This window comes from Miscanthus floridulus, chromosome 5 (genome assembly GCF_019320115.1).
Source record: "Miscanthus floridulus cultivar M001 chromosome 5, ASM1932011v1, whole genome shotgun sequence".
In the NCBI taxonomy this organism is placed as follows: Eukaryota; Viridiplantae; Streptophyta; class Magnoliopsida; order Poales; family Poaceae; genus Miscanthus; species Miscanthus floridulus.
Window position 1 is genome coordinate 118,557,102 of NC_089584.1, and position 70,412 is coordinate 118,627,513.

Consider the following 70,412-nt stretch of genomic DNA (forward strand, 5'->3'; position numbering starts at 1 on the left):
TCAACATGACATGAGGACGTACAGCGTATCGGTCCTTAAATGACTCAGACGGAGTCACTATGTTCAAACCTACACATGACCCCGCCCGGTCTTAATTCATTATTCACATGGTTCTTTTCCACGATATCAAATATAGCCAACCGTGATCCACCTTATCCTAAAGCTCGTAGGTGATAGGAAATCACCTGACTTCTACCGCACTAAGCATGGCTAAGCATTTAACCCGTTCCTGAACTTAAATAGGATTCCAGTGCGATATCTGGACAAGGAAGGATATATAATGCAGCAATTGGTTCCAACCAATTCCTATACTTAATGCATCATCAACAATAAAAGATACTCAATGTATTTATAAAAACATGGGAGGCTTAATATGCTCCGGGGCTTGCCTTTCAGGAATGAGGAAGGCTGGTGGTCAGGGCACTCGGGCAATTCCTCCACGGCGACTGCTTCGTCCGCTTCCTGCACCTCGGGTTCCTCCTCCTGGTTGGCTCCCTCGAACTCCAGCAACATCACTCCCTCCGGCACACCTATTGCATGAATGCGCAAGATAAATATCATGGATGCACATGAACGAATGTCAGGGATGCTCGGGGAATGCACACGTTCGCTGTAGTTTGCATATTCCAACTTAAGCCCTATTCAAATCACTTTACTTACCAAGTTTATACAACCTAATGTATAATTGCTCATCTTTCGTTAATGACCTAGCACCTGCACCTAAGCATATTCTCAAGTTAGGCTAACCCCTAAACAATCAACGAGAACATTGCAACCACATACACTCAAGCAATTGTATCTCAGCAAAATGAATACTATGTAGCGGTGCCGTAAACTAGCCATAACTGGAGATTTATAATTCCAAATGACATGCAACAAGACAATCTGGAAAGCTTATAAAATTGTATGCAATTCATTTTCAGACCTCGAAGCATGATTCAAACCTTTACCAGTTCGAATTCATAAATCAACAGAACTCTGTCCTCACAAGGCAGAGAATAAGCAAAGACTGGAACCTAACTTTAAACAGCTGTAGTTTCTAAACTACTGGGCCAAATGCTAAATTATCTACAACTTTTGTATTCATCACAATCACAGAAAACCAAATTATCATGGGGAGCTTTCTAAAGTCCCCAGATCTGTCCAGAGGGACATGATGCAAACAATTAATTATTAACTTATGATATAAACACTTAATTGGACAAAACCAAATCTACTCACATGTCACACATCTCACAAGAACACCAGAAAGTAGGGTGTTCATTCCCAAAACATTTCCTCTAATACCTTTCTTAATTTATTTAATTAATTATAGGAAATATTAAACATATATGAAAGCTACACCATTAAATCTACAAAAATTACAGTAGACCCTACATGCCCTAAGTAGACTACCATAAAAATTTCACACTATTTTAGTAAGTACAACAGCCTACACAAAAATGGTAAGGTAGAATGGCTTTAAATGGCATAATTAGGAAACCTTAGTGAAAAGTGTCAAGCAACAGATTTCATATTTTTCCTAGCCTCCTTAGGGTACCAAGATACTACCTACCAAGTTTCATGGCCATAGGATTCATAGATAATTTACAAAAATTCACACAAGTATCTACCAATGATAAAAGGAAAATCTATAACTCAAAAACTACACATGCAATGACTCTCAAATTTTAACCAGAGCTTCTACTATACAAGACTAGCTTACCCACAAAATTTCATAATTTTTGGATCACATAAACTCAAGATATGATTTAAACAAGTTTGCATGCACTCAAAAACACTTTTCAAGTTCTTAATTAATTCATCCAAAATTTCTACATAAAGTATTCAAGACATATTTTTCTTAAATACTAGACCTAACTGTGAGTCCAACAAAATTGGAACCATCCAATTTGGATCTACATAACAGGAGATACAAAAATATCAAATCAGCATTCAAAACTGCATTTTTGAACTAGCCCTAAGAACTACAGCCACTGACATGTGGGACCCAGCCGTCAGCCGACCCCACTGGTCAGCGACAGCGAAGCAGAGGAGGCGGCTGCGATGCGTGGAAGACGGCGTAGCTCGCCGGTGGCGGCTCTACCGGCGACGAGAACGGCACTAACGTGACCTCCTAGACCTACTGCGTCGATTGGTACCCTAACCGCAAACCCTACCGACTTGGCTGGGCCGGCGTGGGTGGTGACATCATCACCCGAGCATCAGTGCATGATGGGGAAGGCGATACGAGAGCTAGGGAAGGAAAAGAGGAGCGGTGCAGCGATGGCCACGGGGAGCTCCAACTCCGGTGAGGTCCAGACGGCGGCGGAAGGCTAAATGCGACCACTACCTCGGTTCACTGGCCCAACGGCGTGCTGGACAAGCTAGGTGAGATGACAGCAGAGCTTTGGGCTAATTGGTGGCAGCGTTTTTGCGATGGGGAGTGAGCTGGGCGACGGCGCTTGCTCTCGGCGGCAATGGTGGAGCGGTGGCTCCGCTGTTGCGCTTCGGACAAACAGAGGAGGCAAGGGAGGAGTGAATGGAAGGGCAGAGAGGCGCGGCTTTAGCAATGGACAGTGGCAGCGGCGCCAGGACGGCCGCAATGCATGGCCTACGCGATCAGATGGCCGGCGACGCGCGGCGTACACACGGCGGTGACAGTCTGAAGACGGTCGGTCACTGTAGCTTCGTTTCAGTGAACCAACGGCGCCTGACAGCGATACATGATGGCCCTTCTTCTCCTAATCCGTTGGTTAACAGCGAAAACAGTCCAGATACAAGTTGTAGCCCTAAGTACCGGCTACAATTCATGTTAAAGGACCAAGACCTAATTCTAAATGGATCACGAGTTATATCAAGCCAAAGTCGGCTCGATCAAACTGACATTGCATTTTAGACTTAGGAAATTTTCCAAGTGTTGAATCAGCACAAATTCTGACTTGTGGGACCTTTTTGAACATGTTGTGCACATTTTCAAGACTTGACTTCTAAACAAAGTTTGTTCCTTATATAATTCTCTACAACTTTTCTTTAGGTTGCCCAGACATGCAAACATCCTAAGCTACACTTTTTAAACAGTCAAACACAGGAGCTCTAGGGGTCCAAATTGGTCAACCATGACTTGGAAACCTAATTAGGCAAAATGATCAACATGAACATTGTTCCTAATGACATTCTAAGTGTAACTAAGTTACTTACAAGAATTTCTAGCCACACCATGCATTGGTCACACAAGAATCAATCAAGGTATACACTGAAACAATGAAAAACATAAGAAATGTTGCAAATGTTTTATAGTCATGTTTCACATGTTTCATGATCTTGTTGCATAGTATTAACTAATCTTGTTTCACTAAGTGAGTGGCACATGTTGCACTCAAGTGTTGCACACTTTACATTTCATAAAAGAGGCAACACACATGAAATATACAACATGTTGCAATGTTTCTAAATCATGTTTCATGTAATATAAGTTCACGAATGGATGCATGATGCTCATGTTCATGAAATGCAGTGCAAATGTGGAAGCTAAACACCTGGGGTGTTACAGCCCTCCCCCCTTATAAAAATCTCATCCCGAGATTTGAAAAGCGTACCATTGTTGATAGAATTCCTTATAACCATCCCTCAAATAGTCTTCCCTTTCCCACGTTGCATCGCGTTCACTACCCTGATTGCTCCACATGACTTTATAGAACTTGACTACCTGACTCCGAGTCACTCGCTCACGAGTGTCAATCACTCGAACCGGCTTTTCTTCAAAGGTCAAATTAGATTTTAACTCGATATCCCCCAATGGAACTCTCTCTTCAGGGACGCGAAGACATTTCTTCAATTGGGATACATGAAAGACATTGAAGATAGCACTCATCTCAGGAGGTAATTGAATCTTGTATGCCACTTTACCACTTTGTCCAATGATTTCAAATGGACCAACATATCTCGGCGCAAGCTTTCACTTCACACCAAAGCGTTGGACACTTTTCATAGGTGAGACTTTCAGATAAACGAAGTCTCCAACCTCAAATTCAATAGGTTTTCTACGTCGATCAGCATAACTTTTCTGCCTAGCTTGAGCTACGGCCATGTGGGTTTGGATAGTACAGACTTGTTCTTCGGCTTCTTGAACGAAATCAATTCCATAATATCTCCTTTCACCGGCCTCTACCTAGTTCAACGGGGTTCTACACTTCCGGCCATACAAAGCTTCAAACGGTGCCATCTTTATGCTCTCTTGATAACTATTATTGTACGAGAATTCAGCTAGGGGTAACCATTTTTCCCATGAGCCCTTAGCTAAGATGACACAAGCTCTCAACATATCTTCTAAGATTTGATTCACCCGTTCAGTTTGCCCATTGGTTTGCGGATGATAGGCAGAACTTCTTACGAGCTTAGTCCCTAATAATCCGTGTAAGTGCTCCCAAAAGCGAGCAGTGAACTGTGGTCCTCTATCTGAGACAATAGTACGAGGGATCCCATGAAGTCGGACTATCTGGTGGAAGTATAACTCCACATAGTCAGTTGGATGAAAGTCTATGTGGACCGGAATGAAGTGTGCCGACTTGGTCAGTCGGTCCACAATTACCCAAATTGAGTTAAAATTCCTCTGAGTAGTGGGGAGTCCAACTATAAAATCCATACTTATCTCTTCCCATTTCCAACCTGGAATAGAGAGTGGCTGAAGTAATCTAGCTTTCATGTGTACCGCCTTGACCCGACAACAAGTGTCACACCTAGCCACATAAGCGGCTATCTCTTTCTTCATTTTGGTCCACCAAAATCGAGGCTTTAAATCATGATATATTTTACTACTACCAGGATGAATAGATAGTTTAGAGGAATGAGCTTCGGATATGATTTGGTTTCTAAGCTCTCTATCCTTCGGAACTACCAACCTATCCTTGAACCATAACACGCCTTCCTCATCTACTTGAAAATGTTTGGGTTCTTGCTCTTTCATCTTGTGCTTGATGTGAAACACACCTGCATCTGTCTTCTGTAGCTCGATAATTCGACTCTGTAGAGTACAACTGACAGTGATGTTGTGAAGGACTGCAGGATGAAGGAGCTTTGACAAATGGACATCACTCTCAATCAACGAGTGGCAATGAGACTTTCTGCTTAAGGCATCCGCGACGACGTTTGCCTTGCCAGGGTGATAGTGCACTTGAAGGTTATAATCCTTGATCAACTCGAGCCATCTTCTCTGACGCATATTTAACTCTGGTTGAGTGAAGATGTACTTGAGACTTTTATGATCAGTGTAGATGTTGCACACATTGCCAAGTAGATAATGTCTCCAGGCCTTCAAAGCATGAACAACTGCAGCGAGTTCCAAGTCATGCGTTGGATAATTCACTTCATGCTTCCGAAGTTGGCGAGAGGTATAAGCGATGACTCTACCCTCTTGCATAAGAACACCTCCTAACCCAATACCCGATGCATCACAGAACACATCAAAAGGTTTCTCGATATCCGGTTGCACCAAAACCGAAGCCGATGTTAGAAGAGTTCGCAGGGTATGGAAAGCCGCATCACACTCAGGAGTCCAGACAAACTTCATGTCTTTTTGCAGCAATCGAGTCATAGGCTTGACTATTTTAGAGAAATCTGGGATGAAGCGACGATAATAGCCAGCCAACCCCAGAAAACTCCGAACCTTGTGCACCGAGATGGGAGCCTTCCAGTTCAATACTTCTTGCACCTTGGTGGGATCAACCATAATTCCACCATCGGACAACACGTGTCCAAGAAAAGGTACCTCACGAAGCCAAAATTCACATTTGCTGAACTTTGCATACAGCTGGTGTTCTCGCAATCTAGTAAGAACCACCCGCAAATGTTCAACATGATCTTCTTCATTCTTAGAATAGACCAGGATATCATCTATAAATACCACCACAAATTTGTCCAACTCGGGCATAAACACTAAATTCATCAGATACATAAAATGTGCAGGGGCATTGGTCAATCTAAAAGACATAACCAGGTACTCATATAGACCATATCTTGTAGAGAATGCGGTTTTTGGGACATCCTCAGGCCGAATTTTGATTTGATGATACCCAGATCTCAAATCAATCTTGGAAAAGACTTTTGCCTTAGACAACTAATCAAATAAGATATCTATGCGTGGCAGAGGGTACTTATTCTTGATTGTAACTGCATTCAAGGGTCTATAATCTACACACATGCATAGAGATTGATCCCTCTTCTTCACAAAGATGGCTGGGCACCCCCATGGAGATGAACTAGGACGGATAAGGCCTTTCTTTAGCAGTTCATTCAACTAGGTCTTAAGTTAAGCTAGTTCATTGGGAGGCATTCTATATGGCCTTCTAGAGATGGGAGCTGTACCAGGAAGCAACTCTATCTTGAATTCTACTTTTCGATCCAGGGGCAATCCAGGCAAATCATCAGGGAAAACATCCGGAAAGTCACACACGACAGGGATATCTGTCAGAGACTTTGCTTGCACCGCATTGGTTGTGCAAGAAAGATTGATGTCCCTGGGTAACTGTACTAGAAAACCCTCCTGATTGCTCGGATCTCTGAGCATAACTACCCTAGTCGATGTATCGATAAGCACTCCATGACGACTCATCCAGTTCATTCCCAATATCACATCGATACCTAGCCCTGGTAAAATTACCAGATCAACCTAATAACTTTGCCCCTCTATCACAAATTGTACATCCCCAACTACCAGCTTGGTTGGGATAATACCACTGGCAGCCTTATACAATAACCCTCACCCTCAACAGTATATGTTTTCTGCATAAACTTGGATGCAAATGATGGACTAATGAAGGAATGCGAAGCACCTGAATCAAATAGTACAACTGCGGGGTGTTGGTCAATCAGAAACTTACCGGCAGTCACTACCTCTCCTGAAGGAATCTCAGTAATATTAGTGTGGTTCACTTGTCCCTGACGGCCACCCTGGTAATTATTTTTCTTAGGGTAAGGGCATTCCCTTGCCCAGTGGCCTGTCTTGTTGCAGTTCCAGCACGGCATGTTGCTTGGTGGAGCCCTGGAACTGCCCTGACTGGTAGTGCCCTTGGGAAGAGCAACTGTAAATGCCTTGCGAAACCCAGTCTTGGCGGGATTCTTCTTCTGTGGTGGGCGAAACTTGGCGGCTGACGCTGGAGGACGGAATGGAGTCCTTTGTGCGACGGGAGCTTTAGATTGTGAGGCACCCGCCTCATAGGCCCTCTTACGACTTTTTGAAGCCGCATATACAGCATTGTTGTTCTCTTGCGATAAAGCATTACTCACAAACTCATTAAAATGAGCGCACTTGCAATTTCCCATGGTCTTCATCAGTTTGGGGCTAAGTCCCCGCTTGAAGCTAGCAATCTTCTTAGCTTCGGTGTCCACAAACTCGGTGGCATACCTTGCAAGGTTGTTGAAAGCTTGCAGGTATTCGTTCAGGCTCTTGTTTCCCTGAGTCAGCTTCATGAACTCTGTATGTTTGATCGCCATAAGACCAGGAGGAATGTAATTTCCCCTGAAAGCAGACTTGAACTGATCCCAAGTGATTTGGGCATTAGCAGGCATAGTGGACCGATGATGACTCCACCAGATGCCAGCAGGCCCATGAAGTTGGTGCGATGCGTACTCAGTTTTTAGCACCTCAGTCAAGCGGAGCAGACGGAACTTCTGCTCGAGAGTATTCAACCACTCATCAGCTTATAGAGGCTCCTCAGCCTCCTTGAAGATTGGGGGTTTCGTGTCAAGGAAATCCTTGAAATCACTGTATTGATTTGGATCCGGTCCTTGGCGTGGACCACGGCCATCACGATTCGCAATCGTACGGAGGGCCTCGGCCATTGTGCGCTGTCCTTCTGCAAGCATTGCTATTAGTTCTATTGGTGTGGGTGGTGGTGGCGGAAGATCATCATCATCACTCGCACCGGTGGAACGAGTACGAGGCATCTGCACAATGCGCAACCAGTAATTATTGATGATGTCGGCACATTGGAGACACCTTGGACTTCTTCTAGGTATTCCTCTCCTTCAAACTTCTTGCCGAGAGATTTCACTTTAAACTTGGGATAAGCAATTATAAGGGAGGGAGTAATGCAATATGAATGTCATGAGTGAATATGATGCATGCTCGTTCCGTACGTCTTCACAAACCTAAGAAATTTTAAGCTTTAGCGGACTATACGGTCGCATACATACATTCTCTCAATTAGCGGTAACTAGTCGATCTACACGGTGCGTTGTTAGCGTACCTACAGAAAAACTTCATTGCAGCCCAACCCAACAAGATATAATGCTAATTACACAAGTAGTACTAAGATACTCTCCATATATATATCCCCCGATATATATACTTCGGTATCCAAACTACCCGAGAAATATACCCACAATTAAGTACTTTCATATATACATGTATGCAACATGTAAATACTCCAGTAACCACAACTAACTCTCCCCTAGACCGACGGTTGGACGGTCATGCTCTCGCAACTCACACTTACCTTAGCGTAGAGGCAATTGATCCATACATTACCATTCAAACGAATGGCATCCATGCAATATCATGCCGCATGGACGACGAAATAGAAACAATCAATTCCCCCAGTTAGTAATTATATATAAGCCACCTAGAAGTCCTTAAGTGGGCTATAAGGGATGTGATCACCAGTATACCATAAAAATTTTTATTTTTGAACACTTATATATAATTATAAGTTTGAAAACCATTTTTACAACAAAAGCTTTTTGTTTTAAATAGCCGTAAGATATGTTTAATGTTGAATCTAGCTCCGATACCAGCTGTCACGGAACCGACCAATTTATAAGAGCACAAGTACAAAAACAATCGTCGAAACGATCAAATTCTCGAACTTGAGCCCATATAAACCCGGTAGTCAACCGAAATCTCGAAGGATTTTGAACCAACTTGCATACAACCAAGATCACAGTAATTCAACATAACATATCGTACGTTACAACATTTCGCATACGTTCGCAAATAGGTTACATCATCACAGAGTCATTGTTATTACAAAACAAGTCTTGTAAACATGCGGAAGCAAATAGTTTAACTCACACACCGAGTTCAAATACACATACTGGTTTGTTGATCACAGACCGCAAAAGCATTCAGATAAGAGAAAGGAGATCATGCCCATGATCTAGTCCTCATCACCCGCCGGGTGGAGACAGTACTTGCAGAATCCCTGATATAGAAGGTCATCTGCAATAAGAGGGAATAAACCCTGAGTACGGGAATATACTCAGCTAGACTTACCCGTCGAAAACCAAACAAATGACACCAAGGATTATGCATAGCTTAATGTAGTGGAGCTGGCTGACACTTTCTTTTTGCAGAAAAGCATAAGTAATAATGATCAACTCTTAACCTGAACTAGCAGTGACTTTTTAGCCATTAACCTGTCATCTATATTAGCACCTGTACTAAGCAATCATTTTATTAGGGTGCAAACATTAATAACCATATCAGGTATTCATTGTGGCAACCTTATCATCATCCATTTAACCATATCGTTAAATTAATTGAATCTACGTTGCCGCTGCTCAGTCAAGTTCTCATTATCCGGGAGAGACGGCGATTCGAATCGATTCCTATCCAGCTGGAGGGGTATTCCTAAACACAAACCCTGCTTCCCCCGTCGGGGTCGCAACAAGTCACCTTTGGTACGATTCAGGAGTCGCGAGTCCGAACAGATCTACATTCTCAGAGACCCACTCTGCCAAGGTTGTTCGGGACTCTAACCCGCCTTGGACTTATGCCAATGGCTCTCCGCACATCCTTACTACCTCCAGAATGTCGCCACTGCTCGCGTCCCCAGCCTGAGTCGAGCTACTAGGCTTCGCGGTCGGAACGACTTATCCGGCCAGCTAAGTGTTAGGCTGCGTTCAACATGACATGAGGACGTACAGCGTATCGGTCCTTAAACGACTCAGACGGAGTCACTATGTTCAAACCTACACAAGACCCCGCCCGGTCTTAATTCATTATTCACATGGTTCTTTTCCACGATAGCAAATATAGCCAACCGTGATCCACCTCATCCTAAAGCTCGCAGGTGACAGGAAATCACCTGACTTCTACCGCACTAAGCATGGCTAAGCATTTAACCCGTTCCTGAACTTAAATAGGATTCCAGTGCGATATCTGGACAAGGAAGGATATATAATGCAGCAATTGGTTCCAACCAATTCCTATACTTAATGCATCATCAACAATAAAAGATACTCAATGTATTTGTAAAAACATGGGAGGCTTAATATGCTCCGGGGCTTGCCTTTCAGGAATGAGGAAGGCTGGTGGTTAGGGCACTCGGGCAATTCCTCCGCGGCGACTGCTTCGTCGGCTTCCTGCACCTCGGGTTCCTCCTCCTGGTTGGCTCCCTCGAACTCCAGCAACGTCACTCCCTCCGGCACACCTATTGCATGAATGCGCAAGATAAATATCATGGATGCACATGAACGAATGTCAGGGATGCTCGGGGAATGCACACGTTCGCTGTAGTTTGCATATTCCAACTTAAGCCCTATTCAAATCACTTTACTTACCAAGTTTATACAACCTAATGTATAATTGCTCATCTTCCGTTAATGACCTAGCACCTGCACCTAAGCATATTCTCAAGTTAGGCTAACCCCTAAACAATCAACGAGAACATTGCAACCACATACACTCAAGCAATTGTATCTCAGCAAAATGAATACTATGTAGCGGTGCCGTAAACTAGCCATAACTGGAGATTTATAATTCCAAATGACATGCAACAAGACAATCTGGAAAGCTTATAAAATTGTATGCAATTCATTTTCAGACCTCGAAGCATGATTCAAACCTTTACCAGTTCGAATTCATAAATCAACAGAACTCTGTCCTCACAAGGCAGAGAATAAGCAAAGACTGGAACCTAACTTTAAACAGCTGTAGTTTCTAAACTACTGGGCCAAATGCTAAATTATCTACAACTTTTGTATTCATCACAATCACAGAAAACCAAATTATCATGGGGAGCTTTCTAAAGTCCCCAGATCTGTCCAGAGGGACATGATGCAAACAATTAATTATTAACTTATGATATAAACACTTAATTGGACAAAACCAAATCTACTCACATGTCACACATCTCACAAGAACACCAGAAAGTAGGGTGTTCATTCCCAAAACATTTCCTCTAATACCTTTCTTAATTTATTTAATTAATTATAGGAAATATTAAACATATATGAAAGCTACACCATTAAATCTACAAAAATTACAGTAGACCCTACATGCCCTAAGTAGACTACCATAAAAATTTCACACTATTTTAGTAAGTACAACAGCCTACACAAAAATGGTAAGGCAGAATGGCTTTAAATGGCATAATTAGGAAACCTTAGTGAAAAGTGTCAAGCAACAGATTTCATATTTTTCCTAGCCTCCTTAGGGTACCAAGATACTACCTACCAAGTTTCATGGCCATAGGATTCATAGATAATTTACAAAAATTCACACAAGTATCTACCAATGATAAAAGGAAAATCTATAACTCAAAAACTACACATGCAATGACTCTCAAATTTTAACCAGAGCTTCTACTATACAAGACTAGCTTACCCACAAAATTTCATAATTTTTGGATCACATAAACTCAAGATATGATTTAAACAAGTTTGCATGCACTCAAAAACACTTTTCAAGTTCTTAATTAATTCATCCAAAATTTCTACATAAAGTATTCAAGACATATTTTTCTTAAATACTAGACCTAACTGTGAGTCCAACAAAATTGGAACCATCCAATTTGGATCTACATAACAGGAGATACAAAAATATCAAATCAGCATTCAAAACTGCATTTTTGAACTAGCCCTAAGAACTACAGCCACTGACATGTGGGACCCAGCCGTCAGCCGACCCCACTGGTCAGCGACAGCGAAGCAGAGGAGGCAGCTGCGACGCGCGGAAGACGGCGTAGCTCGCCGGTGGCGGCTCTACCGGCGACGAGAACGGCACTAACGTGACCTCCTAGACCTACTGCGTCGATTGGTACCCTAACCGCAAACCCTACCGACCTCTAGGTACCCCGACCACGGAGCTCGACGGCTCGGCCATGGCGCACGGCGGCGTGCGGCCGTGTTCCGGCTTGGCTGGGCCGGCGTGGGTGGTGACATCATCACCCGAGCATCAGCGCATGATGGGGAAGGCGATACGAGAGCTAGGGAAGGAAAAGAGGAGCGGTGCAGCGATGGCCACGGGGAGCTCCAACTCCGGTGAGGTCCAGACGGCGGCGGAAGGCTAAATGCGACCACTACCTCGGTTCACCGGCCCAACGGCGTGCTGGACAAGCTAGGTGAGATGACAGCAGAGCTTTGGGCTAATTGGTGGCAGCGTTTTCGCGATGGGGAGTGAGCTGGGCGACGGCGCTTGCTCTCGGCGGCAATGGTGGAGCGGTGGCTCCGCTGTTGCGCTTCGGACAAACAGAGGAGGCAAGGGAGGAGTGAATGGAAGGGCAGAGAGGCGCGGCTTTAGCAATGGACAGCGGCAGCGGCGCCAGGACGGCCGCAACGCGTGGCCTGCGTGATCAGACGGCCGGCGACACGCGGCGTACACGCGGCGGTGACAGTCTGAAGACGGTCGGTCACTGTAGCTTCGTTTCAGTGAACCAACGGCGCCTGACAGCAATACATGATGGCCCTTCTTCTCCTAATCCGTTGGTTAACAGCGAAAATAGTCCAGATACAAGTTGTAGCCCTAAGTACCGGCTACAATTCATGTTAAAGGACCAAGACCTAATTCTAAATGGATCACGAGTTATATCAAGCCAAAGTCGGCTCGATCAAACTGACATTGCATTTTAGACTTAGGAAATTTTCCAAGTGTTGAATCAGCACAAATTCTGACTTGTGGGACCTTTTTGAACATGTTGTGCACATTTTCAAGACTTGACTTCTAAACAAAGTTTGTTCCTTATATAATTCTCTACAACTTTGCTTTAGGTTGCCCAGACATGCAAACATCCTAAGCTACACTTTTTAAACAGTCAAACACAGGAGCTCTAGGGGTCCAAATTGGTCAACCATGACTTGGAAACCTAATTAGGCAAAATGATCAACATGAACATTGTTCCTAATGACATTCTAAGTGTAACTAAGTTACTTACAAGCATTTCTAGCCACACCATGCATTGGTCACACAAGAATCAATCAAGGTATACACTGAAATAATGAAAAACATAAGAAATGTTGCAAATGTTTCATAGTCATGTTTCACATGTTTCATGATCTTGTTGCATAGTATTAACTAATCTTGTTTCACTAAGTGAGTGGCACATGTTGCACTCAAGTGTTGCACACTTTACATTTCATAAAAGAGGCAACACACATGAAATATACAACATGTTGCAATGTTTCTAAATCATGTTTCATGTAATATAAGTTCACGAATGGATGCATGATGCTCATGTTCATGAAATGCAGTGCAAATGTGGAAGCTAAACACCTGGGGTGTTACAGCCTACGCCTCTCCACCGCGCCCCATCCTTCCATGTAGGTGCTGGTGGCTAACGGGGACTGTGTGCCCTGCGAAGGGTCGCCCGTGACGTCGCTCTCACCATTGGTGGGGAGGAGTTTACCATCAGCTGCTTCGGCATCAATCTCGAGGGGTTCAATCTCATCCTCGGCGTCGAGTACCTCCGCACCTTGGGTCCTATTCTCTGGGACTTCAAGGATTTGTGCATGGCATTCACCTGTGGTGGCTGGCGTATTCTGTGGAAGGGCATTGGCTCACCCCGCGATGACATTCGGGAGCCAGCCACAAGGGCGGTCATGGCTACCCCATCACAGCCCCTGCTAGACTGCCTCCTCCACCAGTTCGGGCTGGTCTTCGACGAACCGCAGGGGCTGCCACCGGCGTGGCCATATGATCACCGCATCCACCTGCTTCCGGGCACAGCACCAGTCGCGGTTTGTCCCTACCGCTACCCCCAGCTACAGAAGGACGAGCTAGAATGACAGTGTGCAGACATGCTCGCCCAAGGCATCATCAGACCGAGCACGTCCCCATTCTCCACCCCCGTGCTGTTGGTGTACAAGGCTAATAACTCCTGGTGTTTCTGCATCAACTACCGTGCTCTCAACGCTAAGACATCTAAAGACAAGTTCCCGATCCTGGTGGTTGATGAGCTCCTCGATGAACTACATGGCGCCAGGTTTTTCACCAAGCTCGACTTGCGCTCGGGCTACCATCAGGTGCAGATGCATCTTGACGACGTCACCAAAATAGCGTTCCGCACACACCATGGGCACTTCGAGTTTCTGGTGATGCCATTCGCCCTCTCCAACGCTCCGGCAACGTTTTAGGCCCTGATGAACGACGTGCTTCGCCCCTTCCTCCATAGGTTCATGCTGGTGTTCTTGGATGACATCCTCATTTTTAGCTCTTCATGGGCAGAGCACTTGCAGCACATCAGCATCGTCCTCGACGCGTTACGGGCACATAGGCTCCACCTTAAACGCTCCAAATGCTCATTTGGGGCCTCCACGGTGGCGTACCTCGGCCATGTGATTTCAGCGGGCGGTGTTGCCATGGACGCCGATAGGGTGGCCACTGTGGCATCATGGTTGACCCCACGGTCCGCCCGTGGCCTACACGGCTTCCTAGGCCTTGCTGGCTACTATTGGAAGTACATCCGTGACTTCGGCATCATCGCATCCCCGCTGACTCGCCTCCTGTGCAAGGATGCATTCACTTGGTCCAATGAGGCGGACACGATGTTCCAAGCACTCAAGTGGGCTCTGTCTATAGGCCCCGTACTCCAGATGCCCGACTTCGCAAAGCAGTTCACCGTGGACTGTGATGCGTCCGGCGCTGGGTTCGGCGCGGTTCTCCACCAGGACGACGGACCGCTCGCCTTCGACCATTCGCTGCATGCCATCTCAAGCTCGTGGCTTATGAATGTGAGCTAATCAGGCTCGTCTTGGCCATTCGCCACTAGCGGCCATACCTATGGGGGCGTCACTTTTTGGTCCGCACGGATCATTATAGCCTCAAGTTCCTGCTGGACCAACGCCTCTCCATCGTGCCGCAACACCAATGGATCAGTAAGTTGTTTGGGTTCGACTTCGCCGTGGAATATCGCCCCGGATGGCTTAACATCATGGTGGATGCTCTGTCCTGCCGCGATGTCGAGGACGGTGCTGCTTCAGGGGTGGCTATGCACTTGCTGTCCACGCCGACATTCGCCCTCCTCGACGACATCCGTGCGGCTACAGCTGTAGCTGGGGACGCTCAGCTTCTCCTTCAGTGCCTCTAGGAAGGCACGCTGGTCGCACCTTAGCGCATCGACGATGGTCTCCTGTTCCACGATGCTTGCATATTCGTGCCAACTTATGATGACCTGCGCCATCAGGTGCTCCTCCTGGCTCACTCGGCTGGCCACGAGGGAGTCCAGAAGATGCTCCATCACCTGCGCTCAGACTTCTACATCCCCAGTGACCGCGCTCTTGTCAAAGACTTCGTGCGGGCGTGCACCGTGTGTCAGCGGAACAAGACGGAGTCCCTGTAACCCATTGGATTATTGCAGCCCCTCGACGTTCCATCCCAGGTTTGGGCGGACATCTTGATGGATTTTATCGAGGGCCTGCCCAAGGTCAGCGGTAAATCCATCATTCTCACGGTGGTCGATAGATTCTCCAAGTACGCGCACTTCATCGCCCTTGGCCATCCATACTCCGCCGCTTCGGTTGCACGTGCATTCTTCGACGGCATTGTTCGTTTGCATGGGTTCCCTTCTTCCATCGTCAGCGACAGGGACCCGATTTTCACTGGTCATGTGTGGCGTGACCTCTTCAAGATGGCTGGCGTCACGCTCCACATGAGCATGGCCTTCCACCCATAGATAGACGGTCAGTCTGAGGTGGTCAATAAAGTCATCACAATGTATCTTCGATGTGTCACAAGTGACCGCCCACGAGCGTGGGTGGACTGGCTGCCCTGGGCGGAGTACTGCTACAATACCTCCTTCCACATGGCACTACGCGCGACACCTTTTGAGGTGGTCTACGGCCGGCCACCCCCGGCCATCTTGTCCTACACGGCTGGGTCAGCCAGAACGGACACGGTGGACGGCCTTCTTCGGGAGCGCGATGAGGTGCTCACGGAGATTCGGGAAAGGCTTCTCCAAGCACATCAACTGTCCAAGAAATACTACGACGCATCCCACTGCGATCGGGAGTTTGCCGTCGGGGATTGGGTATGGTTGCGCCTGCTCCACCGCGCTGCCCAGTCCCTCGAGCCCGCGCCAAAGGGAAGCTTGGCCCTCGCTACGCCGGTCCGTTCCAAGTGCTGGAGCGCATCGACCAAGTGGCGTACCACCTCCATCTTCCGGAGGGTGCCCGTCTACATGATGTCTTCCATGTGGGGCTGCTGAAGCCCCACAAAGGTGATCCCCCAGCGGCTCCTCCTCCTCGGCCGCCGACATCGGATGGCCGGCTGTTGCTAGCTCCAGAGCGCGCCCTTCATGCACAACTTCGGCGAGATGTGTGGCACGTGCTTGTCAAATGGCGCGGCCTGCCAGCGGAGGACGCAACATGGGAGCCTCTCCAGCATCTTCGCGACGTCTACCCCGACTTCCAGCTCGAGGACGAGCTGTTTGCGCAGGCGGGGAGAGATGTTATGATCGGCATCCCCTATGCCAGGCGCAGGCCCAATAGTGGCTAGGGGGCGGTCTGTTAAGGGGCTTAGAGGCCCAATTTATCGCTTATTTGGTATTTTCTTAGAGATAGATATAGTTCTTTAGTTATAGCATCTATAGGGAAGGATAAATACTTGTAATCTGGGATGATTGGAATCAAGCAGAAAGCAACAATTAAGTTGTTGGCTTCTCTTGGGAGCTAGCCGTCCCTGCCCTCTCTCCCTCGCGTGAACAGTATCCTTGTTACTGTAGCACCACGTGAACTCTAGGGCTGCAGCAGTAGCCGCCGCTCTCTCGCCACCACGGGCCCTCGCCGACGTCGAGAGTACAAACCACATCCTCCCCTCTTCCACCCCTATAACCTGTGCAGCAACTCCAGTAGGGCATCAAGCCCTATCAGAGAGGTTAACCAAGTTTAGCAATGGCGCGTCCTAGCTAAACCAGACGACGTCCAGACTGAAGCGGCGGAGCCAGAGGGAGCCAGAGCCAGCAGGCGGCGGCTGCAGGGGCGGCGACGATGAGGGCATGTACAACCCATGTTGTGTACGATGATCCATAGACAACATGCTGTCTTTAACGCTGGCATGTAGCCATGATCAATCGTAAATAAGATTTGTGTGTACCATTGTGTGGCTTGTTGAAAAAAGAAAGATCAAATATAAATAAGATGATCATGGTTACACTATTTTTTAGAAACCATAAATATAAATGATATACGAATATATTTATATTAATGTAATAGAACAAAATTTTCATAAATCAAATAAAACATAATCACCCTGACCGTTCATGCTAAAATTTGGTTTATGTTAATATTTATGTTGAAATATTGTAAGAGAAAAATAATGTTCTATAATTGAAAAGTAGCTCAAGCGAACGGGGCGAATATGACTACCAAGGAAGCTTCGCTGTTGTTCACACCCGCAAGGAAACACAGATTCACACACGTTCACACTAAAGGCAGTAGCTTTGACAGAGTCAAGTGGAAACTTCACGGTCGAATTAGCATCTTACTTTTGGGCAAGAAGGAAACCAAATCAGTTTTCGCATCCAAAACATTGAACAACTTCTACGTCCTGAGGTAGTTGCTGCTCCTGCTGCCGTGCTGCACGCTGTTGTCGTCCGCAAGCCGATGGATCTCCATGGCCACCTTTCGTCGAGCACCTCGTTTACATCAGAAACGCCGACTAAGCCAGAGAGTGGGAGGCTCTATCGCCGTGGTCCTCGCGACGGGGCGGGGTCACCAGGAGGAGGTTTCCGCGGCGGCGCTTCTTGCACCTGCAGGGCGGGGGCGCCGGCGTGTGAGCGGTGGGCTCCGCGACGTCGATTGCTCTCTTGACGACGGCGTCATGCGAGGGAGACGGCGACATCGTCAACCGCGTCATGGCGGAGGCCGCTGTTGCCATAACCGGCGCCGGAGGTGATGGGTGATGCCGCTGCGCCCAAGCCACGAACAACGGGGCAGGCCGCCATTGCTGCTCCAGCTGCCGAGCTGCTTCCGCGCGGGCCACCATCGCCGCCTCCGTTGCCGCTGACCGGGTGGAGAGATTGGATAGATTTTTGGCGCGCAGCAACCGTCTTGCGTGCGTCGAATTGGCTGTTAATTTATCGTCGTATCATTCAGCAAAATAATAGTATTTTTCTCTAATAATAAATCAACGTGAGCATCAGCCGTTTTTTTTACCAAAGGCTTCGAGCGCGCCCGCAATAGGATCCGCGCCGTCTCCTGGCCATACGAGGGTGTTTTGTGCAAACACTACAGGACGTAGACGGCACTCGACGGCGCGTTAACGTGCCCTGACGAGATGAGGCGACCCGGCACGAGAGGACGGCCCAATTGTCTGTCTCGAATAATTGGCCGCGCGCGTATATGCATGCATGCATTGAGTGCCCCCGATGGATCTAGCTAGCATGCAGCGCCTAGCTCGCAGCTTGGTTGCAGCTACCGGGCGTAGTCTGCTTGCTAGCTGTAGTTAGCCCTTTAGTTTCACCCCAACTTCTAAAAAGTTGCTACAGTATCTGTCACATCGAATGTTTATGGCCCGTGCATAGAGCATTAAATGTAGACGAAAAGAAAAACTAATTGCACAGTTTGGTGGGAAATTGCGAGACGAACGTTTTGAGCCTAATTAGTCCATGTTTGAACACTATTTACCAAATAAAAACGAACGTGCTACAGTAACCCCAAAATCCAAATTTCTCCGACTAAACAAGGCCTTAATGGCGGGGGAGGAAGTCGCGACTGTGCCTGCGTGATGGCGCGGTCGGGTACTCGTACCGGCCACGGTGGCCAAGCGGTACGACGGCGGAGAAAAGAGGGCGCCGTACGTCGTCTGCTACTGTGGGGATCTTCAGAGAGATGAGACAGCCGGATAGGCTTCACCGCTTCAGGTACTGTTGGCGAAGGTGGTACGTAAAATGGACAGATCACGTCGTGTAGTGAAGGGAACGCGCTCGTCCAATTGAAATTGGAACGAGACAATATATATAATTCTATGCGAAAAAGAACCAAGCAATTACTAACATGGTTATTATGGGAAGGGTGGCTGTATCCTCTTTCACAGTGCGAAAAAGAACCAAGCAATTTTTGCTGTTTGTGCGTTTTTTCTATAATTTATTTAGATTTTTTTCTATAAAACTAAACTGATTCATGCGAAACTTCCGTGTGAATCCTGCAAAATTCCTACGTTTCAAAGGACTAGGGAGTATATATATGTATCTCATTAATATCGCTACTTGTTTCATTCACGATTTGGCCATCCGTTTTTTTGGACTTCGTAGGCGTGCCAACTAGTCATTTGCGCAAAGGTATGATGCACATAGATTTATAGAGGTGAGCGTTCTTGAATGTGTAAACGTGGGCATCTAGTTGTACTCCTAAAATATAGTATGATATACAAAGTATTTGAAATCTGTCATAAATTATAAATGATTCTAAGTGAACAATTAATCCTCCAACTCATTTTGAAAAGCCAATATTTATATGCATATCTGCCATTACAGTCTATTACCAAAATCTAAATATATATGAAAATTATAGAGGATTACATACGTCATTTATTTTAGGAAAAAGTCCGTTTTTGACCCTCCAACTATGGCAGCAGTTTAGTTTTAGCCCTCCAACTCGAAAACCAGACAACCACAGTCTATCAACTCTGTAAACCAGATAGAAATGGCCCTCGCGCCTGCGCGACAGCGGTTTCCGCCCGGTCAACCCACGACGACTGCGGTATTGGGCCTTTTTCCTTTTCTCGCGGCCCACTTACTCGCGCGGTCTCCTCTCACTCTCTTGCGTTCGTTCCCCAACCCCGAACCCTAACTCCCGATGGCGGCGACGGCGACGGCGATGGCGACGGCGGAGGGTGTTGGTGCCGGTGCGGATCGACAGCTCCTAACATTCCTCGCGCGGGGACCCGTTCCAGTCGCCGACCTGCTGCTGTGGCGGCGGATGAACGCCTTGGCGGCGAGCATTGTGGGTGCCACCACAGTCTGGTTCGTCTTCGAGCGCGCGGGCTACAGCTTCCCCTCCTGTCCAACGCCTTGCTCCTCCTCGTCGCCATCCTCTTCTTCTGGGCCAAGTGCGTGTCGCTGCTCAACAGGTATGGTCATCGTTCTTAGGAATTCCTCGTTCATATTTTGCTTCGGCAACTCGTAGCACTAAGTCATTGTGTATGATATGTTAACTTGATAGGAATTGGTTTGGTCTTCATTTTGCAATGCCTCTAATTGATATTTAGATTTTTGTGATTTTGCGTGATATTTTGTGATCAGCAATGTACAGTGTACTTCCATTGTTACTAGGCTACATGTTGTCCATTCAGAGTGGTAGTCTGAAAGAGTTTTTTTGTTCCTGTTGCATGTAGTGTAGGACATTTTATGCGCCATGGACCCTCTGGATACTCTTCCTATTTGGTTTCATTATGGAGGAGAATTCTTGAGAAGAGGAAATAATGTGTATTACTTGGGAGGAGAAGTGGAGGTGTCATACATTGACCGTGATAAAGTCTCTCTCCCTGAGGTTATGGGGCACCTTAAGGATCATTGCACTGTTGAAGAAGGAGCATTGTTGCACTGGCTTGTTCCTGGAAGGTAGCTTTCTAATGGCCTACATGTTCTGATGGATGATCAGACTTACATTGAAATGGCAAACAACACTGAGGAAGGAGATGTAGCAAAGATATATGTTGAAGGACATGCAGTTGATGATGAAGAGGAAGAGGATGATGAGGACAGCAACTATGAAGATGAGATTGAAGGTGAGCAAGAAGAACACGATGACAGTGAGTTTGAAGGTGGATATGAGAAACTGACAGATCCAGGTGAAGATGTCTTAGTTGCTCATAATAAGCATGAAAGTAGGGAAAATATAGAGAAATAGATCAAATTTGTAAGGGAGTGGTACAGCCCTAGCAAGATGGACAAGGGGAAGCAGGTGGTTGATGACCAAGGGAGTCAGCCAGTTTCAAGTGTTTTGAATGACAAAGAGATTTTAGAGGACAGCAGTGACAGTGAGTTTTTGCCTGGAGATGACAATTCATTTGAGAAAGATGAAGAAGTTGTACAGATTCAAAAGAAGTTCAAGAAATTCAAGAAGAGCATGAAGAGTGGACAAGTAGCAAATCTAGATGATGTCATCTTGGATAGGCCAAATTATGTGCCAACCACGTTTGAGCTTGATGATGATGCAAATGACACCCCATATGCTAATAGCAGTGCAGAGGATGAGTCAGAGGAGGAAGCAAGTGAGGGGCACTTAGAGACCAAGCACAACTATTACCTAAGGTTCAACAAGAGTGCACCTAGTCCTAGGTTTGTGATTGGCATGAAGTTCACTAGAAAAAAAATAATTCAAGAAAGCGGTTATCAGGCAAAGTTTGCTAGAGAGGAGGGTGATCAGGTTTAGGAGGAATGAGTCACACAGGATGTTAGCTCTATGTGATTGGGTCACATGTGCCTGGAGATGTTTGTTGTCAACCAATTCAAGGACAGATAGTTGGCAGGTGGCTAGTCTAAATGATTTGCACACATGCCCCCTAAGGAGGGACAACAAGTTAGTAACTGCTAGTAGGATTGCAGAGAAGTGTGAGAAGTTCATAATGGCCAACCCAACATGGAGTTTGGAAAGAATGAGAACCACAATTCAAGAGGAGATGTTTGCTATGGTAAGCATCTCAAAACTGAAAAGAGCAAAGGCAATTGTCATGCAGAAAGAACTAGATGCAACCAAAGGCCAGTACCAACTTTTGTACAGATATCAGCTTGAATTGTTGAGAAGTAATCCTGGCAGCACAATCATTGTCAAAAAAGAACTTCAGTTGGAACCACCAGTATTCCAGAGAATGTATATTTGCATGGATGCATGTAAAAAAGGATTCATGGCAGGGTGTAGAAAAGTGCTAGGTCTAGATGGTTGCTTCTTTAAGGGTGCAATGAATGGGGATCTTCTGTGTGCAATAGGAAGGGATGCCAACAGCTAGATGTATCCCATAGCATGGGCAGTAGTAGAGAAGAAAAACAATGAATCATAGGACTGGTTTTGTGACATTTTGTTCAGAGATGTTGGAATGGGAGATGGAGAGGGGTGGGTTATCATATCTGATCAACAGAAGGGTATCCTTAATACAGTACAGAAATGGGCTCCCAGTGTTGAACACAGAAACTATGCCAGGCATATATATGCCAACTGGAGAAAGAAATTCAAGAACAAGGAGTGACAAAAGAAATTCTGGCATTGTGCAAAGGCACCCTGTCCATCATTGTTCAATCTTGCAAGGGCCAGACTAGCAAAGTATACACCAGATGGTGCACAAGCCTTGATGAACATTGATCTAGCTCATTAGAGCAGGGCCTGGTTTAAGATAGGATCAAATTGTGATTCTGTTGACAACATGTGTGAAACATTTAACAAATGGATTGTGGAAGCTAGGTTCTTTCCTATTGTAACTATGCTGGAGACAATTAGAAGGAAAGGTGATGGTGAGGATCCAACAGAATAGGTCTAAGTCACAAACATGGATAGGAACAGTGTGTCCCAACATCCTTAAAAAGCTAAATGCAAGTATCACCCTTTCAGGTGTATGCCATGCTATTAGCAATGGAGCTAACAGATTTGAAGTCAATCATTAGGACAACATGTTCACAGTTGACCTATAGGCTAGAGAGTGCTCTTGTAGGTATTGGCAGTTGTCTGGGTTGCCATGCTGCCATGCTATTTCATGCATCTTTTATAACACAAATGTGCTAGATGATTACATTGCATCTTGTTATTCATATTACTGAGTTCAACAAGACTTACTCTCACTGCCTAAACCCATTGGAGGATATGTAGAGTTGGCCAGAGTCCCATCTCCCACCCTTGAAGGCACCTGGATATGTGAGAATGCCAGGCAGACCTAAGAAAGAAAGGAAGAGGGAACCACAAGAACAACCAAAGGCAAAGAGACTTTCTAAGGTAGGGACAGTCATTAGATGCAGGAAATGTAAGGGAATAGGCCACAATAGGTCCACTTGTGACAAGAGACATGGGGTTCCATCTAGCAGTGAAACTCCAGGAGGCACAGGTCATGCTGCTCCACAACCAAGTAATGTATCAGCTGATGCTTCTACACATGGCAGCTTTGTACCCACTGCTACCTCTAATGAAAGCAGTAGAGGAAGAGGGAAAAGAAGAGCATCTCAGCGAAGCCAAGTAACTGTATGTGCTACTGCTTATATTTTGCCTCACATTGCTTATATTTTGCCTCCAATTGCTTATATTTTAACTCACATGCAGAAAAATATCAAGTGCACTGCAATAGCTAGAGTGTAAACACCTGGGCAAGCTACCATGCATTTACAAGCCAATGTTCCATTGTCACAGGCAAGTTCTTCTGTCAACTTGAGTTTTAATGGTGGAAAAGCATGTGTTACAATCACTGCCAAGGAACCTCCAAGGAAGAAGCAAGCAGTGAAGAAGCGCACACAACCAAGCCAACTGCTGCTTCTCAAAGACCATGCTGATCCCTAAGAGCATGTATTGCCATATTGTGATGTTACCTTGTAATGTAATGCCAGACTTTTAAGGCATTTGTAATGTAATGTTCAATCGTTTCTATCACTCCTTGGTTGAACTTGTAATGTAATGCCATACTTTTAAGACTATAAGTGCTCGAAGCTGTGCTGGTGTGCAAATTATAATGCCAGACTTTAATGTCTTGTAATGTAATGCTAGACTTTTAAGTTCTCGAAGTTGTGCAAATACATGGTTATTAAGTCCTGAGCCCTGACAGATTTTCAAGTTTAGAGCCTGGTTCCTATCCTGACAGGCCGCAACATTGGCTCCATTTTGCTGGTAGTAGCTATTGAATGCATACGAAGCATGGGAAGCTAAAGTGTCTGGCTGGTAGCAAGGTTGGCTTGGTTGAATGGCAGAGCAATCTACGATGCCTGGACGACATGCCCAGTTGAGGGCATTTTGCAGATCTGTTTCTGATGCATTAGTTGAAGTAATACACCAGGTACCATTTGCACTTGTAATGTTTGCTCCAGTCATAACATCCACATTGCCTTGGCCCGTCCAATCAAGGCTGTAGATAGAGATCTTATCAGGAAAGAACAGTCCCCAGTTCCTCTCCGACTCAATGCCAGGTTTCCTATTCTCATTGAACAATGAAAATATGTAGACATCAATTTCTTCCCCTGGTTTCGCTGGTGTGCCACTGTCATTAACAACATGACGTATCAAATTGGTATTGTAAGTCTTAGCATTGTCTGGAGTGGCTCCAGTCTCCTTGGCTGCCCCTTTGTTTGGCCAACCTGATAAAGAATCTCACTTATGCCGTCAAACACCAAGTCATGGGATAGTGGGTGCTGGCCTCCTAACTATAGCCTATAGGTAAAGAAGCTATTATTGCCTATGGATCACAGAATCACAGAACCCAAGTAAAGGCAAAATAGAAGAAAAGGGTATTTCTCCATCAGAGAGCAAGTCATCCTGGATGGCAGCCAATTTGAGTTCCTCGGTTCACATGAAAAGCAATAAGACTTCATGTCACTAGATACCTGAAAGCCTTATCTTGGAATTCATAATCGATTCAAAGATAACAAAATACATCTTCAATTCAATACATCTTCCATACTTCTACACCACAAACTAACAAGCATCCAACTACTACCATTCACAACTAAAAAAGCAACAAACATCTACTTCCTAAAAAGTACAGCAAGCACTATAATCACACAGGCCACCAATACAAACTTCAACAAACCTAGTTCCTTCTCTACCATCCTGCATTTCAACTGAACATCATCTGTTCTAGCTGTTTGCACCGTTGGTGCCACAACATCTGTGCCTGCAAATCCTACTTCCACCATGGCTCTTTCTTGCTGTCTTGAGGCTTCTGCATCAACTAATGCCAGATCCATGTGGCCATTTCCCTGTCTATTAGCCGTCCTCATTGCTCGTACTTGGTCACGGAGCTCAATAAGAACGGGTACAAGGTGCTCCGGGGTTGGTGGATCAATCCAGCGATAAAATTGGCATGGGCGCATATTGCTCTGCAACCGTGATTACAACCAAAACCAAGACAGCTTCAATCATCACATCCAACAAAGAACCAAGGACAAGAACCAAACCCTAAATAAGTCATCGATCGAACTCACCTGAGATCCGGAGCAATTGTAGAACCTGCGGCCCGGATTATCATTGGTCCACGACGTTCACTTTGCCGCCTTCGCTCCGCAATCGCAAAGCACGGGCGGCCAATAATCAAGAGGGCCTCGGCGACACAGCAAGGGGGACAACCGAAAGCCACCACGGTCGGACCTTCCTCCTCCCCTTCAGCTACTCGCGCCGCTCGAGCTCGCCATGCTGTCACCGCCGTCGGGAGTTAGGGTTCGGGGTTGGGGAAGGAACGGAAGAGAGTGAGCAAGTCGGCGACTAGAGCTGTCGATCCGCACCCGCACCAGCACCCTCCGTCGTCGCCGTCGCCATCGCCATCGCCGTCGCCACCGTCGGGAGTTAAGGTTTGGGTTGGGGAATGAACGGAAGAGAGTGAGAGGAGACAGCGCGAGTAAGTGGGCCGCGAGAAAAGGAAAAAGGCCCAATACCGCGGTCGTCGCGGGTTGACCGGGCGGAAACCGCCGTCGCGCCGGCGCGAGGGCCATTTCTATCTGGTTTACAGAGTTGATAGACTATGGTTGTCTGGTTTTGGAGTTGGAGGGCTAAAACCAAACTGCTGTCATAGTTGGAGGGCCAAAAATGAACTTTTTTCCTTTATTTTACCATATAATATGCCATAGAATTCTTATCATATTTTGTATTTTAGGATGGAGAGAGCTACGGAGTATTATTAGAAAAGCAGAATCTATGATGTGAGCACTTTTTTTGTAGCCCTTGATTGATATAGCGGAATATATGCTAATCCGATGGATTCGATCGAGTTGTTTTGTTGTGATGCCGGATGGCATGCATTTACATGCTGTGCGCGTTTGTACTTCTTATAAGTGGAATTGTGAATGAGGGTGAACTCTTAGCTGAGTTAATGTCGTCCGACATAGAACTAGTAACTCCGACACAAATAAATAAAATGAGAAATAATTAAATCCTCGTTCTCATCTTACCATATGAATCCTGCACCCAAAAGAGGGCCAGACAGCGTGGCCCCGTCGTCTGCTTTTTGAGGCCGTTCGATCGGGCGCGTGGACGTCCCAGACGAGCGGCGATCATTTTGCCAAAAAAAAAAAAAACCTTTCTGTTTTTCAAAAATCAACCCGCGCTTATTTTTAAAAAAACACCTCAGATTGCGCTGACCGCCGCTCCTCCTCCCCAGTCTTCTCTGCGCTGCCGCCCCCTCCCTACTCCGGTCCCTCCCCCGCAGCCCGGCGAGCCAGATCCGTCCGGCCGAGAGGTAGACCTCGCCGGCGTAGCGTCCTATGGCAACACGGAGGAGCGATGCGGGAGATTGTCGATTCGCGGAGCGGCCTCGACCCTGCAACCTGGACGGCCGAGCCATAGGCGCCTGTCCCGCACGGGGATGCTGTGGGCAGCACCAGGACGGCCACGCGAGGAGGCGCCCAGGCAGCAGCGGGGCTCCTCGGAGGCATGCAAGATTCTCGCCGTGCTCTAGTCAGCGGGTAGCACAGCACGCCGCGGTGCTTGGGCGCCTGCTCCACACACATTTCCGGCCGGCGCTCCAGAGCCTCCACATCCCAGCGTCTTCCTCGCTCAACGATGCCTAGCTTGTCGTGGCCGTGTACTGCACGTGGAGGAGGCAACTGTTGCAACCGTGGATGCCCACGCTACTTCAAAGTAGCACTGACTTTCGGCATCGCCTCCTCCAAATATACACCTTACACACCACAATGTCGCTGTTGTGGAGAAGAAGCTGAGCATGGCTCCCATGCCATGAGGAAGAAGGCAAGTAGCGCCGGCACTATGCAACTTCCCCATGCCTCTGTGCTCCCTCCCACGCCGTAGAGCACGCCACCTAATGCCCCAGCAGCTGCTAGGGACAGTGCCATGGTCGACACCCACCATATGCTCGATCAAATGGCTACAAGGTTTAGCTCTCTTTAGCAGACAGTTATACTTTGCATATGAACGACTTCTTTATCTAATAAAACGTACTAAAGTTTCAGTCCATTTCTACGTTGAAACACCTCTCGTGCCTTTTTCTTGACTAGAAAACTTTGCTGGTTGAATTTTGCAGAATGAAAAAAAACGATGTGCCTGGGCAGCACCATGTGAACTAGGAGGTACATATACTGTGTAATCCACTTCTAAAATCATTTGTGTTGATCACTTGAGATTGTATTTAATGGCATGCTTTTAAATAGTGATGACCTGTGTCCTCCGTGTGCTTTCAGACTCTTGCAGAGCTTCAACATCCGAGGAACTGCTTGCCTGATCAAGTGGTGGTTCAGAGTATTGATGAGAGGTTATCTGCCGTTGTCAATTGCATACAGCAGCATGATTTTAGGACTTAGGCAAAAACAGCTTTGAAAAATAATATAGCTTTTAGTTAAGCTGGGGGTAGTAATATATTTTGATGATAGGTAGTATATATTATAGGATTAGGACTAGCTTTGTTTGGGGCAACCTCAGAAGATGCTTCATCTCCCTTTACTTGCAATCACCATCTTACAAGTTTGGCCTTATATTACATTGCTTCCACGGCCACGGGTGAAGATAACTAGAAGACGAGGATGTCTGAAACCAACAATTACATAGCATATCTGATGTGTTTTTTTATTACACTATGATAAAAGCTAAGAAAGCAGCTTTAGTTCGAAAAAAACCCCTATATTTGAGGTCCTAATAATAAAGGGAAAAATAGAAAGCAGCCAGCTATACCTACCTTAAAAAAAACATTTTTCCTATCGTCTGGAACTCAGTATCTGAAATGATTGATAGTCTGGTTTTTCAATGCTCAAACTTGCACATTTTATCAACACCTATGCATATATCAGATAATTTTGATGATAGAACTCACAACATAAAACTTTGCAATATACTATCCAATAGCTTTGTTGCTGACAAATTCATTGCCGTGGCCTGGATTGTGTTAAAGATTCAAATGTTCCATGGATTTCAGTTTACTGATTCTATTTTAGTTTTTGCCACATGGATTTCATCCCCCATATCCTAATTTAGGCATCTGACATTTCTGCTTCTGTTTGATGAAATTTCCATGGCCTAATTGCTTCTAGCAGGTAGTGATGATTGGTCTATTTATCGGTTCTGTACTCCATGCCACAACTCCATTCAGGGGCAGTGGTGGAGTCATCAAAGGCAGTGGCCAATGATCCAGCTGAGGGGGCAGCATGGTCACGCAGCTCACATTCAGCTCCATGATTTCTATAATATATCATTGTGATCGATCTACCAATGACAAGCTGATGTTCCATCAGAAACTTGTATTTCGTTGCCTATAAAATTTCATCAATGTTCTCCCACAAATATTGCAACGACGATGATAACTAAATTGTGTTCCCCAACTTCCCGCTTATAAAAATGGAGATATGTGTCAAAAAAATATTAGTCTTGCACCATTAAATAGATACATCAATGTGTATGTAATCCTTTCTATCTATTGGAAGCAGCTACTCTGCACTGATACTCTGACATAATCGCGCAACGCGGACTGGCCTAACATAGCCAGGCGCGCGGTAACGCCGCGCTTGTTTCTAGTTAAATAGTTATTCACGTGTAGGAGTACTTATCATTAGGATCGGAGCATATATGCCCGAGAACACAGCAGCACGCACGCACTTAGGGCATGTTCTAGGGCATGTTTGGTTCTGACACTAGCCAACGTTGACTGGCCAGGCAGCTCCCAAGGCCATCCATTTTGAGCGCCTGGCGGACGGATCGAGCTGCCTGAGCGAGCACCCTCAGGCCACGCCGTGAACCAAACAGACCCTTGCAACACCTAATGAATCAGATCCACAGATACGACAAAACACCATGCTTTCCAACAAAGCTCCTATATATCTTGCATGATTATTATCTTTTGATTGTTGTCTTGTGCGGTGGCTAATAAACCATATAAACGTATTGATCCTAATCTTTTGTATAACATACCTATCCCAATTATTAATAGAATATTATTGTAGAATTCATCCAAATAGTGTACACATTACTATAGAAATAGTTTTTACCAACTATATTTTCACTACTAGTTTTGTTAAAATCATTGATGAAAATATATCACCACCGGTACATAGTTTAGAATAAAATCGATTCTTGTCCTGAACCGGCCAGTAAAAACAATGATAAGTTTTCGCTACCGGTTCAGGATAAAAATCGGTGGTAAAAATGTCCTTTAATAGTACATCATAACTATACTCAAGATCAGAAGGATATGTCTATTTCAATCGCTTGTGTCTTCAATGTTTTATATGTCATTTCTACTCAATATCTCTTCATAAGGGTCGCAACCATCTTTGTCTCACTCTTCTTGAGCAAACCCACCCTTAAGCATGTGACTTAACCATTTCAACACATGTAAGTTTTATTCATGGCTTAAGTCAGTTCCACTTATGATTCGAACAAAGATTTGATCCTCCACATAATATGATTCCTCATAGCTTGAGTAGTACGTTGACTCAATGCAAGTACTCTCTTCTTCACCACAGCCTTGGTCCATCAGCGCCCAAAGCCCTCACTTGTCCTTCACCTTTGCTTGGTCGTTCGAAACCAATTTGTTGTTATCTTCACCCTCTCGAGCTATCCACAAGTCACATCTCTAAATACTAACGCTGAGCCAAAAGCGGGCTAACGGATAGGGCCACGTCGCCCGTTAACGCTCTGGCCGTCTGATCCGGCGAAGAAGCAATACTGTCCGTCCGATTGCGGATCGGTTCGGGCGTTGCCCGCTTCGTCCATCCGGTAACTCGTGAAGATTCTCGGGCCGTCGTGCTCTGGCCTCCGAGAATGGAAGAGGGGCGGCAACGCAGGCGAGGCGACGCGGATATGACCCATCGGCAAGGCGACGGGGCGCGGGGCGGCCGCCGGCCCCCAATGCCTGCGCACGCAACGCCGGGCAGAGTGCCGGACGCCGGTCGGCGAAGAGACGGGCTCAGGCCATCAGATCGATGCCGGACGCCGGGCAGGGTGCTCGGTCCTCCTCCGCCATGGTTGCTGCTCCGTGAGTCCCGCTCCACCCCCCTCCCTCCTCTTCCTGATCCCTTCCCTCCTTGCTCTGCTCTTACAGCCCGTTGCCAATCCGGGCAGATGGAGTTCTCGATCAGCGTGCTGCTCACCAGCCTCGGCTACCTCCACGGTGTCCTCTACACCGCGACGACGACGACAATGTCTATGTCGCCTGACCAATGGACGGATGCCCGTGATGCTCTGGTCCATGCCTCTGCTACCTCCGTCCGCTGTACCGTGTGCATCTCTGTGTTGGGTTAGTGGAATCCGTCCTGTGTCAATCTGTAAACTATAAATTTGTGTACCCAATCTGACAATCTGGACTAATTCGTTCGATAAAAATCTGGTGTTGTGGGATATGTGCAGTTAATTGGGGTTACTTTGCTACCACGTTCAGTTTTGCTTGTGGATGAAACTGCAGATGGTTATTAATCCCCTGCATTTTCCCTCATTGCCAGTTGAAATCAATTCGAGACAGCTTATTGCTTTGTATATCCCTTCCTCAGACCCCACTCATGGGTCTGCCCTATGTCAATCCATCCTGGCGGTGACTCGCTTGTAGTGAGCAATCAAGTACCATGCCACTAGAATTGAAAATAGCTACCTCGTACCAACACAAAACAGCCATGAGCTAAAAAGCAATCAATAAAGTAATTCAGATTCGAATAGAGCGTCAGAGCCTCTGTTAACCATATTAGCTAGTGGTGTCCATTTGGAGCTGTTCTTACAAGCTCATTGGTCGGTGGTAAATATTGTCTAGTAATGTCTAGGAAGTAAAGTTCTAACTCTAAAAAAGAGCAACAAGCTTTCTTTGTTTTCTTTGTCGTGTTTTAGGAGCATCAGATGGTCAGGGGTTCCTCCATCGGGGGGGGGGGGGGGGGGGGGCGATTCTGTACTGGGAAATACACAACGTGAGCAGATGAATCCACGACAAAGTGCTTGGGTGTAAGTTCTGACAACTGGAAAATGAAAGGTCTGACCTCAATCTCTTTACATGATATATTCTCAATTGGTGCTTAGTATTGCTGCCACGATACACTTCTGCTAAATATGAAAGTAAATTCACCCAATTGTATAAGAATCCTTTTGTATCCTGCACTTGCTTTTGCTTCGCCTGTGTAGTATAAATTTTAAAATTTTCCTATCTGCTTCAACTCACAGCCTGAAACTCAGTAATGTCTTAGAGCTGACACACATCCATCCATAATACCTGGATTGAATTTATTTTTCTTCAAGAGTATATATGAGATGTTTAATGTCATGTCTTGTGAACTTCATGGGATCCATAAATTAACTGAAGCTCTTGCCTAAATTTTACATGATTCAATAATGTGATGATCTCTTGCCTCTCTGTTTCTGAGTCCTTATGGACGATTGTTAGTGGCCTAAATTTCTTGAGGCACAAATCATATTTACCTTCTCTTCTTCATCTATAATATTGAACAAGACCTCATCACTGGTTGACCAAAGGGTAGGTAAAGAACACACAAGGAACAAATTGTTGTTGTTTGCCATCTCCTTTGTGGGAACTGAACAGCAGAAGCACCCAACTTTTCCCACAAATCTTCACAGGAGCACTTCGACGGATAGGCTCGATGCTTCAGCCCACATTATGATCGCTTCAGATCTTGACCAGACCATGGTGCCTAAACCTTTTTGCTTATGATCTATACAAGAGCTAACTCATACTGTGTTTGATATGGTCGATCAGAAGATATACCCCCAAGGAAGAATGTCTCAGCAATTCTGTTAGATGAAAATCGGCAATTATTTGTCTGCAAAAGGACCAAAGATATTCATACATGGTCCACCTTATAATACTATTTTCTCTATAATCTTTTGAGGACCTTCCTTTTTGCGACACTGGAAAGAGATGTTTGTTTGTTTTGTGGGAGTGATAGCATTTATTTTAGCAAAGGCAAGAAATGGATAAAACAGCAAAAAAATAGCCAGAAGTTCTAGGATGACATGTATCTGAAAGAAGTTGAGAACGATAATATAGTATCTATTTTCAATCTGAGGGAGTATTTTACTAATAAAAATGTACATATACTCATGGTATGCATTGTGGCCTTTCAATATTGAAGTAATGCTTTCCTAACGTAGGGTCATTTAAGTACCAACCTGGAGAAGTGAGAACCATTGGAATGATAGCTGAAGGATCAGGCATTACCCCAATGTTCCAAGTAATGACGCATGGTCCAAAGTTCTTTATGCTGTAAAGCTTAGATATTTCTTTTAGCTTTTACTACTCTCAGCAGTTCCTTCACTTTTTTGCTTCATACTGCAAGTGGAAGCAGAGCTCGAGCTCAGGCAATGATGGCTTGTGAATCGTGATCAGTAGTCTGCAACTATAATATCGGCAGGTTGTAGTGGAGAGTCACTACCATGCTGCTTAATAGTGTTTCGAGATTTTAGCTAAAGTAAAACTGATTTTATACATGCGACTTGGTCATAGGCATATATACAATACAATATATAAGAATACCATATTCCTATTTGTGCAATTTGGAGTTGAAGCGTAACCTTTTTCGTTGAAGTAGATAGACCATGACATCATGCTATGCTTGCTATTATACGATTTATGATGTCACTGACTCGTAACACCTTAGATTCTCAAATACTTATCATGAGCACCAACAAGTAGTGATAGGTGACATTGAGCCACATTGTATTGTATTAGACATCATTAAAACCAGATTCACAATAATGGCAGCACTCCATGTAAGCCACGTGGCAACGCCGCGCGTTGCTTTCTTGTTATATCTAGAACCAACATTAAGATTTCATTTGAAGTTCAATAGCAATATTGTCCATATCCAAGCCATATTCAAATATTGTCTATCTTACTTGACTTGGTTTTCAACTTGATCAAATCAATGCATAGTGATTTCCAAATCTTTATCCATACAAGCAAACTAATTTAGGAGACCCTATTATATCCATTACACACATTGTCTCCTTTGTTATTTGAACTTTGCTTGTCATTTCCTCACTTCTACATTTTGGACTCATTCTTCAATACTTGATCAAAGCCAATCTACAATCAACCCCTTCTTGTTCATGCAAAGCAAGCCATCTATATGAGAACAAACCATATTCATTCCTCTCATGCCTCATTTGCCATTTGCCAAATATGCTTGCTTTCACATGATGCCATGATATCCTACAACATGGAAGTCATTTCATCAATACCATTTGCATTGTTGTCTTCTGCTTGAACTAGATTGTTTTCATAATCTTCTAACACAACAATAAAAAATGATCAAAGCATCATGATCTACTAGTCCACGACCATTTCGGAGTGCCACGCATAGCAAATTCCAAGGTCTTTCGGGGCAATTTTGACCACTGAGCAGAAATATCACTTAAATATTTGATCAAGCGTTTGGTTAAACCATGCGCGATTTCATCGACTCAATGGATGCAGTCAACAGATCAATAGACAATAAAGCCTTTTAACTTCAGCTAGGGAGTATTATACTTCTTTATCTAAAAAAGGGAGTATTATACTTTCCCCACCTTACAATCAAATTAATGTATAGTGCGCAAAGCGTGATTATATTGTTTATATTTACTCGAAAATAGCAACTACGCCTCTCACTAGAGTCAGGACTCAGGATCAGTGTTCAACTGGTAATGACTATGCGTGTATCCTAGCTATAAAATAAGACAGTTATCTGTTTCGTGATAATGTAAGCTTATAATTTGTGTACTTATTACTACTATATTATGCTCCCTCTATTTCAAATTCTAAGATGTTTTGGCTTTTCTATATTCATAACTTTTACTATACACTTAGATATACACTATGCCTGGATACGTAGTAAAAACAATGTATCTAGAAAAGCTAAAACATCTTATAGTTTAAAATGGAGAGAGTAGCTATTAAACTGATCGAGTATTATACAAAGCTAGTAACTAGTGGGATGCTAGAAGTTTTCTATTTTATCACAGTAAAGGGGTGTTTGGTTCAGCTAGGAGCTGCTAAATCTAGTCTCATTTAGTCATTTTTATCCAAATACTATAATTAAATGGGACTAAATGGACTTTAGTCCTCTCTAGCAACTCTAGAGTAACTAAATGAGACTAAACCATTTAGGAGGGACTAAATTTAACGGCAATCTAAACAGGATCTAAATAGTAGAAAAAATATACGTTTTCTCAAACAATTTGTCACAAATAATGTGGGGGCGGACACGCATGACATGACCATCGTACTCGTACCTTGGTTTTCAAAGATGCTCCACTCATGGTGGTCGCACCTTAACAGCTTGTTTCCTTGTTGATTTCAACCAGGGCTTATCAGCTATGGTACAGTATTTTTCTTTCATAATAAACCAGCACCAGTCGGACTTATCAGTCCAGAAATCAACCAGCGAACAGGATGAAAATTATAGACTCCACAGACGCGGATGCGTACAGCGTATATAATCATACATTTCTCGTTTTACCTTTTCAATCTGAAGAGCGAGGTCATAGACATACATTTGGCAAGCTTAGACAAGAAACCAAAAAAAAAATGTACGTGTGTAATGTTTTTTTTTAATTTGGTTTGAGAAACGAGTTAGTCCATTATCTACTCATTTCTCACTTTTTTTATTTAGTTTGTGGAATAGTATAGGTTGATGCATCATCACCCCATTTCTCACGAACTAATAATTAGTACTGGTATGAGGAATGTAGGCCCCGTTCGCTTCGCTGAAAAAACAAGCCGAAACACTGTTCCGGCTGATTTGTTGTGAGAGAAAAACACTGTTCCGGCTGAAAAAATAAGCTGAAAAGTACAGATTATAAGACAAGCAAACATGGCCGAAATCATTCCACCGGATTTGAGAAATGGATTTGTGATGGACCATCTCACGTAGCATGGAGTGATTCCTCGAACAAACACAACCAAAAGGAAATAATCTAGTCCTTTCACGTCAACAGCTGGATATATATTGTGATAATTGATTGATCGTGGTAATAGAATTCTTCATCACGTCATGAGCTTGTGCACAACTTTGCAACTATAGAATGTAATGTATGCACAAGAGAATAGCACGTACTAGACACGCAGCACAGAATCACGATCAGCTGGCGTATCGTGACTGCAGACTGTGGGGCTGTCCAGTTGGAGTAGCAGGCACAGTCTTGTGCAGGAAGAGCCATGGGAGGAATTTATTGTGGCTTCTCCTAATAATCAATTGAAATCTGGGCCAGATTACCTCCAAATTCTAAGTTTTTTCACTCTCTTTCCATCACATCAATTTTTGGACACATGCATGGAGCATTAAATGTAGGTAAAAAAAATAACTAATTGTACAGTTTGGTTGTAAATCACGAGACGAATCTTTTGAGCCTAGTTAGTCCATGATCGGACAAAGTTTGTCAAATACAAACGAAACGTGCTACAATATCCAGATTGGAAAAATTTGTAATCTAAACAAGGCACTGGAACTGAGGAAGGGAGCGAGAGACGTGATCTCACTCACCAAATTAGTTTCTGCCCTACACCCTGACTCCTCCTGTGTCTGAGCCTGCCTGCCTGCCTGCCTGTCCGCGCCACCCTCTCTTCGCTCGTCCCCTCTCCCTGCGACCCTGCATCATCCTATCAATCTATCTATAGCAGGCTATAGCCGGCCGCCTCTCTGACTCTCTCTCAACACTTCACCCACACAAAAATAAAATTAAAAGAAGGGATATATATCTATCAGAAAATTGGAGAAGAAGAGACATGCTGATCTTCTCCACATCAGCTCAATATATATGGTACTAGGAGCTGTAGTAGCTCATGTCCTTGTCAAGGTGTAGGTAAGATCGAAGGAGTACTAGTAGAATCATAATTATCTCACCTTTTGGTAGAGAGGTCCTAATCTTTTTTTTTTCTTTAGTTGCTCCGAGCCGAGATCTTCTTTTCCTCCCTCCTCCGGCTCCCCCGGCCAGTGTAAGCTTAGCTAGCTGCACACAGAGAGATTGCCGAGATAAGATCTGCACTGCCGCCCTCTTTTGCTTGTCACTTTCACAAAAGAGAGGCCGGCCGGCTGCATGCACCCAGGCCACCAGCGCGCGCAGTATTAAGCAGCTTGGTGTGGTGTGGTGTGGTTCTATCTGCCTGCCTCCTGCGGACGGCAGGAGTCGTTGTGCTTGTTGTGGACGCTGTGGGGTTGGTTCCCAACTTCCTTGCGCCCAGCATATGGCCATTAAATATTTTTCCTCGACATGGCCAGCCGAGTGAGCTTTGGCGCGGGGGAAGCGCATGCAGCTGCCTGAAACAGTTCGGTCTCTTTAATTAGGTGATTAATTAGTTTAGTTTTTCTCTTTTGATTCCTAGCTAGTATAGTAGCTTGTTCTTTCTTCATTCTTTCCGGCTGTAGGGAGGAGAGGACAAGTGAGTTTGCTCAAGCTGGAGGAGGACAAGAACCAGTTGTCCAAGGGCTTGGACCCTTGGAGCAACCCTACCGCCGCCACGGCCAGCACCCTGCACTACCTGCTCCAGGAGAAGGAGAGAGCGCAGGCGCAGGAGCAGGAGCAGCTCCAGATCTACCACCAGCAAGGATTCAGCTACCTCCAGCACCACCACCGGAGGCAGCAGCAGCAGCAGTCGAGGGCTGCAGCAGGAGCCAGCGCCGGCGGCGATGGCGTCAGCAGCGGCGAGTCTATGCCCGTTGACGCCTTGGCGACCGCATTCGGGGGCGGCCGCATCGTGCGGTCCGCCGCCGGGCGCAAGGACCGCCACAGCAAGGTGTGCACCGCGCGCGGGCTGCGCGACCGCCGTGTTCCGCCTCGCCGCGCACACGGCCATCCGGTTCTACGACGTGCAGGACCGCCTAGGCTACGACCGCCCCAGCAAGGCCGTCGACTGGCTCATCCGTAACGCCAAGGCCGCCATCGACGAGCTTCCGGCCGACCGGGCAGAGGGGCAGCAGCCTGCCACGGAGGCAGCAAATGCCACTGAGCCGGCCGAGCAGGTGACCTCCACGTCGTCCTACGGGTTCGGCAACCCCGGTGGTGGCGCCATCGGTGGTGTGGCCGGCTCGTTCATGCCACATTCTGTCTGCGCCGATGGCGGCGTCTCCGGCTCCGGCAACGTCAAGTCTTTGTTCCCCTCGTCGTCGACAGCCAGCACCACCCCCACCCAGGACGAGTACAGGGGCTCCCCGCCGGACCTGCTGTCCCGCACGACCAGCAGCCACCAGCCGCAGGAGCTTCGCCTCACTCTCCAGTCTACTAATAACCAGCAGCAGCACCCGATCTTCAGCCATCATGTGTCCCCGAACCACCACGGTATGATCTCTGGTGCAGGCGTCCAAGGCTGGCCGGAGCACGGCCAGAGAATGCCGTCGTGGCATGCTGCTTCGGAGAACAGCAGCGCGGGAGACGGCCGCGGCGCCGCCGGCAATGGGGACAGCTACATGTTCGGCGTGCCCCCACGGCATCAAGGGCTAGACCACCAGGGCCAGCTCTTTTCCCAAGGGGAACCCCTTCAGTCCAGTGGCGGCTGGCCGTCTGCCCGCGCTTGGCTAGACCCTCTCGCCGCGATCCACCAACCATCGACGATGGCTGGGCAGGTCGGCGGCTTCAGCCATCTGGTTGGCGCCGGCGCCGGCGGGTTCATGGGTTTCCTCGCGCCGGCGACGGCCCATCAGCGGCTCCAGGGCGAGGACGAGCAAGGAAGCGAAGCAATGAGAGAGTGATGAGCGTGCTTAACTACGAGGTACGGTGTGCGAGCTTAACACACACACTGCTACACTCTTCATTGATCTGGTTGGTCAGCTGTATGTCATTTCATGTAGGAGTTTGTTTAATTTAGGTAATGGAATTTCGCATTATTAATTATTAGCTGCTGCTATATTCAATCATGCTTGTATAACTAAGGTTTAATCAAGTCGTCGTTCCCTTTGAACTAGACAGCCGTTACTGTTGCATTAGTGGCTTTGCTACTACTACTTCTGTTTTATTTCAATATTTTTTTTTCCATTCCGTGATTCTCTCAGCATGGACAAGATGTGGTGACGATGAGATAGACGAGACGATGTGATCTCAATGGGTTTCCCCCTTTGGACCTTTTAATGTTTCTCTTTTCACCTCATTATTCTAAGGAAGATTCCGGCCTGCCTTGAGCCACAATTTGAAGGTTGTCGCCCCTAGATCCTGATTCCAGAAAGCAAGCAGGCAAAGCAGCAGCCGATGCAACTGCAGCCTCTAATAATGATACGTATAATGAAGAAGAAAGCGGCGGCAAAAGGGATCGAGCAAAATAAACAAAGAACACGAGCCGGCACCGGCAGGCAGGGGGGGGGGGGGGGGGGGGGGGGGCAGCTGAATTTAAAAACAGTTTAGTCCCCTGTAGCAGTGAGGAGTGCAAGTGCTGTGCTGTTTGCTCCTGATGTCTCCTCTCCATCCATGCCGATAATGATAGGGGGCCGGGGCTGGGGCAGGCAGCAGGAAGAAGAGGCCGGAGGCGGGCAGCTGCGGTGGGATCTGCGGACTGCGGCCGCCGCTCTATGAATTGCATGCCTCTATTATTGGAACTGGTGAGTGTGGTATCTTTGCCCTCTTCCCACTTTCCTCTCTCCTTTGCTTTCACTATGTGGGGGTATCTTTTCGCTCACCAGAGACTGTGAATCTTCTGAAAATTGCATGTATGGCATGTCGTACCGGTACCCCTGACAACTGCATGAAAGAAGGGCCAAAGGGGGCGCTGGGACAATAGCATATCAACGTCCTGCTAATTTGGCAGTGGCTCGGCGGGCGCAGACAGAGCTCGCTGCGCCGGTGTTCGTTTCTGGTTGTTTTTAGCCCTAGGGAGTAGGGACTTGCTGCTGCTTTGCATGTCAGCCTCCATATATATTCCTTTGAATTTCTTCTCCAGTTCATGGAAGCATGCATATCTTGTTCATTCCATGCGTCAATCTGTCATTGACCTATGCAAAAAATAACTGTCATTGACCTCAGCTCACAACAATACTATAGCACACCGAACATAGTATTTGTTTGATTGATGCAACATAACCCCCATTAATCCACATTAAGTCATCGTATATATGTTAACTTTGAGATTCCTCTTTTTTTTTTTTTTTTTGCGCACTACGCTAGCTGTTTTCCTGCTGATATGCAGACTTGCAGGACGTATAGTGGAATGGGAAAGCTGCCGTTAGAGAAAAGCATGAAGGGCTGTACTGTAGACTGTAGTAGTCGTTTGCCAGTATCATCTCTCTCTCCCTCTCTTGTGCGCCGTCGTCGGAGCTCAGCTTGCTCAGCACCGAACATGGTAGATAAAAGTATGGCACAAAATGATTGCGGGCTCTCTTTCCCATTTGAAGATGCTGAGGATAGGTCACTTTCTACTACGTACCACAGTCCACAGAGCAGATCCCCAGTCGCTAGCTATGGCCACTCTCTTTTGCATATATATAGTGCTCGCAGACCGTTGTACTTTGTCGTTGTTGTAGCCTGTAGTAAGAAAAAAAAAAGGCATGCATTATTACTGCAAGTCTGCAACAACTACGTATGGAAGTGGAAGGCAGTGCGTGCAGAAGTCCTCTGGGCATATTATTAGTACATACCGTCGTTTTATAAAGATTCATGGGATGCTTGCAAATTTGGACCAAACGTTACAATCTATACATGTGATGTAATGCAACTAATACAATTTGTCGTGTACGGGTTGATTAATGAAAATACGCATTAGCAGTCATAGCTTGTGGCATGCATTAGCTGAGTCTACATATATACTCTATGTAGAAATGGAAATATGTTGTCACCGGACAAATGCAACCACCCCTTATTAAAAGCTTTCACATCTATTGCCAATGCAAACTGCAATGTATGTATTAGTAAAGTTGTCATCCGTTTGTATGGACACCGTCGCGGGGGGGGGGGGGGGGGGGGGGGGGGGGGGGGGGGGTATAGGTGGGAGATGACCTAGTGTGTCTCTCACTGGTATTGCTACAGTTATATAGAAATGCTTTGCATATACTCCCTCCGTTTACATTTAACTGGCGTGAGGGGCTTCATTTCAGATACCAAGACACGTATCTCATGAATAATCACCGCATGGCATGCAGGAAAGTAATTACTGCATGGCATGTGAAAGAAAAAAAAGGGTGTTTTGATTACTTCACGCCACGAAACTGATGCTAGCTATGCGTGCACCGCTTTGTTTTTTTAGTCCCGGGTAATTAATTGCCCCAAAATACCTGCAGTCTAGCTACCTCCTATTATGGCCAAAATGAAAAACTGGTGTACGCCAGTTAAATGGGAACGGAGGGAGTACAACTCAATTACATCCACACTTCTTATGCATTTATAACCTTTCATAAGTGATTTCAAAATGTTGCATGGTAAGGTTGCACTACCGCAGACGATCTTTAGAGGCGGTGTCGTGGGTTCGTTCATGTGGCAGTAATCGTGTTGTTCGACGTGGGACGATGTGTATGCCTTTGGAGGTTTAAGCACCCAAAGCATAGGGGGTTTATCCTAGTTCGTCGGGCGTTAAGCCCTACATCTAGCAATGGTGTTCTTCGTGTTGAGAATGCTCAGTCGAGTTCTTACAATGGAGAAAGAGAGAGGTGTAGGGGGAACATTATGCTATTCTAGGGTTTGATCTGCTAGGATTTGATCGATCCTTCCCTTTCAATAGGATCCCATACCCTGCCTTATATACCGAAGGGCGGTGAGAGTACAAGTCGTGTGGTTGCTATTGAACATCAAATTCAGACAATAAGATATACCATCAAACATCACCATCAGTACCATACGACCATCAAACATAACAAAATAGCAGATTCATGACCATCAGACATCATTAAAACTAAGCATATATTAAACAAGAACATATCTTTAATGGATTGCAACTGAAACCGAGACACGGAATCGCTGGCGAAGTAGGGCCGCCTAAGGGGCGGTAGGAGGCGAGGCGGGAGGGCACGCTGGTTGCATGCACCTTGAACATGGTCTCCACAAAATTGGTGATGCCGGAGAGCCAGTCGATCCCAGAGGAACGCCTCGACGCGACCGAGCAGGTCACCGACGTTGGCGGGGCCTAGCACGATGACTGGGTGGAGGTGGGGGCGGCAGGATCGGAGCAGGAACAGAGGTCGGACAGAGCGGCGAGGACAGGTGCTGCCGCTTTCATGCCTCCGGGGACGACTTTGTAACGTGTCTAGAAGCTATTGACGATTACAAGTGTGTCTAGCACGGTGTCAGTTTGAGACGCTTACAATATCATTATAAATAGTGTCTTTAGATGGCTTTTAACACACACAAAATGTGTCTAATACCGTGTTATGTTGAGACGTTCATAATATCATGTCAAAAAAGCATCTTTACATGACTATGTAGAGACATTTTTAATGTGTGTTACTATAAAAGTGTGCCTAAAGCGACTTTTTCATGTAGTGAAAGTTGTTGTCGCCTCTGCTCTCATGGCTCCAGGGACTGGGCGCTGCCGCCTGCCGTCTCACAGAGGAGTCGGAGAGACGCGAGTGGAAGAGAATAGAGAGAAGGCTAGGTATGAACATTGAATTGAAGAGTGGGCTGCCATTTGGGGCTTTCATGGGCTGCGACTATTTTCTGGGCGGACGTGTCAAACTTTTAGCTGAAGCTAAATTGGTCATTAATTAGCGGCTATCTCCAGTTATCTCTGGCTATTAGCGGCAACGGTTGCTTAAGCTAAAAATTGCTTCTTCTTCTAGCTGTACTCTTTCAGCAGCCATCTTCGGCTGGATGGACGGAAGAAGTAAGGATGATACAAGTTAGCAGGCCACCATGTTGTTTTGTGTAGTACGTCTCCTGTTTAGGCCGGCAATATGGAGAGATGCCGACTTGGAAGGGCTTGCCAAAAGGTGGCTGCTTGCAAGGCTGCGAGCCTGCAACCCGCGCGCCATGGCATCTCCCGGAAAGGCCTCTCTGCCTCCCTCTTCCATTGCAACGGCATCTCGTCCGGCGAGTCACTTTGCCGGTCCTTCCGTCCACGTAGTAGCGCTCACAGGCGCCTCTGTCGTACGCTGCGCCCATGCCGAGCACAGTCGCGACGTCTCCGACAGCTTTTTCACGAGCGCAGGGCCGCCCGACCCGGTGGCGCTTTCCATTATTCGGTCGACCGGTGAGGCTGTCGCCGCCTCACCGGGCCTCGCGCGCTGATGTTTTCGGTTTTCCAAGGAATAACCCGCAACTCCCCTTCGACGACGAGTTCGATCGATCGATGCATCTCGTGCCGGGCGTCGGTCGGACGTATGCGTCGCTTCGGTAATAGCAGCATCGGCGGTAACCTGATTGGAAAAATGCCCTGCTCTTTTGGTGATTCGGCAGGCCGCTTATCAGGGAGCGGGAGAGGGCATATTCGGCTTTGCGAATTGCGAATCCCACCACAGCCAGCGCCGCAACGCACGTTGATATCGACGGATGCTTGCGCCAAGGCCCAAAGGTGGTCACCACTGGAGGTGGAGGCTATGTCATGTCTGTCTCCGATCATGGGATGCTGCGTGTGACAAATCTTCAATCAAAAGCGAAGTGGCCTTGGCACCGTACGCGAGTCAGATTCCCGCGAATGTTTTAATGACCGCAAAAACCAACGCCATGGAAGTCCGGCCCAGTTATTAGAGACTCCAGTTCTGGCCCAGTAAATTCTTTCGCACTCCAACTCTGGCCCAGTACTTCTTTGTAGAGGAAGCTCTGGCGCCTGGCCTATTGTGTGTGGTTGGCACTAAGTAGCGAGCTTTTAGCTGCAGGCCCAAATCAAGACGTGATTACTTGCAAGTTACTAGACCTGGGCCTGCGAGACCATGATGGAGTGGTGAGATCTCCTACATGTCGCCGTTGCTGTGCTGTGTGCTGCCTGCCCTGCCACTACGCTGGCTTTATGCTGAAACTTCTGAGGCTGAGGGCACGATAGAACCAGAATCCTTCCGTTGCACTACCAGTAGTTATTGTCGGTAGAACAAAGACCAAGCGAGGAACAACTCTTGACACAAACGACTCCAAACGGACAAGGGAATGAAGGGCCTTGTCCCTGTCGGTGTAGACACGAGAAAGCTGGAGGAGGAGAACTGGATATGTGTGTCCAGAACAGGTGGCAAGTGAGCGAGTGACAACTGGCCGGCCCTCAGTGACGAACTCGGTTTTGTACTGTAGTTACACCGGTCAGTGTCGTCGATGGCGAGCGAGCAATCACCAACACGCGGTGAGCCTTCAGTAGCCGACCACCGGCTGCCGACAGCCTGTTCGGCTGGGCTTATACGATCGTATACGATCGTGGATTATAAACTGAAACAATATTTTTCTCTCACACCAAACCAGCCAGCAGTAAATAATCTACAATCGTTTACGACGAAACGAAAAGGTTGCCGAGTGTCTCGGCTTGTCACCATGCAACACGAGTATTCTCAGAGACTCTTCCCCCATCCTGCTGCCTGGACCTTTACCTCCGAGGCTAAGCAAGTTTTTGGGCGCGATTCGCGTCGCAGTCCCGTCACGGCGTCACGTCTCGTCGAGTCGAGGAAAAGAAAAGAGAGAGAAAAAAAAGAGGAAGATCGCACGCCAATGGCCACGTCGAAATTTCAAATACCCACACGGCTGCACCGCTTTCCGGCACACATGACTTGACAGACATCCGAATCCAGCACTCGTCTCGTTGCTGTGGTGCGTGCTGCGTGCTGCGTGCTGCCTGCCCACTACGCACCGCCCACGCCCTGGCAGGCCCCAGTCGGCCGGTCACGTCTGAAACCTATGCGCCTAAGCAAGCCACTAAACAAACCCGTCGCAAATCATTAGCGGCGCGCGGCGCGCGCGCTGCTGCCGCTGCTTAAGCTTATAAGAGCAGGCGAGGTCTGCTACTAACCCGCCCACCAAACCGCGCCACCTAGTCTTCTCTCTTCTCACTTCTCACTCACCAACCAACGGAGCAACTTGGCTCGTACCTGCGACACGCCGAGGAGCTAGAGGAGCGCGCGCGTGCTGAGGCTGAGCTGTTGGAGCTAGGCAGAAGAAACCATGTCGACGACGACGACGACGACGATGAAGGCAAGCGACCCGGGGTCCGCGTGGTTCGGCAGCGGCGGCGCCCGGACACCGTCGGCGGCGGGGACGGGCCACAACGCGCTTCTCATCACCGCCGCGGTCGCCGCGGTCGTGTCCGTGCTCGGGCTCGCCCTCTTCCTCCACCTCTACGTCTGCCACGTCCGCCGCCGCAACCGGCGCCGCGCGGCGGCCAGAGCCGCCGTGCTGCCGACCACGGCAGCGGCCCGCGACGAAGTGCGGTCTGGATCCCGCGGCCATCGCGGCGCTGACGACCACCATCTACAGGGACGACGTGGGCTGCGAGGCGGGCGCCGGCGGCACCGACGAGTGCACCATCTGCCTCGGCGCCGTGGAGGACGGCGAGGTGGTGCGGGCGCTCCCGGCCTGCGGCCACGTCTTCCACGTCCCCTGCGTCGACACCTGGCTCGCGTCAAGCTCGTCGTGCCCGGTCTGCCGCGCCGAGGTGGAGCCGCCGCCGCCGACGGCGGTGGGCTCAGCTCGGTTCGTGCAGGAGAAGGTGCAGGACGCTGTGAAGGAGGAGGCCGGCAGCTGCAGCTCGACGCCGGAGCGGGGGATCGGTGCCTGTGCGTCGTTGATGAAGATGTTGAGCAGGGAGAGGCCGGCGCCGCGAAGGCCACAGGGCGCCGACGCCGACGCCGGGGACTTGGACGACTTGGAACGGCAGCAGTATGCTGTTGCCGTGAATAATTAGTCTATTAGTTTTTTCTTTAAAAAAAAAGGACGGCCTTTTTAGTTTGGTCGTTTTCCACATCATGTGTACATCCCGCACTTGCGTTGCGTGAGCGGTGCAGACAATGCAAGTCTGTGAGCTCTTAACTTTTTTGATGAATGTAAGGGCCCGTTTGAAAAGATTATTGATATGGTTCGAATCTCTACAATTTAGTTCAAATTTGAACTAAATCTTAAAATGTTAGGTTTGTCCACACTCAAGTTTTGATGCTTAGCAGACATCAAACATGGATGAAGCTTCAAGTTTTACCCTATACCCTTGCTGTCCGTAATTAAGCCAGGGGGGTGGATAAAGCTGTGGAAAAAAAAGTTAAAGCAAAGTGGCCCCTATTAGAGTATGTGCTGTATTTTGTTCCAATATGTGTCTTAAGATGACTTTCCTAGGTGGCAAGATTTTATTCGACGGATATTTATAGACCCTCTTCTTTTTCCTCCTCTTACTCCGCCAATTGTTGGCACATCTGCATTTTTGTTACTTGATGTTGTCACTCAAACTTCACTCCCTCTCAGGGATTGAGGTAGCGAAAATAACTTTTTTTTTTGCATGACTCTATCCTTTTCCGTTTACGATTTTGCAAAAGGCTTAAGCCAGGTAGAACCTCTCCCATCTGATCAGTGTTATAAGGCATGGTTTTCTCTTGTAAAACACAATATAGACACTAAGACTCTTACACGCAAATCCACGCATATGCATGAGCATCCTACATCTATCAAAGTCTATGGAAGACTAGGCAGGTAGGTCTTTAAATTGAAAAGGTCATAGATACCAGCCTGTTCGGTTGGCTGGTTCGTATCGTTGCTGGTTCGTGAAGAAGTACTGCTGGCTAGTTTGTGTGAGAGAAAAATACTGTTTCGGCTGGAAATTTACGATCGTTTACGACAAGCCACAGCCAAACGAACAGGCTTGCAGTTGATGGGTATGTCACCTACCGTTGAAAAAAATAGTCGCATTAAAAAGACATAAGAGATATCAAACCTAAGGTTTGATCCTTGATGGATAGAGTGCACAATGTACCACATGCACTACTTAGGGTCCCTAGCACTACTAAAGTACCCATGTGTGATTTTATTGTTCAAGTTCACACTTTGGCCAATGTTTGTTATCTAATGATATGTGAGTTATGTCAATTGCAAATCTGAATGCTATTTTAAAGAAAGAGCCTTCATTAATCAATACCTAGAAGGTGTAATTAATCTCATTGATTTTCTTTTTGGCCTTCTTTGTTTCATAACTCTTATACTTTTTTCTTTCTTCTTTTATATATAACATATAATATAATCAGTATCTACCATTGGATTTATATGGTTATGATCTTGTGTAATCTGAATTTATATGTGTGTGTTTTGGCCTTCTTTTATATATAAGAGATATTTAGTCATGTTCCTTCAAATGTGCCACAAAATTGGTACCATTGGATTTATATGGTCATGATCTTGTGAATTTATTATAGGTAAAAAAGATCGACTTTGCATATTCAAAACACATGTCTTATAAAAACGGATCAAGGGAGTGCATACTTTGTATGGCCCTTGAAATTCAAAGTATGCACTTGTAAGCTAATTGTTGCCAACAACATTTTGGCATGATCTTATCCTAGAGGTCTAAGAACTTAAAATTCATTTAACACAACTCAACTACAAACATGCTTCACGTTTGTTGAGTAAACAAATGGTTCGGTATCCCAGATTGTTTTAAGGTCACTTCAGCAAGTGGTAGCATCGTGCATGACCGCACGCTCTTATATATTAGATGGGTCACGTACATTCTGGACGCACGCATCTCTAAAGACTGCTTGTTTATCAAAAAAGAAGATCTACAAATTGCACGTGACGATGATGGTCACATACAATGTTCCTTACTCGCCCTATAAAGCAGCTACTGCTGTCATTTTTACAGAGATTAAAAAGAAAGGACAGTGGATCATGAACATGATGCCGCGCGCATTCCGGATAAGCTTACTATAGTATGGAGAAAGCACCAGTGATAGAAGCTGCGAGAATGCACAAGTTGACCCTTGCGCCAATTCCTCTTTTATTTCCGCGACCACGCACTGCTCTGCCAGACTGCCACTCCCATATGGTGGTGTGAATTGATCACGTACATACAGGTCCTGCTCCTCAGAAATGCAAATGCTCAGAGGAGAAGTGTCCACACGAGTCAACACCACACACGGCAAGAGGGAAGCACCAGCTGCCGGGGTCAGCGTCAGAGAGGGAGGTAAACGTCGCGCGTGTCGCCGTCGCCCAAAGGACTCCCCGGTTCTCTGCGCACTTCTTTACTTCAAGTCTTTGCATCTGCTGGAGAAAAAGCAGGCAGCCGGGAGTGGCCGTCCGACGCAAAAGCTGCCTCCTCCAACACGAAAGTTGCGGCCGGTGACTTGGAAAGTCGCCGGTGACGTCTCCGTACTGGGCCGAGAAAAATTCGGTTACATCGCCGGAGAGATAAAAAAAAGTGACGGTAACGGGATTCCGGCCGGTCGGCGGACTAGCTAGCCCCGCGCGTGCGAGCCGAGGGAGGGGTAGTTGGATGGGACCGGAGACGGACGATCAAGCATCCATTCGTGACCGTGAGAGCAATTGCAATTCAGCTCGAGTTCCATATGGGGATACTACAGCTACAGCCTCCGGTGGCTAGCTAGCTAATCCATTTGAATATCTCCGTGCACCGCGTTTGGGGGCAGCAGAGCAAGATAAGCATGGCGAGTTAGCGCCGTGGTGATATTCAATGGCGAGTTAGGGTTTTCTTTTGGTTTAGTAGTGGGCAAAGTTTTATTAGGGGAAGGAATCAGGGGAGCATGGAATGGAACCTCGCCGAACGTACGTAAAGAAAAGCTGTTTGTGCTCCGGCGCTGCAATCTGGACCAGTCGAGGGCACTACACTAAGCGCTCTGGATTAGCAGGGATAGATTCGGCCATCGAAGATTTGTTAAGGATTAAAAGCAAGATAAGGCTCACCAGCTTCATGCTTCGCATGATTAGTAGTACCCGCTAGTGTGTAATCTAACCTTATTAGGCTAACGCTAACAGGGCCAAATTTGGTACAATGGCATCGCGTCAGGACAAGCAGTCTGAACAGTACAGACTAATCGGGTAGCGAAAGATAGGCCAGTTTTCGAGCTCTTTTCTGTAGCCTGGACTAGGGAAAATCGGGTTGCGGATAACCCTCACAACATCTGGCGAGCCAATGGCCGTGTGCCTGTATCTGTATTTAGATTTAGATTACACTTTTGTTTTCTGAGATCATGACTCTTTCTTTCCTGGAACCTGGCCGGATATGGATAGAGAGATTGGGGAAGACCGCCTGTAACAGTGACAGAGAATCAAATAAGCACCATGAGCGAAAAAAGAGCAGTACTTAAAAGCAACATGTTAAAGACAGTTTAACTTATTACGCTCAACAACTCGTCGAGTTTATCTGAAACGAGAGGTGGACTGAACAATTGTAACACTCAGCGCCAACACAGGTGCCGCATCAACAGAGACTTAGCTGGCTGGTGTACATGAAAGCAGGATCCAGAACATGTAGGCTGGAGACTTGGAGTTCCGTAAGGAGATTGGAGATAGAGTGCCAAGAAAAAAAATGCCTCACAAGTCACATGTAAAGGCTATGGTAAAGCAAAATAGCAAATATATACAAGTTCAAAGAAAAGGTAAATGCTCAGGATATTTAGAGTAAAAAAAGCGTACAAAATATGCAGATGTAGGCTTCATAAGCTTAAGGAGTATAGCTATTTAATTTTCGAGCACACAGATATTTGCCCACACATACTCCGCAGAGAGATCTAATCTAACTACGACTCGGATGCTCTGGGGCTCGCCAAACTTGTACAACAATGGTCCACATTCTGAACTTGGTATAAACGACAAGAGCTCTTATCGGTTGGGAGTATAACAAAAGAGAGTATGAGATAGACTGCTAACAAAAGAGGAGGTGGCCTAAAAGTCTAAAACTGAAACTGACGGGACGATTATTAGTCGCATCACAAAGCCGCCGCCCACGTATCAGGAAGAGGCTTTAAGGGCGATTGACATGCCGGGCCCAGCCCAGCCCACCCACGGCTTCGTGCTAGAATAGATCAGCTCCCGACCTTCTTTGCAAAGCGCTTCAGACCTCAGACGGCGGGCATCAATTTGCAACGAGTCGGCCGGAACTGAATCCGAATGCGCTCGTTCGTTTCACTTTCACTTCCACAAAACCACCTAGCAGGCCAGGTAGCCGAGTCTCGAGCAGGATCCAGCAGTCAGGCCCCAGCACGCTCGCCGACTAGCCCAACCGCGTGCCCGCCGTCATCTGGCTCCCTGGCCGTCGTCGTCACGGCTATACTCGTTGCTTCCCGTGGCCATGCTGTCACCTGAAGGCAACCAGGTTGCAGTGACGCCGACTGCCGTTATTAGGCCCAAACTCCCCACGCCATTCAGATTCAGCCACACCTTTGGGCCTGTCCATAGGCAAATTATGGCTAGGAACCAACAAGCCAGTCAGCCTCCTCAGCCAGTCAGCCCACACCTACAGGCGTGTATACTCCAGGCTTCAGCGTCCAATACGATTGCCATCGCGGGCCAGTTAAAATAATCTGAACATCAATGACGACGACGCGCGACACTACATGAAGAGAAACAAGTCCGTCAGATAACCATCAGCTGAACATGTCCGGTGGTTGCAATGCCTTCTTTCTGTCAATAAAAGCATTGCTCACTGCTGCCGTTCTTGCCATACAAATTGCTGCTGAACACTCACTGCATTGTAGACAGTGACCACTGGCAAAACACCGTGCATTCAGCTACGGACCCAAATCCACATTAATGGCACTCTTGGCTTGGCTGATGAGCCATGGTTGGCTGATTTGTTGTGGAAAAAATAATAATGTTTGTTGGCTGAAAAAATATGGCTTATAAGCCAAGCGAACGAGGCACGAAAGAACAAGGGACAAAGCCTAGATCACAACTGGACTGCTCTAGGACTAGCCGGCTAGCCCCATCTCTTAAGTTCAAGGTTGCGCGCCCATCACCAAGAGCTGAAAACAAAACCTGCAAATCTGCAAACAGATAATAAGCCAAATTTCAGCGAAACAAATAGGGCTAGCCCTGTTCGTTTCGCTAAAATTTGGCTTATGCTGAATGCTTATGCTGATTTGTTGTGAGAGAAAAATAGTATTCTTTCATTAAAAAATACCTGCTGAAGTAGTTCAAGCGAACAGGACAAGGTCAAACATCAAAACACCCATAGTAAGTCTCCAAACTGAAATCGTAAACCGTTAACATGATCAGGCAATATTTTAAGTTAGCATCACTGCCAGCTGCTTGCCCCTTTCCTTATTTCAGAGTAAACCAATACAACACATGCGTATGTGAGCCTGGTCTGGAGAAAATTGTGAACCAGAATCGACTTCAACCATCCAAATCCCATCACAAAGAAATGCTTGAGCTAAGCCAGTAGAACAAAGCCAGTGCATTTCTGGTTTCATTTATATGATAAAGTACGGTTCAGCAATGTACATGGCAATGCCAGGACGCATTGCTTGTAAATACTAAACAGAGCTAAAAAGGTAGATAGCATGTTGCAGAAACTTCCCATTCATGTCCAACCATAGCACCATCACTGCTACTGGTTACACTATTCTTACAGACTACTAAGTTAGGATAACCTTGTATAATAATACCACTATATTAGGTCCACATGACAAAACACTTGTGCAATCTCATCAGCACTTTTGCATGATACTAGCACACGATCAACCGTTAACAAAATATCTGAGAGGCTGCTCTGCCATGGCATGCTTCATCTGCAGAGCTTCGTCCCTGACTGAGCTCCATCAAGATCCATGCTCTCCCTGGTGTCATTCCTTTTATCGGGGTTTGCTATCAACCCAACAAGCTGTTTTCCTCCCTGCAGCACAATACCATAAGTTATGCGATGCCGAGGTGCTTTAAAAAAAATCACAATGAAGCTTCATAGCAGTAAGCTAGAAAAAGTTCCATAGATTGGATGGACCATAAGGCTTTCTTTCTAACAATCGGCCTGTTCTCTAGTTGGTTTCTGGACTGATAAGCCCGGCTGGTGCTGGTTTGTTGTGAGAGAAAAACACTGTTGGCTGGCTGATAAGCCCTGGCTGAAACCAACAAGCGAACAGGCTGAATATTATAAGTAGTTCTGCAGCAAATTCCAAGCAATGAAAATGTATGTTGTGTCAGCAAATCAAGAATCTCCTAAATCAGGAATGGCCAAAGATGTTTTCAGATTTAGTTGCACCTTCAGTATATTGACCAATTGTCATTGTCTCAACGTGAGCCAAATTGCTCCCGTTGTCCCAAAAGACCCCAGTTGTCATAAATAGGTATAACAGATTATTCAGACTTCAGAGCACAAAAAAGTGCTGAGAGCAATTCAGGACAAGTGTTGGACAGCAGATCGGATAGTAGCTCACGGCTTGGCGGAGGCCGGAGCTCGACTGCACGCACCTCGGTCGTTGGGGAGTTCGAGCTGTGAGCACATCTTCTTGACTGCAAACTGCACCAAGCACCATCCGCTCTCTCCACGTGCTACGCTGATCTACTGATTCTTTTTCTCAAATCTCAATCCTTTTAGCTAGAAGTAGTAGTACTGTAGTACTACTTGGATTCGTCACTCGCTAGTAGATTGGATAGTGGATACCAGAGATCTGTTAGTAGAAACACTACTCCTATTGATTAGTACAAGTACTACTGCTAGTCTGCTACTTGATTAGTTAGTAGAAATTAATGCGTACCAGATCTATTAGTAGAAAGTTGTAAACTTATACTTAGATTCTTTAGTACCTAAAAGTACTACTGCTACTTGATTAGCTAATAGAAATGTGGCTAGTACTTTAATCATTAGAAGCACACTGAAGCAATGAAGCTAGATCTGTGTGTTTTGGTGTTTCCTGTCTTGACTGTGCTCCTTTCTTTGCACAGCGATGGTGGTCACAAGGTCAGCAAGCTCTTCACAAGTTGCGCCAGCTTCTGGTGCACCATCTTCTGATACACCTCCTAGTGACAACCAACTCCAGGGAGGTGTCACAGCTCAACCTGAGTGCTATTGATTCACAAACTGATGGTATTGATTCAGAGGTGGGGCAGCAGCAGCAAAAAGGAGAAAGCTTAAATCTATTGTTTGGAATGAGTTTAAAAGGTTGGAAGTAGGTGGCAAATGGAAGGCAGAATGCATGTGGTGTCATGCAATTGTAATACTGCTACTTTATTTGCTTGCCTAAATGCCTGGACATGCAGTTGGAATATTGGATTGGTGCCTTAGTGCCTTCTGCCTTGCAGCCATGCTGTGCTGCCAGGTGGATCACTAAGGCTAATCTAGTTGCAGGTTTCTATTTAATTGTGGTTTCTTATTGTAAAAAGTTACATTCTGTCAGTTAGGACTGTGGCTAAATACCTAATCAAATAGGGTGTTTAGCCTCCACGGGCCCCCGTTGGGGTTCAGGGATCCAACGGGGAACGGGACGGGGCAAGTTTTGTCCCCGTTTAGCTTATCAGGGACGGGGCAGGGATTCGAGTTCGGGGATCGGGGCGGGGCCGGGGGTTGTTAGAACGTTAATCATGTTTGGCTTGTAGCTCTTGCATGAACAAATGGTCTGAGCAGAAACATAATGTGCTAAATCACCTCTGACTTATTGCCTGGTATGATAAACTGATGTAGGATTGATGCAACCTGTTTTATCCACTTTTTCATATGCTGTTTCTGAACGGTCTCCAACTATGTTAATCAAGATCACTAAAATTTGGTAACTATAACTATGCTATGTGTAACCTGTAGGACCTTGATAATGTAATAGCTAGGCTGTATGTGAGCAACAGCAGCCCTAGTACTTTTGTAATGCTAAGCAAAATTTGTTCTTGATTTTGTGCATACAACAAGCATACACGGCAACTTGTAAATTATATAGAATGATCATTACCACACAAGGCCACAGGGTGTCTAGGGAGATTGGCTCAACCTCATCTGAGACGCTATTTGTCTTCAACATGCGCATGTTGAAACAATGAGAGTTAAAGCAATTAAGTCTAAGGTCATATTCTTTGGACATGCACTACTCATCCCAGCAAGCTACTTTAAACACCAGTAGAGTGTTAGTTAATTATCTAACATTCATATGCAAAGAGCATGCCAGGAGGTCTAAACATACACAACCATATATGAGTACAAATATAACACAAGTCACTACGACATTCGGAAATTAACAAGCGAGGGCAACAGTAGCACAACCAACATAGATTATATAGTTCGATAACAAAAACAACAGCACTTTTCCATTCACTTCATAATTATTTTATTGCTCAAGTAGATGGAAAGCAAGAAAGTTTGGTTATTAAAGCTAAGGAACACATACAACTTCTATGCAGGAAACACACTAATGTGAAGCTATACACGCAGCTAAAATCATGCAATTGCAAGATCTGAAATCGTAGGACAGAAACAGTACAGTCAATTAGGAAAAACATAACGGGAGCTATAGACCATGAAAAACTGTGTTCTTTTAACATTTTAGAAAGTTCATGAAATTGTCTATAACTTCATGGACAGAAACTGACAGGAAACTTCACAAATTTATAACTGGAGTTCTAGCCAACCAAAAATATTGTTCTTTAACAATTTGAAAAGCTCAAGAAAAACACTACAACTTCCTAGTTATCAACAGGAGCTAGTTTTGAAGTCAACATGGTCGAAATACACAAAAGTCCAGAGCTGTACAGCACACAGTCCAACCTGACAGCGAAAATTCAAAAATCTATATCTCCCAAACCTAATGGCCTAAAATCAGGAAATTTTAGGACAAGCAGAGATACTTAAATCCTCTCCAACTTTTGTATTATCAAGATTCACAGAAAGGGGTCATTTAAAACACGACACATTCCTCCCTAACAAAACTATACAATCTGCAGTTTTCAGCACACATTGCAAAATGATTCGTGCATCCCTTTACTTGTCCCCAAACAAAGCAGCACCTATTCAACTTATTTGCACAACCAAAACCACTCCTATCCACACAAGTTAGTCATGGTCTCTAGAATTAGTTTTGTTCATCAGCAGATAGGTTCAGATAGAGCAATTATCTCCAAAATTCTTGGACTTCACATCAATGGCCAATTATCAGTATGAACCTGTCAACTCCAAGTGTAAACCCCTAAATTCCCCTGAACAAACATGTGCAGAAAGACCTCAACTCACTTGTGTGGTGTTGCTAACACGATCTCCTTCACCTGTCCAAGATGCACCCAATGTTGTGGCTAGGGATGCTTTGCCCTCACCATCGTCTTCCACACCTGCAGAAAGTGTGCATGATTTGAGTCATGTAAGTTAGCATTCACCTAAACTGTAGATAACGATAGTTCATGTTTGAGGCTTGCCATTGTTGAGGTCCGGAATTGATCTACAATTCTTTAGCCTTTCCAGTTCATGCTTGAGGCGTGCAATGCTCCTCTCCATTTCTGTAAACTCCTTGAGAAGCTTCGAAGAATTTGAATCACATGTTTCAAACATCTGGCGCTGATAACGCATTTGGCACATCCAAGTGAGATTCTGCCCACCAGTTATACCAAGATTCTCCAAATACGAGTCAACACCTTTCCCACGTGTTACCATATTCCTATGGTCCTGAAATTTGGATAAAGACTTCTTAAGTAACTTACGGTAATGTTGAACACTGCGGCACAACTGATCCTTGTCCTGCTTCGAATTTTTGCATTACAACTCTCCTAGCTAAAAGCTCCTGTTGTATACCCTTGACAGTAGCTTCAATTTGTTTATCTTTTTCCTTCACCATATCCTTAATGCACTCCACCTCATGTTGAGTGTCCCTGCAAGTCTGTTCCTTATCCAGGTATTTACTGTTCATGTCAGACACATAACCTTGGATTTGTTGCATGAGGGCTTGGAAATGCGAAATGTTTTGGGTGTCCCTGCACTCCACCTCCTGCAGTTGAGGAAAAAAACACATGTTTTGGCTGCCAAAAATTGGCATTTCTCTCAAGTCCCCAATGTTTTGGGTGCCCAGAAAAACCAAAGAGGCTTCTTCTTCGTCTTCCAACTGGCACTGCTGCAATACCTGATCTTTGATCCGCTTCCCAAGCGGTAAGCTCTCCGCGAAAAGCTCCGGCCTTTGGCACACCATCAGATGGAGGAGGTACGGCGCGTACCGCCACTGGCGTCCCAGCAACCACCTCCCTCTTCACCACTGCCCAAATCAAGCCGCCCCAGTCCACCTCGTATGCCTTGCCTTCCTCCACCAACCGCAGCGCGGCAGCGACCTCCATCGGCACCGCAACGCCGCTCCCTCCCCATCCCAGCAGCACGCGATCGCAGACAATCCCCTTCACGGCTCCGATCGCCTCCGCCGTGGAGAACACGGCCGCGTCCAACCCCGCCGGGAGGCCAACCGGGCCCATCGGCAGCCCGAGGGCCCCCGCGAAGTCGGCGAGGGAGGCGGAGACAGCGCCGCCGCAGACGGAGACCATAATGCGGCCTGAAGCGTCGTCGTAGGCGGCGGAGAGCCCAAGCTCGTCGGGCGGGTGGTCGGGGAGGTAGAGCTGCGCGAACTCCCCAAGCCCCACGAAGTCGAGCACCGCCGCGTCGCGGGGGTCGGCGCCGCCGGCGCCGCGCTTCAGATGCCGCATCGGATGCTGTTTGGTGCTAGGGTTGGGTTGGGAGGCCGGGGAACATTGGGGTTTTGAGCTGCCGGAGTGGGGTTTTTTGCGCAAAGAGGCTAGAGGAGACTAGAGACGCAGGTGATTGATTTGAACAAGAGATTGGGGAGTGGGAAGGGAAGGGGCGCCACTCGGTTTCCTACTTTCCCGGCTCCTGAAACTGGCTTGTCTCACTGAAAGTGGGCCCCGTAACTTCTAGGTCCCACCGGTCAGTGGAAATAGTATTCTAAAGCAGCGTGCGTCTTCTGAGTTGTGCATCAAGGGATACTGGCTCGGAGTCTTTTCTCCGCTCTGACACGTAGTACTAAAAAAGAATGCAACTGCGGTTACATGCCTTCACATTTCATTAAATTTCGAGTGAATATTATTCATATTTATAGTTCTAAAATAATTTATTATAAAATATATTTCATATTTAATCTAATGATATTTATTTTATATTATAAATATAGATATTTTTTATCTATAATTGATCGAACTTAGGATCCTAAACCATGATATTGCGATAGAATTGTATTCTTTCCTAGACGGAGGGAGTAGACTTAGGGGGTGTTTGGTTTCCTGGACTAAATTTTAGTCCATGTCACATCGGATGTTCGAATGCTATTTAGAAGAACTAAATATGAGTTAATTATAAAACTAATTACACAGATGGAGACTAATTTACGAGACGAATTTATTAAGCCTAATTAATCCGCTATTAGCACATACTTACTGTAGCACAACATTGTCAAATCATGCACTAATTAGGTTTAAAAAATTCGTCTCGCAAATTAGCCACAATCTGTGCAATTAGTTATTTTTTTCGTCTATATTTAATACTTCATGCATGTGTCCAAACATCCGATGGGACAGGGACTAAAATTTTCGTGTAGGAACCAAACACCCCCTTAAATAGGGATAGTGCCCAGCTGTCACCGAGAACACGGGAACTAATTTACTGTAATTTACTGCATCTTTATTCGGCTTGAGATACCACAAGCTACTCTCATAAAAAATATCATTCTCGCTTTTAAAAAAGACAACATTTTAACTTTGCAAGTGAGAATAGTGCCTAGCAGTCGGTGAGTCTATGAGGTGTAATGGGTTCGTGCTTCTAATGAAAAAATTTTCCTATAGCACGAACACACGAACACGAACCACAACGATCCTCAAGTGCCACTAGATGCTCAAACACAATGCAAATACACTTGGATCACTCCCAATCTCACTTTGGATGATCAAATCACAAGCTAGATAAGTGAGAGATGTAGGAGTATGCTCACAAGGTGTATCAACAAGTTAGAGAGCCAAGAAAGTGAGCAAGAGCCAGCCACCCACCACGCTTTTATAGAGATCCAACAATTCAAGTAGCCATTATACCCCTTCACTGGGCTTGCTGCGAACTGACCAGACGTGTCCGGTGTGGCGACCGGATGCGTCCGGTCACAGCAGAGCAGCCACGTGTCCTGTTTAAATCAGTATAGCCATTGGCACCCAACGACTCTTTTTCTGTGCATGCTATCAGACACGATCAGACGTGATGCTAGGAAACGATCGGATGCTCGCTGGGCAGCGTCAGGTCAACTCCAGAGAGCTCCTAGAGCCGCCCTAGAGTGACCGGACACGTCCGGTATCGCCGACTGTACACGCCCCCGCGTCAGGTCCTCACAACTGCTTGCTTCGCCTCCTTTGACTGGAGGCGATGCTTAGCGTCAGGTCACGTGTTACATAGAGCGTCCGGTAAATTCTGTGACAACTTCTCACATCGAGATCAAATACCGGACACGTCCGGTCTCAATTCCGGACGTGTCCGGTCTCGTCTGAAAAACCGTTGCCGAGACAAATACCGGACGCGTCCGGTCCCTGTGTCGGATGCGTCCGGTCTCCTCGAGACCAGCACTTTCGACACGTTTCTCAACACCCTTGTTTCTATGTGCCAACACCAAAGTGTCGCACCATTTGTGCATGTGTGTTAGCATTTTTCATAAGCATTTTCAAGGGTTAATTGTTAGCACACTAGGTCCTAATGCATATGCATGGAATTCAATCACCTAGTGGCACTCGATAAACCGTTTAGCCAAAGATTTTCCCTCTTTATAGTACGACTATCGATCCTAAGTCACTCACACCCTCTATCGTGTCTTGAGTGCAAAACAAAAACCTATCTTATACCAGGCCTCGTTCGGCTTACCAAGAAACCGGCTTGTTCGGCTTGTTTTTTCAGCCGGAACAGTATTTTTCTCTCACAATAATTCAGCCAGAACAATGCTTTTCAGCCAGTTTTAGCCAAGATTCAGCAAGCCAAACAGGGCCTTTGCCTTGATCTTTTCGGTTTTTGTTTTTCTCTTTCTTCTTTTCCAAGTTGAGCTTGATCATCATCAACACATGTCAATCTTCATCTCCATGGACCTCATCTTGCTCTATCACTTCGATTGGACCACCTTTTCTAATTCACACACTTAGATCAAAGGTTAGTCCTAAGTTTCATCAATTATCCAAAACTAAACTAGTGCTTTAAATCTCCCCTTTTTAGTAATTGATGACAACTTATTTACAAAGATATTCAATGAAATCTTTTTAGACTCATGTTGCTTGCCCAGGCATATTTTCATATGTAAAGATTATGGATAAGTTTCATCAACTCAAATTGGTAGTATTAGCTCCCCCTACATATGTGTTAAGAGTTTGGATTTAAAAGCTTGCACATATGCATGGATTAGAAGTGTGGGAGAGTAATAGCAACCAAATGATGCTAAGGTGTAAAAAATGAACCTTTGAAGCGTGATACCAATCAGAGTTGCCAATATACACCATCCTTAGCACCATTAGTAATTAGACATTCACAAAAACTAGAAAACCCCAGTGAGATCAACATTATATGAAAGGGTCTATTTTTTACATGATAAGCACAAGTCTAGTTACTCTTCCTATGCATGCTAGTGCTTCATTCATCATTCAAGTTACTACTAGCATACACCACACAAGCATGGATATGAAATTTAAAACTTGTGCTATGCAAGCAAACATGTGTGATGCACATACAAATGCAACATACAAGTTTATGAGCTTGCTCCCCCTACTTGTGTGCTTCAAGTTTTATTGATCCCCTTCATTTCTCCTATCTTATCTGTGTTACTTCTCCCTCTTTTGCAATATCTTTGGGTATTTCTCTCCCCCTTTGTCATCGATGACCACAAAAGATGAGTTTAAATTTTAGATAGGTTGTGTGAAACCATGTGAAGTGAGGATCATTTTTTCCTAATTTTGGTTCAATCTAGAGCATTTGCAAAAGATATTTAACTCGATTTGATCCAAGAGCAAGCTTCTTCACACCTCCAAATAAGGGTTATCATGCACCATGTTGAGTTAAACACTTATAGCTCATTCTCTAGATCAAACACTAGGTTCACAAGGACACAACCATGTCATATGCTACCACTAGATCATTTTAAGCATACAAGCAATAGTGGTACCATACAAGCATCAAATTCATTTGATTTTCATAAATGGGTCCTAAGACATGATAAGAATGACTAGATGCACTAAACAAGTCCTTAGCAATAGATGAAATGACATGTCAATCAACTTTACCTTATTTTGTCGAAGGAGAGGGCATGTCATATATGGGGGTGCATCAATACATATTTGAGAAGTCAAGTATGTTCAATTCATTCCTTAGTTTGCCTAACCCTCTTCTCATCAAGTGGCTTGGTGAATATATCGGTAAGTTGATCATCGATGCCTACACTTTCAATGCAAATGTCCCCTTTTTGTTGGTGATCTCTTATGAAATGATGATGGATATCTATGTGCTTTGTTCTTGAATATTGAACCGGGTTGTTGGTGAGCTTCACGGTACTCTCATTGTCACATAGCAATGGTACTACTATTCAAGTCACTCAAAGTAGCCTTCATCTAAAGTAATTGAGCACAACAACTACCGACCGAAATATACTCCGCTTCGGCGGTTGAAAGTGCTACACTATTTTGCTTCTTTGATGACCAAGATACAAGTGATCTTTCCCAATAGTTGACATGTGTCTGATGTGCTCTTTCTCTCAACTTTACATCCCACATAATCGGAGTTCCGAATATTCAATTAACTTAAATCTAGCTCCTTTGGGATACCACAATCCAACATTTTATGTATGCTTCAAGTGCCTCAATATTCTCTTAGTTGCCTTTCAAAGTACTTTCTCTTGGTGAGGCTTGAAATCTAGCACACATGCATACACTAAACATCATATCCAGCCTTGATGCTGGTCACATAGAGTAGGCTTCCAATCATAGACCGATACATCTTTTGATCCACCATATTGCCACTAGCATCACTATCCAAGCTTCCATTTGTCCCCATTGGTGTACTAATAGCTTTAGCATCATCCATTCTAAACTTCTTGAGCATGTCTTTGATGTACTTGCCTTGACTAACAAATGTACTATTCTTCAATTGCTTAATTTGAAGACCAAGGAAGTAACTAAGCTCTCTAATCATGGACATCTCAAACTCATAGCCTATCATCTTTCTAAACTCTTCACAACAATCTTGATTGGTTGATCCAAATATGATGTCATCAACATAAATTTGCAACACAAACAAGTCATTGCCTATCTTCTTGGTGAAGAGAGTGGTGTCAATCTTACCCATCTTGAACCCTTTAGAGAGTAAGAAATCTCTCAATCTCTCATACCATGCTCTAGGTGCTTGCTTCAAACCATACAATGCCTTTCCTAGCTTGTAAACATGGTTGAGCTTCTTCTCATCTTCAAAACCAAGAGGTTGCTCAACATATACTTCTTCATTGATGTAGCCATTAAGAAATGCACTCTTCATATCCATTTGATATAGCTTGATGTTGTGGGCACAAGCATAGGCCAACAAGATCCTTAATTGCTTCCAATCTTGCAACTGGGGCATATGTTTCTCCAAAGTCAAGACCATCAACTTGAGTATAACCTTGAGCCACTAATCTTGCTTTGTTCCTTACAACCTATCCCTATCTTGATCTTGCTTGTTTCGAAAGGACCCATCTAGTTCCAATCACATTGTGTCCCTTAGGCCTCTCTATCAACTCCCATACTTGATTTCTTATGAAATTGTTTAGTTCTTCATGCATAACATTGACCCAATCAACATCCATCAAAGCTTCATGTATCTTCTTTGGTTCAATGAATGAGATAAATGAGAAGTGTTTCATAAAATGATGTCAATATTGATCTTGTTTATACACCTCTTGAGATATCACCAATTATGGAAGTCCAAAGGGATGATCTCTTACAATATTAGTAGGTTGAAGCATGTCACTGATACCAGCGGACTCAGGCGATGGTGAGGCCTTTGAAGATGAAGGCGGGAATGGAGGTAATCAAATGCAGAAGACTAAAGCTTAGGCATGGTCCAAGAGAAGGACTCAGCCTAGTACATGCTACCATGGCCTAGAGTGGGAAGCCAGCCCATGACAACATAGTGATTCATTTTGCTACTCTTAGCTGTTAAGAGGAGAGTGCTGGCATGAGGAAGGAGTTGAACAAAGAAGAAGGAACTGGCCGGTGACGCTGGAGGCGTGTGAGAGAGAGGCGAGTGAGTGCTCATTGTAATCGTTACTCCTATACTCTTCTATGATAGTTGTTAATCAAGACATGGTGAAGTAGGTCCCTAACAATTGGTCTTGGAGGTCACTCGATCCCGTAGCCATGACAGCGGCAATTTCATCGATGTTCTAGGTGTGTTCTCGTGCGATTCATGTGCCTCAATCCAGACTCGTAATCCCTGATGGTAGCCTCTCTTTTGTGATTCGCTCTTATAGCGTCGATCACAAAGATCCATAGGTCCATGCTGAGGTCGAGTTGGTCAGCATTCATTCCACGATGAGCACCCTGTTTCTTCCCCAAATCCACCACAAACCCCTCCCAAATCCACTACAAACCCTGGCGTCAGTTCCTAATTATCTTCTCTGACCTTAGTATCAAACTTGTGAGCAGAAGCACATCTCCGCCATGGAGGTTCAACTCAGTGACCTTGCGAACATGATGAAGGATCTACAATTGCAGAACACATTGATCCAACGCACCCTGGATGATAACCTCACCAAACTCCATGATGTTGGGGTGTGGCGACCGCAGATCGACGCCAAGGTTGATGGGTGTGGTAGAACCGCCTGAAATAATACGCTTACGGAGGTGCTCGTCTTCCGCCAAACACTAAACACCCCGAAAGCAAGCTACAGCGGGTGGTATCCGTCGGGCACACCCCAAGGGGGAACCCAAAAGATCCACATTTTCCCCCAAGGATCCAATAATAAGAATGAGTTACAATACTTGTCCATTTCATACATCAAAGTTTCTTAAAAATTACATTATTACAATACCAAATGTCAGAGTACAGAATGATAAATAGTGGAATTTAAAATAAGCATCTAACGATAAGAACGAGGATCCTTCTGAACCCACCAGAAGAATCCTCCACACAACGATACTTCTCAAGCTTCACTTGCAACAAGGGTAAATAAACCCTAAGTACACAATGTACTCACAAGACTTATCCGACTAGTGGGAATAATTTCCCGACTCCAAGGAATATGAGAAGTTTTATGGTTTGCTGGTTTTCTTTTAGTAGAAAGCAATACTAATAGTGAGTCCTTATTTATGTTATTATTATCAGCCATATTAAGTTATTATCTATCTAGTCTATACAAGCACATGTTCTACTTTCAAGCAAGAGTTGAGCAATCAGTTCCATTTCATCATCCTTCATCTTTCAGTTCTTACTATGGTGCTAAACCATAGACAAGCCATACCAGATCGCCCGACAATTCATGAATCAATGCCCCTAGCTGGGTACCCCAAAAACACATGCCCCGCTTGTACCCTAGGCATAAGCAGGGGTAACCCATCACCCTCCTGTCCTAGGTGTCCAGGTCCCCATCCAAACTTGGACTCCAAGCCCCCACTCCTGAGTTCCGGACTCAGTATGGTGCAAGGACCTCCACCATTCTCGCCTCCATTCAGTCGGTCCAAAAAGAGCCGGATCTATGACAAGAGAGCAATGACTCTTCCCTATGCCCATACCCAAGTATGTGCTCGGAATAATAAGTCTGTGACTTGCCTAGAGCCATATGCAACGACCAGTCCTTAATTGACATAGACAAGGAAAAAGTGTAACCGAGCTATGCCCTGTCGGCCACAGGACACAACCCTTTACACCCACCAGTATCCAAACCGTATCCCTGCCCGATCACCATTTTCCTTTCCACCATTTTATCATGATTGATCATATTTATCACCTATTTGCGAGTAACGACAGGTTACTCATGCTACCGGTATCCTGAGCATAGCAACTACTCGACCTATACTAGTAGGAATCGTGGGTAGATATATTTATGCATGTAGTTTCCATAAAATGCCTGTACTTAAATGCACATCATACACATATATATTTAGTGATAATAAAATAGGGGTTATGCACCGGGGCTTGTCTTGGGCAGGCGGTGGGTCAGCAAAGTCAGCACCAAAAGGCTCTAGGGCTCCCTCCTACACGAGGACCTCCTCCTCGTACTCCTCAATGATCTCTTCATAATCATGTTCATCCATGGATATGAACTCTACCAACTCGTGATCTACATGCAAGAAATGATGATGTAACACTTAGTAATACGACAACAACAACTCTTAAAATAAAATACATCTATCAAGCTACAAAGTGAGTCCTACCGACTAAGGTGCTAAGTTACCTAATGTTACCATTAACAAGTATGAAGCATGCCATATATTATCTTAGCAACTAACACATTCTTACTCCTAATACCTATTTATTTTATATATGATAAAACAAGAGCTACTAGCTACTCTATTTATCAACTTATTCTAGGGCTACAAAAATTACAGTGAGTACATAATAATCTAATGGTCTAACTATAAAAACTTCATGGCTAAAGCTATCATCAATTTGCCATAAAAATTCCTATAAATATTAATCTACATAATACTAAGCTCTCTAATTTGAATTTATGAACCTAACATTATCATAGCAAACTATACTCTAACTACACTAATAGATAGATGTCATTTTTGTGAACCTCACAAACTTGGTTTTATTATTTTTGGACATCTACAAGATTTACTATAATTTATCAAAGTTTAGCTTAAAACTAAATTGAATAAGCATTTATTAATTCACTGGAAAATAGAAAACCAAACTTCAAAACGCGGCCCACTGCTCGCGACGCGGCCCATGTCCGTGCGACGTGCGCGTGCACGCGCTCCACTGGTGCGGCCCACGCGGGGGCGCGGCCTAGCCAAGCAACGTCGACCCGCGACGGGAAGGCCCGCGCGCGACGGCCATTTTGCAAAAATGCCCTTGACCTACCGATGAACCACCCTAAGATCCACGACACTATTTCTACACACAGCTACTTTGCAAATAAGCCCTCGGAATAATCCGTCTTCGCAACAGCGACACCCTCGGCCACACGCGTGCGCACTGACACGGCAACACTGGCACCGAGTGGTTACGCTAGCCAGACCAGCCCCTCCCAGACCCAATCTCGAGCCGATGCTCACCTAGGCATAAACCCAAAGCGATGGACGATGAATGGAGTTGCTGTCCCAAGCTCCCTCCACGACAGTGGACTCCTCCCTATGGCGGCGACCACGTTCCCGTGAGCCAAGGCACATACAACGTAAACGAGCTCTAGAATGGGCATCAATGACTCACCCCGAACCTATCAGATGTGGCGGATTGACCGGAGGCAGATCGAGCCGAGCTAGCCACGTGCGCATGGATGGTGCAGTGGCGCACGGCGGTGGCAAGGCGGTGTCAGGGATGGCTAGGTGGCGGTAGCGATTAGGCAAAGGTGCTAATGGAGACGGGGATCCCGATCTTCCGTTAGGTGATGGTAACTGATGAGGACATGACACCCATGCATATGACCATGTTTGGCACATGGGATGGAAGGGAAGGAGGCCAGAAAGGGTGTCCAAGTCAAGAAGGAGGCCCGAGGCTAATTCGGTTCGAGTCCCCGAGGTGGAGGCCCAAAGCAACTCAAGTTCGAGTCTGCCTCGGAATCCAGGACTAGTCTGCCTTAAACTGGTCGCCCAGGATACATCCGGACTCCGTTTTTGATGATCCACATATGGATGGAAAGATAATTTGATAAGGAAGCCAATCCAAGTGGTTTCACATCAAAATCTCTTTGGAATCAATAGGAATCGTCGAAACAAGTTAGCATCCAGAATCTGCCATGGTGCTGCGACACCTTCTTTTGGTCCATTGGACCGTGTATCGTGTTTGGGCCCATTAGGGGCGCATCCAGGGTAGGTGACGACCCTAAGACCTTTATAATCATATGCTGCCACCATCATTAGGTTTTGTATTTTGCTTAGATTATTCTGTCAAGAATAGTTTCGCCGTTCATCGGTTTGTGAGACCCCAACTTCGTGAGATAATCTTTCATCTGCAATTTGGTTGTGTTCTTTCTTGTTCTTGCTTGTGTTCTTCATTGCGCAGGCAAGGATTAGCCTTCTTGGTGAGGTCAACCTAGTCCGTGACTTGGTTGATAACCAGAGGAGCTGTGGTGCTAAGATTGCAGGGTTTGATCTTTCGATCTGAAGCTGGATCGGTGTGTCATTCTCCGCCACAACGATAGTTACCATCACCTTAATGGAGACGAGGATCCTGATCTTCCGTCAGGTGATGGTAACTATCGTTGTGGCGGAGAATGACACATCGATCCGGCTTCAGATCGAAAGATCGAACCCTGCAATCTTAGCACCACAACTCCTCTGGTTATCAACCAAGTCATGGACCAGGTTGACCTCGCCAAGAAGGCTAATCCTTGCCTGCACAATGAAGAACACAAGCAAGAACAAGAAAGAACACAACCAAATTGCAGATGAAAGATTATCTCACGAAGTTGGGGTCTCACAAACCGATGAACAGCGAAACTATTCTTGATAGAATAATCTAAGCAAAACCCAAAACCTAATGACGGCGGTGGCGTATGATTATAAAGGTCTTAGGGTCATCGCCTACCCTAGAGACACCCCCTAATGGGCCCAAGCATGATACACGGTCCAATGGACCAAAAGAAGGTGTCGCAGCACCCTGGTAGATTCTGGATGCTGACTTGTTTCAACGATTCTTATTGATTCCGAAGAGCTTTTGATATGAAACCACTTGGATTGGCTTCCTTATCAAATTATCTTTCCATCCATATGTGGATCATCAAAAACAGAGTCCGGATGCATTCTGGGTGACCAGTTTAAGGCAGACTGGTCCTAGATTCCGAGGCAGACTCAAACTTGAGTTGCTTTGGGCATCCACCTCGGGGACTCGAACCGAATTAGCCTCGGGCCTCCATCTTGACTTGGACACCCTTGCTGGCCTCCTTCCCCTCCATCCCATGCACCAAATATGGTCATATGCATGGGTGTCATGTCCTCATTAGTAACTATCGTTGTGGCGGAGAATGACACACCGATCCAGCTTCAGATCGAAAGATCGAACCCTGCAATCTTAGCACCATAGCTCCTCTGGTTATCAACCAAGTCACAGACCAGTTTGACCTTACCAAGAAGGCTAATCCTTGCCTACGCAATGAAGAACACAAGCAAGAACAAGAAAGAACACAACCAAATTGCAGATGAAAGATTATCTCACGAAGTTGGGGTCTCACAAACCGATGAACGGCGAAACTGTTCTTGACAGAATAATCTAAGCAAAACCAAAAACCTAATGATGGCAGTGGCATATGATTATAAAGGTCTTAGGGTCGTCGCCTACCCTAGACACACCCCCTAATGGGCCCAAACACGATACACGGTCCAACGGACCAAAAGAAGGTGTCGCAGCACCCTGGTAGATTCTGGATGCTGACTTGTTTCGATGATTCCCATTGATTGCGAAGAGCTTTTGATGTGAAACCACTTGGATTGGCTTCCTTATCAAATTATCTTTCCATCCATATGTGGATCATCGAAAACGGAGTCCAGATGCGTCCTGGGTGACCAGTTTAAGGCAGACTAGTCCTGGATTCCGAGGCAGACTCGAACTTGAGTTGCTTTGGGCCTCCACCTCGGGGACTCGAACCGAATTAGCCTTGGGCCTCCTTCTTGACTTGGACACCCTTGCTGGCCTCCTTCCTCTCCATCCCATGCGCCAAACATGGTCATATGCATGGGTGTCATGTCCTCATCATCCTCCCCTTCTTGATGAAAAGCCGTCCTCGGCGTCGATTGTGCTTGAAACTGATCTTGCACAACATAAAGGAGAATGGGGTTGCGAGGACAAAGAAAACTGAAATAATTGTGAGAAGGAACGTGACCATGTTTCCAAGTTTCTAGCATGTCATCTCGCATAAAAATTTCAGCAAGTATGTAGACTCCATGATCCGAATGCACACGATGTATGTCAACACTATCTTGCAAAAGATTAGAACTAACCAAAGACAATGCAGGAATAGATGGTCGAGCAGACATAGGTAGCAACCAACTCGAACCAAATTAGCCTCGGGCCTCCTTCTTGACTTGGACACCCTTGCTGGCCTCCTTCCCCTCCATCCCATGCGCCAAACATGGTCATATGCATGGGTGTCATGTCCTCATCAGGTGCATAGGGGAATGAGTGGGTGGAGGCGAAGCTGGCGGTGTAACTAATTGAACTTGAGCAGCACTGAAATAGAGACTTTGCGGATGACACACGCCATGACGGTCTTAACGACCCGGCGAGAGGGAAACTCCAAATTGGAGCATGGCACGGCAAGGCTCACAGTGCAATGGGGTCGGGTGGCTGGCGGACTACACAACGGAGCTGAGGACCAAGCTAATTGGATTGAGGTGGCTCCACCAGGGCAAATTAGAAAACGCGGGTCCGTCGGCCATGGCGACAGCAGAGACAGGGGAGGACAGGCGAGCCTTGGCTCGTTGCTGCCATAGCATGACTCGGTAGTCAATCAGTGTACAAACAAGTGCGACTATAGGACGATAGGGAATCGACCCAACGTGCTCAGGACGGTGGGCTGCATGGCCATAAATCGCAACCGACGGCGGCAGCTCTGTCCTACGCTACAGTGCATGGCGCCGGTCAGCGCAAGCATCGCATCGAGGTGGATGCTCTGGCAATACAGACAGGGCAAGGCCATGCGTGACAAGGCAACATGTGGGCAGGGCCAAATGTGGCCACGCTCTCATGGCACCGCATAGACGAACGCTAGGCGGCAAGCGAACGCGATGGCGTGGCAGAGCGCGCGCAGGCGACGTCGCACAAGCAGCCATGGCCAACAGCAGCGCAGTGGCGCGACGCGCGGGGTCAGCGACATGGTGAAACGGTGCCAGTGGCCGAGTCAGGGCAATGGACCCATGACAATGGTGGTGCTGGCTGAGCGGCCAGGATGCCAGCGCAGCGTGCGCGTGCGTGTGCGTGCGTGTGTGGCAATGGTGGTGCGGGTGCGCGAGCGCGTGCACGAGCGCGGTAGAGGGGCACGGCAGCATGCATGTGTGCACTAGGGGTAGGCCAGTGCTGCGCGCCAAGCTGAACTAAACCTGGTGATCACGGCCAGATGTTGCACTCGGCCGGGAAAAGTGCCTTGCACGGTTTTAAAAGTTGCTCAAAACTCCAACTCGATGATCCAGTTGCTACACCCACTATTTTACGTTCGAGATGGTGTATCAAGCTACTAAAACAAACCCTCAAACCATGCCACTACTTAACCCGATCTTCCTATAAACATTGTCAAACTTAGCTTCGTCGACCCATTTTCAGACTTAAGAAAAGTGACTAAGTTTCGATCGGTTTTGTGTCAACTTCGATTTCCAGGCTACCAAATAAGATAGCTAGCAAATGCCACTCTTGACCGTGAGTATTTCATCACCACCTATGAAGTTCATACTACAAACTTTATTAAAGTTTTGTCTATGCGTTCTATAGCATTTCCATCTGATAAAAATTCATTTAGAACCCTAAGTGATAATACGCGACACGAAATATAACATTCGTTTCTTGTTTCAAATGAACGTTTCAAGTTCTGAATATCTATGTATACCCTATATTACACACATTTACACACAAGTTTGATGTTCATGCAGTGTTTTAGCAAAAACTATATAATGTAACACCGAGGATGTTACAACGGGCTCTAGAAGTCGGTCACTGATCTGTAGTTCAAGGTGGACTAGCTCATTGCGCATATACCTATCATCAACCCAGTGGATCAGGCCTTTTACTTTGAAGTCATCAACCTCACGAAGCCGACGGCTGCTCATCTGGCAGCGTCCTCAACCGAGGCGGCTTCAAGGCTTTTAGCCAACAGAGTTCCACACAGTCACCGAGGCATTGGCAATGGGGCGGTCACCACCTATGTGTCGTCCCTGGTTAAAGGTGTGAATCCAACTCTTCTAGTTGTGCCCCCCAATTCCACTGCTTAGCAATTTTTTGCTCTAAATCAAGCCATTCCTCAACAAGAGTTCCCTATATTTGATGGCATGAATCCTAAACTCTAGAAGAAGCGTTGTGAGGCATACTTTGATGTTTATGCAGTACCTAAGCATTTGTGGGTGAAAATAGGGGTGATGAATTTCACTGGCTCGGTTGCTTTTTGGTCACAATCAGTAGAATCCATTTTGCAGCATTGCACTTGGTCTGATCTCTGCACAGCCATTTATAGCCATTTTGAGCATGACCAATAAAACTCTCTTAACCGCCAATTCTTTCGCCTCAAACAAACCAACACTATAGCAGAATATATTGAGAAATTTGATGAACTCATCCACCAAATCTTGGTCCATGATCCTTGTTTGAGCCCACATGTCATTACTAGTAGATTTGTTGATGGCTTGAAAGATGAAATTCGTGTTGTTGTTTTAATACACCTGCCCTTCCAGTATGGATGTTGCTTGCTCTCTAGCTCTTTTGCAGGAGGAAGTACTATCTAACTCAGCTTCCATAGAGTCACACAGTAGTGGGAATTCTAGATTTTGATCTCGTGCTTTGAAGCTAGCCTAGGACAGCTCCAAGTCTAGCTAAAGTGTAGTCTACTGCTCATACTACTCCACCTAACAAGACTCAGGAGACAGCAAAGTTGAAAAGCTCTAGTTTGGTTTTGGTTAATTGATGAAACCCTAAGTGCTAACCTAGTTTATCAAAGTGGTTATGAGATAGGTAGCACTATTCCAAGTGGTGAAGCAAATGAAGATCATGACATGATGATGGTGATTCCATGGTGATGATCAAGTGCTTGGACTTGGAAAAGGAGAAAGAAAAACAAAGGCTCAAGGCAAAGGTATAAGTGGTAGGAGCCTTTTCATTTCGGTGATCAAGACACTTAACGAGTGTGATCACATTTAGGTTCGATAGTCATACTATTAAGAGGGGTGAAACTCGTATCAAAACGAGGTTATCAAAGTGCCACTAGATGCTCTAACTCATTGCATATGAATTTAAGATCTAGTGGAGTGCTAACACCCTTGAAAATGTTTTGTGAAAATATGCTAACAAACATGCACAAAGGTGATACACATTGTGTTTAGCACTTGGGAGCAAGGGTTTGAAACTCCACCGGTGGACAGTCCGATGGTGCCACCGGCGCCCTATATAGAAAAGATAAGATTTCATAGAGTGCACCGAGCGCTGGTCACGTAGTGACCGGATGCTAGGGTCTTGCGTTCGGTCAGTGGTAGTAGTGAAGACGCTGGCGTTGGTCTTCGACCGGACGCTA

At 46.0% G+C, this 70,412-nt stretch overlaps 1 protein-coding gene, 2 long non-coding RNA genes and 3 pseudogenes across 3 annotated transcripts; 5 read left to right on the forward strand and 1 right to left on the reverse strand.

Annotated features, from left to right (window-relative positions):
* The first annotated feature begins 16,222 nt into the window (after nt 1-16,222).
* On the forward strand, nt 16,223-16,687 carry LOC136455218 (uncharacterized). Its single transcript, XM_066455342.1, has one exon. The coding sequence runs from the start codon at nt 16,223-16,225 to the stop codon at nt 16,685-16,687; it is 465 nt and encodes a 154-aa protein (XP_066311439.1).
* A 10,385-nt stretch (nt 16,688-27,072) lies between these two features.
* Nucleotides 27,073-28,009, forward strand: LOC136453255 (uncharacterized). Its single transcript, XR_010758988.1, has 3 exons — nt 27,073-27,200; nt 27,350-27,395; nt 27,507-28,009. It is a non-coding gene; the product is annotated as an uncharacterized lncRNA (long non-coding RNA).
* Nucleotides 28,010-30,066: 2,057 nt separating this feature from the next.
* Nucleotides 30,067-31,164, forward strand: LOC136453256 (uncharacterized). Its single transcript, XR_010758989.1, has 3 exons — nt 30,067-30,289; nt 30,376-30,498; nt 31,129-31,164. It is a non-coding gene; the product is annotated as an uncharacterized lncRNA (long non-coding RNA).
* Nucleotides 31,165-36,805: 5,641 nt separating this feature from the next.
* LOC136453257 (transcription factor PCF7-like) lies at nt 36,806-38,197 on the forward strand (annotated as a pseudogene).
* A 5,929-nt stretch (nt 38,198-44,126) lies between these two features.
* Nucleotides 44,127-45,179, forward strand: LOC136453260 (RING-H2 finger protein ATL73-like; annotated as a pseudogene).
* Nucleotides 45,180-50,509: 5,330 nt separating this feature from the next.
* On the reverse strand, nt 50,510-55,765 carry LOC136453261 (uncharacterized; annotated as a pseudogene).
* Between the last annotated feature and the right edge of the window lie 14,647 nt (nt 55,766-70,412).

Coding starts and splice junctions, on each gene's coding strand:
- LOC136455218 (XM_066455342.1), top strand. CDS start 16,223: ATGGTTGCGCCTGCTCCACCGCGCTGCCCAGTCCCTCGAGCCCGCGCC.